At 35.4% G+C, this 51,927-nt stretch overlaps 4 protein-coding genes across 10 annotated transcripts; 1 reads left to right on the forward strand and 3 right to left on the reverse strand.

The window, feature by feature from the left end:
* Positions 1-7,976: 7,976 nt before the first annotated feature.
* Positions 7,977-17,446, reverse strand: LOC119067871. 2 transcript variants are annotated; one of them, XM_037171132.1, is made up of 21 exons: positions 17,363-17,446; positions 17,198-17,289; positions 16,902-17,091; positions 16,689-16,820; positions 14,152-14,262; positions 13,911-14,069; positions 13,704-13,841; positions 13,534-13,634; positions 13,312-13,450; positions 13,156-13,251; positions 12,929-13,086; positions 11,994-12,138; positions 11,756-11,936; positions 11,477-11,679; positions 10,971-11,412; positions 9,454-9,788; positions 9,265-9,368; positions 8,918-9,181; positions 8,580-8,863; positions 8,386-8,513; positions 7,977-8,317 (listed from the first exon to the last, which is right to left on the reverse strand). In XM_037171132.1, exons 1-21 carry the CDS (start codon positions 17,438-17,440, stop codon positions 8,213-8,215), a joined length of 3,585 nt encoding a protein of 1,194 aa, XP_037027027.1. In that variant the 5' UTR covers positions 17,441-17,446; the 3' UTR covers positions 7,977-8,212. The 2 variants fall into 2 exon arrangements, with proteins under 2 accessions (XP_037027027.1, XP_037027026.1); XM_037171131.1 differs by having other exon boundaries at positions 8,580-9,181.
* A 2,466-nt stretch (positions 17,447-19,912) lies between these two features.
* LOC119067872 (gustatory and odorant receptor 22-like) lies at positions 19,913-25,667 on the reverse strand. 2 transcript variants are annotated; one of them, XM_037171134.1, is made up of 9 exons: positions 25,254-25,663; positions 24,946-25,196; positions 24,480-24,609; positions 24,287-24,417; positions 24,093-24,220; positions 20,533-20,692; positions 20,397-20,468; positions 20,233-20,322; positions 19,913-20,165 (listed from the first exon to the last, which is right to left on the reverse strand). In XM_037171134.1, exons 1-9 carry the CDS (start codon positions 25,540-25,542, stop codon positions 20,034-20,036), a joined length of 1,383 nt encoding a protein of 460 aa, XP_037027029.1. In that variant the 5' UTR covers positions 25,543-25,663; the 3' UTR covers positions 19,913-20,033. The 2 variants fall into 2 exon arrangements, with proteins under 2 accessions (XP_037027029.1, XP_037027028.1); XM_037171133.1 differs by having other exon boundaries at positions 24,093-24,417; positions 25,254-25,667.
* Positions 25,668-29,328: 3,661 nt separating this feature from the next.
* Positions 29,329-39,146, reverse strand: LOC119067873. 4 transcript variants are annotated; one of them, XM_037171137.1, is made up of 17 exons: positions 38,964-39,146; positions 38,787-38,906; positions 38,227-38,411; positions 37,979-38,143; positions 37,744-37,901; positions 36,434-36,615; positions 35,930-36,342; positions 35,558-35,868; positions 34,680-35,484; positions 34,575-34,616; positions 34,177-34,372; positions 32,934-34,107; positions 31,843-32,861; positions 31,640-31,783; positions 30,443-31,573; positions 30,087-30,294; positions 29,329-30,009 (listed from the first exon to the last, which is right to left on the reverse strand). In XM_037171137.1, the coding sequence occupies exons 1-17, from the start codon at positions 38,982-38,984 to the stop codon at positions 29,630-29,632; spliced, it is 6,654 nt and encodes a 2,217-aa protein (XP_037027032.1). In that variant the 5' UTR covers positions 38,985-39,146; the 3' UTR covers positions 29,329-29,629. The 4 variants fall into 4 exon arrangements, with proteins under 4 accessions (XP_037027032.1, XP_037027034.1, XP_037027030.1 ...); XM_037171139.1 differs by lacking the exon at positions 34,575-34,616; XM_037171135.1 differs by having other exon boundaries at positions 38,787-39,146.
* Positions 39,147-41,918: 2,772 nt separating this feature from the next.
* LOC119067886 (L-dopachrome tautomerase yellow-f-like) lies at positions 41,919-48,551 on the forward strand. Of its 2 annotated transcripts, none has more exons than XM_037171167.1 (7): positions 41,919-42,314; positions 46,898-47,157; positions 47,220-47,322; positions 47,389-47,593; positions 47,656-47,914; positions 47,976-48,167; positions 48,224-48,551. In XM_037171167.1, exons 1-7 carry the CDS (start codon positions 42,194-42,196, stop codon positions 48,500-48,502), a joined length of 1,419 nt encoding a protein of 472 aa, XP_037027062.1. In that variant the 5' UTR covers positions 41,919-42,193; the 3' UTR covers positions 48,503-48,551. The 2 variants fall into 2 exon arrangements, with proteins under 2 accessions (XP_037027062.1, XP_037027063.1); XM_037171168.1 differs by having other exon boundaries at positions 41,944-42,314; positions 46,901-47,157.
* Positions 48,552-51,927: the final 3,376 nt, after the last annotated feature.

Raw genomic sequence — 51,927 nt, forward strand, 5'->3', positions numbered from 1 at the left:
AAAAATTTGCTTGATCTGGATCGATGCACAACTTATTGTCGAATTTACATTTTCAACTAAATTAGCTTGTTTTAGTTAGATGAGAGATAATTCTTTAAAAATTTGCTTGATCTGGATCCATGCACAACTTATAGTCGAATTTAAATTTTCAACTAAATTAGCTTGTTTCAGTTAGATGAGAGATAATTCTTTAAAAATTTGCTTGATCTGGATCGATGCACAACTTATTGTCGAATTTACATTTTCAACTAAATTAGCTTGTTTTAGTTAGATGAGAAATAATTCTTTAAAAATTTGCTTGATCTGGATCGATGCACAACTTATTGTCGAATTTACATTTTCAACTAAATTGGCTTGTTTTAGTTAGATGAGAAATAATTCTTTAAAAATTTGCTTGATCTGGATCGATGCACAACTTATTGTCGAATTTACATTTTCAACTAAATTGGCTTGTTTTAGTTAGATGAGAAATAATTCTTTAAAAATTTGCTTGATCTGGATCGATGCACAACTTATTGTCGAATTTAAATTTTCAACTAAATTAGCTTGTTTTAGTTAGATGAGAAATAATTCTTTAAAAATTTGCTTGATCTGGATCGATTCACAACTTATTGTCGAATTTACATTTTCAACTAAAGTTGCTTATTTTAGTTAGATGAGAGATAATTCTTTAAAAATTTGCTTGATCTGGATCGATGCACAACTTATTGTCGAATTTACATTTTCAACTAAATTAGCTTGTTTTAGTTAGATGAGAAATAATTCTTTAAAAATTTGCTTGATCTGGATCGATGCACAACTTATTGTCGAATTTACATTTTCAACTAAATTAGCTTGTTTTAGTTAGATGAGAGATAATTCTTTAAAAATTTGCTTGATCTGGATCGATGCACAACTTATAGTCGAATTTAAATTTTCAACTAAATTAGCTTGTTTCAGTTAGATGAGAGATAATTCTTTAAAAATTTGCTTGATCTGGATCGATGCACAACTTATTGTCGAATTTACATTTTCAACTAAATTAGCTTGATTTAGTAACATGAGAAATAATTCTTTAAAAATTAGCTTGATCTGGATCGATGCACAACTTATTGTCGAATTTACATTTTCAACTAAATTAGCTTGTTTTAGTTAGATGAGAAATAATTCTTTAAAAATTTGCTTGATCTGGATCGATGCACAACTTACAGTCGAATTTAAATTTTCAACTAAATTAGCTTGTTTCAGTTAGATGAGAGATAATTCTTTAAAAATTTGCTTGATCTGGATCGATGCACAACCTATAGTCGAATTTAAATTTTCAACTAAATTAGCTTGTTTTAGTTAGATGAGAAATAATTCTTTAAAAATTTGCTTGATCTGGATCGATGCACAACTTATTGTCGAATTTAAATTTTCAACTAAATTAGCTTGTTTTAGTTAGATGAGAAATAATTCTTTAAAAATGTGCTTGATCTGGATCGATTCACAACTTATTGTGGAATTTACATTTTCAACTAAATTAGCTTGTTTTAGTTAGATGAGAAATAATTCTTTAAAAATTTGCTTGATCTGGATCGATGCACAACTTATTGTCGAATTTAAATTTTCAACTAAATTAAAATGAAAGCAAAATAAAATGATCGAGTCTGGTTTTTGACAATTGAATTTCGATTGTCAAAAACAAGAATCGATCATTTTATTTTGCTTTCATTTTAGCTTGTTTCAGTTACATGAGAGATAATTCTTTAAAAATTTGCTTGATCTGGATCGATGCACAACCTATAGTCGAATTTAAATTTTCAACTAAATTAGCTTGTTTTAGTTAGATGAGAAATAATTCTTTAAAAATTTGCTTGATCTGGATCGATTCACAACTTATAGTCGAATTTACATTTTCAACTAAATTAGCTTGTTTTAGTTAGATGAGAAATAATTCTTTAAAAATTTGCTTGATCTGGATCGATGCACAACTTATTGTCGAATTTAAATTTTCAACTAAATTAGCTTGTTTTAGTTAGATGAGAAATAATTCTTTAAAAATGTGCTTGATCTGGATCGATTCACAACTTATTGTGGAATTTACATTTTCAACTAAATTAGCTTGTTTTAGTTAGATGAGAAATAATTCTTTAAAAATTTGCTTGATCTGGATCGATGCACAACTTATTGTCGAATTTAAATTTTCAACTAAATTAAAATGAAAGCAAAATAAAATGATCGAGTCTGGTTTTTGACAATTGAATTTCGATTGTCAAAAACAAGAATCGATCATTTTATTTTGCTTTCATTTTAGCTTGTTTCAGTTACATGAGAAATAATTCTTTAAAAATTTGCTTGATCTGGATCGATGCACAACTTATTGTCGAATTTAAATTTTCAACTAAATTAGCTTGTTTTAGTTAGATGAGAAATAATTCTTTAAAAATTTGCTTGATCTGGATCGATTCACAACTTATTGTCGAATTTACATTTTCAACTAAATTAGCTTGTTTTAGTTAGATGAGAAATAATTCTTTAAAAATTTGCTTGATCTGGATCGATTCACAACTTATTGTCGAATTTACATTTTCAACTAAATTAGCTTGTTTTAGTTAGATGAGAAATAATTCTTTAAAAATTTGCTTGATCTGGATCGATGCACAACTTATTGTCCAATTTACATTTTTAACTAAATTAGCTTGATTTAGTAACATGAGAGATAATTCTTTAAAAATTTGCTTGATCTGGATCGATGCACAACTTATTGTCGAATTTAAATTTTCAACTAAATTAGCTTGATTTAGTTAGATGAGAAATAATTCTTTTAAAAATTTGCTTGATCTGGATTGATGCACAACTTATTGTCGAATTTACATTTTCAACTAAATTAGCTTGATTTAGTAACATGAGAGATAATTCTTTAAAAATTTGCTTGATCTGGATTGATGCACAACTTATTGTCGAATTTACATTTTCAACTAAATTAGCTTGATTTAGTAACATGAGAGATAATTCTTTAAAAATTTGCTTGATCTGGATCGATGCACAACTTATTGTCGAATTTACATTTTCAACTAAATTAGCTTGATTTAGTTAGATGAGAAATAATTCTTTTAAAAATTTGCTTGATCTGGATTGATGCACAACTTATTGTCGAATTTACATTTTCAACTAAATTAGCTTGATTTAGTAACATGAGAGATAATTCTTTAAAAATTTGCTTGATCTGGATCGATGCACAACTTATTGTCGAATTTACATTTTCAACTAAATTAGCTTGATTTAGTTAGATGAGAAATAATTCTTTTAAAAATTTGCTTGATCTGGATCGATTCACAACTTATTGTCGAATTTACATTTTCAACTAAAGTTGCTTATTTTAGTTAGATGAGAGATAATTCTTTAAAAATTTGCTTGATCTGGATCGATGCACAACTTATTGTCGAATTTACATTTTCAACTAAATTAGCTTGATTTAGTTAGATGAGAAATAATTCTTTTAAAAATTTGCTTGATCTGGATTGGATTGATGCACAACTTATTGTCGAATTTACATTTTCAACTAAATTAGCTTGATTTAGTAACATGAGAGATAATTCTTTAAAAATTTGCTTGATCTGGATCGATGCACAACTTATTGTCGAATTTACATTTTCAACTAAATTAGCTTGATTTAGTTAGATGAGAAATAATTCTTTTAAAAATTTGCTTGATCTGGATTGATGCACAACTTATTGTCGAATTTACATTTTCAACTAAATTAGCTTGATTTAGTAACATGAGAGATAATTCTTTAAAAATTTGCTTGATCTGGATCGATGCACAACTTATTGTCGAATTTACATTTTCAACTAAATTAGCTTGATTTAGTTAGATGAGAAATAATTCTTTTAAAAATTTGCTTGATCTGGATTGATGCACAACTTATTGTCGAATTTACATTTTCAACTAAATTAGCTTGATTTAGTAACATGAGAGATAATTCTTTAAAAGTTTGCTTGATCTGGATCGATGCACAACTTATTGTCGAATTTACATTTTCAACTAAATTAGCTTGATTTAGTTAGATGAGAAATAATTCTTTTAAAAATTTGCTTGATCTGGATTGATGCACAACTTATTGTCGAATTTACATTTTCAACTAAATTAGCTTGATTTAGTAACATGAGAGATAATTCTTTAAAAATTTGCTTGATCTGGATCGATGCACAACTTATTGTCGAATTTACATTTTCAACTAAATTAGCTTGATTTAGTTAGATGAGAAATAATTCTTTTAAAAATTTGCTTGATCTGGATTGATGCACAACTTATTGTCGAATTTACATTTTCAACTAAATTAGCTTGATTTAGTAACATGAGAGATAATTCTTTAAAAATTTGCTTGATCTGGATCGATGCACAACTTATTGTCGAATTTACATTTTCAACTAAATTAGCTTGATTTAGTTAGATGAGAAATAATTCTTTTAAAAATTTGCTTGATCTGGATTGATGCACAACTTATTGTCGAATTTACATTTTCAACTAAATTAGCTTGATTTAGTAACATGAGAGATAATTCTTTAAAAATTTGCTTGATCTGGATCGATGCACAACTTATTGTCGAATTTACATTTTCAACTAAATTAGCTTGATTTAGTTAGATGAGAAATAATTCTCTTAAAAATTTGCTTGATCTGGATTGATGCACAACTTATTGTCGAATTTACATTTTCAACTAAATTAGCTTGATTTAGTAACATGAGAGATAATTCTTTAAAAATTTGCTTGATCTGGATCGATGCACAACTTATTGTCGAATTTACATTTTCAACTAAATTAGCTTGATTTAGTTAGATGAGAAATAATTCTTTTAAAAATTTGCTTGATCTGGATCGATGCACAACTTATTGTCGAATTTACATTTTCAACTAAATTAGCTTGATTTAGTAACATGAGAGCTAATTCTTTAAAAATTTGCTTGATCTGGATCGATGCACAGCTTATTGTCGAATTTACATTTTCAACTAAATTAACTTGTTTTAGTTAGATGAGAAATAATTCTTTAAAAATTTGCTTGATCTGGATCGATGCACAACTTATTGTCGAATTTACATTTTCAACTAAATTAGCTTGATTTAGTAACATGAGAGCTAATTCTTTAAAAATTTGCTTGATCTGGATCGATGCACAGCTTATTGTCGAATTTACATTTTCAACTAAATTAGCTTGATTTAGTTAGATGAGAAATAATTCTTTTAAAAATTTGCTTGATCTGGATCGATGCACAACTTATTGTCGAATTTACATTTTCAACTAAATTAGCTTGTTTCAGTTAGATGAGAGATAATTCTTTAAAAATTTGCTTGATCTGGATCGATAAACAACTTATTGTCGAATTTACATTTTCAACTAAATTAGCTTGTTTTAGTTAGATGAGAAATAATTCTTTAAAAATTTGCTTGATCTGGATCGATGCACAACTTATTGTCGAATTTACATTTTCAACTAAATTGGCCTGTTTTAGTTAGATGAGAAATAATTCTTTAAAAATTTGCTTGATCTGGATCGATGCACAACTTATTGTCGAATTTAAATTTTCAACTAAATTAGCTTGTTTTAGTTAGATGAGAAATAATTCTTTAAAAATTTGCTTGATCTGGATCGATTCACAACTTATTGTCGAATTTACATTTTCAACTAAAGTTGCTTATTTTAGTTAGATGAGAGATAATTCTTTAAAAATTTGCTTGATCTGGATCGATGCACAACTTATTGTCGAATTTACATTTTCAACTAAATTAGCTAGATGAGAAATAATTCTTTAAAAATTTGCTTGATCTGGATCGATTCACAACTTATTGTCGAATTTACATTTTCAACTAAAGTTGCTTATTTTAGTTAGATGAGAGATAATTCTTTAAAAATTTGCTTGATCTGGATCGATGCACAACTTATTGTCGAATTTACATTTTCAACTAAATTAGCTTGTTTTAGTTAGATGAGAAATAATTCTTTAAAAATTTGCTTGATCTGGATCGATGCACAACTTATTGTCGAATTTACATTTTCAACTAAATTAGCTTGTTTTAGTTAGATGAGAGATAATTCTTTAAAAATTTGCTTGATCTGGATCGATGCACAACTTATAGTCGAATTTAAATTTTCAACTAAATTAGCTTGTTTCAGTTAGATGAGAGATAATTCTTTAAAAATTTGCTTGATCTGGATCGATGCACAACTTATTGTCGAATTTACATTTTCAACTAAATTAGCTTGTTTTAGTTAGATGAGAAATAATTCTTTAAAAATTTGCTTGATCTGGATCGATTCACAACTTATTGTCGAATTTACATTTTCAACTAAAGTTGCTTATTTTAGTTAGATGAGAGATAATTCTTTAAAAATTTGCTTGATCTGGATCGATGCACAACTTATTGTCGAATTTACATTTTCAACTAAATTAGCTAGATGAGAAATAATTCTTTAAAAATTTGCTTGATCTGGATCGATTCACAACTTATTGTCGAATTTACATTTTCAACTAAAGTTGCTTATTTTAGTTAGATGAGAGATAATTCTTTAAAAATTTGCTTGATCTGGATCGATGCACAACTTATTGTCGAATTTACATTTTCAACTAAATTAGCTTGTTTTAGTTAGATGAGAAATAATTCTTTAAAAATTTGCTTGATCTGGATCGATGCACAACTTATTGTCGAATTTACATTTTCAACTAAATTAGCTTGTTTTAGTTAGATGAGAGATAATTCTTTAAAAATTTGCTTGATCTGGATCGATGCACAACTTATAGTCGAATTTAAATTTTCAACTAAATTAGCTTGTTTCAGTTAGATGAGAGATAATTCTTTAAAAATTTGCTTGATCTGGATCGATGCACAACTTATTGTCGAATTTACATTTTCAACTAAATTAGCTTGTTTTAGTTAGATGAGAAATAATTCTTTAAAAATTTGCTTGATCTGGATCGATGCACAACTTATTGTCGAATTTACATTTTCAACTAAATTAGCTTGATTTAGTAACATGAGAGATAATTCTTAAAAAATTTGCTTGATCTGGATCGATTCACAACTTATTGTCGAATTTACATTTTCAACTAAATTAGCTTGTTTTAGTTAGATGAGAGATAATTCTTTAAAAATTTGCTTGATCTGGATCGATGCACAACCTATAGTCGAATTTAAATTTTCAACTAAATTAGCTTGTTTCAGTTAGATGAGAGATAATTCTTTAAAAATTTGCTTGATCTGGATCGATTTACAACTTATTGTCGAATTTACATTTTCAACTAAATTAGCTTGTTTTAGTTAGATGAGAAATAATTCTTTAAAAATTTGCTTGATCTGGATCGATGCACAACTTATTGTCGAATTTAAATTTTTAACTAAATTAAAATGAAAGCAAAATAAAATGATCGAGTCTGGTTTTTGACAATTGAATTTCGATTGTCAAAAACCAGAATCGATCATTTTATTTTGCTTTCATTTTAGCTTGTTTCAGTTACATGAGAGATAATTCTTTAAAAATTTGCTTGATCTGGATCGATTCACAACTGGCTGTTGATAATTTATTATTTCTTTTAATCGCATTCAGGCGCTAATTTTTTTTATTGGTCAGTTATTAAATTATACGGTCGGTACTTTCAGAATTTGAGTCGTTATTTTCAGGGTCTATTTTTAGTATTAACTGTGGTAGCCTTATACTTTGATCAATTGTCTGAACTTTAAAAAAAATTGTAGAAGCATTTGAAACATTTGCATTGAATTACTGGTTCAAATACTTCTGTGACAACTCCATTTATTATAAAATTCCAGAAATCGATCAAATTATAATGCTCTCACTTTTTTTCGTATTTTTCGTGTAACTTTTCAGATAGGTTCCACCAGTTGGGTGGGTCGGTTCCCTTGGCAGTGAAAAAATGGAAAATCGTAAGAATATTTAAAAATCATGGTAATCATAATCATAACACTGGTGTTCGACATTGTATAGGGGCCTATTGAAACACTGAATGAACAATTTAAAGATTTATTGATTATAAAAAGAACTTGAACAAGACGTGTAGAATTGAAATTGACCTGTCGCAAAATCATGTTGACTTGATTTTGTCTCTTTAGAATAGTGTGGTTGATAGATCTGAAAACAGAATGAGAATTATACACCAGGGAAGAGTTTACAATATTCTCGTTGCAAACTACCACATTGATTTCCCATTTATAATTTATAGAAATTTTCTTTGTTGCGGGTCTCACTGTGCTGTGAATATAGTTTCAATATTATCTCCGCGCATTGTCTGTTCGTCGTGGAAACGTGCATATTTTACAGCATTATTCGATGTACGAATTTCTGACGACTGTAATACGGAAAAATTAAGAAAATTATTGTCTTTTCAAATTCATAATTTTGTCCCATTTTCTTTACAATTATCTCCAGTTGTTGAGCCAAAGAATTTGGTTTCTTACGACGATTGTAAATGAATACCGCAGCCACTATGAAAATCCCCGCAACGATAAATATCACCGCCAATGTATATCCAGTTGTTGACGAGTCTGCAAATGCAAAAAAAAATTAGTGTGAAGCAGCTCTCCACAGACTTTCCCATAATATTCGCTCACATGATGTCTTCTCGCTCGCTGTTAGCGTATCCTTATGCGGTCCCGTTACAGTGCCATTAATAGTGGAGACTATGGTCGTGAAAATTGTCTCCGAGTTACTGTTTGTTGTTTCTGGTAAAATAGTGGTAGCATTTGCAAGTAATGTTGTAGGCTCGGTTAAGGTGGTTAGAGAAAGATTTGAAGATGTTGAACTCAATGCAGTAGTAAGTGTAGAAGTGTTGTTTAGTGTTACAATCTCCACAATGTCCGACGCGGTAGCGTTGAGGATGTTATTAGCAATAGTACTGTTTTCAACGTTTGATGTTAAATTTGGATTCGTTGGAAAGTTTTCAACGTACGTAACACTCATAACCGTAGTTGTTGTTGTTGTCGGTTCATTATGAGTAGTTTCCGCTAATGACGTCGTTACTAAATTAACAGTCGTATTGACTGTTGATGTTAGCAATTCGGTAGTTGTAGTAGTAATAGTAGCAGGGTTTGTGGAAACTTCAACAGGAGCTATTGTTCCAGGTGGACTTGGAACGGGCTCAATTGTAGTGGGTAACGTTGTAACCGCAACATTCGCAGTTGTCGAATTCATTTCACTCACTTTTTCTACAGCTCTACAATTTTAATCAATGAAATTCATTAGCTATGCAAGGTACAAGGTCAAACCGTAAGGAATGTGCGTATATTGATTACATACCTGAATGTGCTAATTTTTTTGCATCCACAATACACGTAACCGTTTTTAATCGATGAAGTGGTACAAACATTAGATGACCACACTCCGTTTTCCCATACTTGACACTAAACAGAAAACAATTTTAAACACTCACTTCGTCTACTATGCTGCCCACCGTCTGATTCGACAGACAAAATATATTATTTTTACCTCGAAATTTCCAGATTCTTTTGTAATTGGAATACTCAGTGAAACACTCTGTTCACCACGATTGCCGTCACTAACGTCGACTACGTTAATTTCCCCTGTACTTTTCTCGACAATGATGAGATCGTATATTTCATTGGCGTTTTTCTGTCCACTTAAATAGTCGCTAGGAAACATAATTTTACCAACACAAAACCTATTCCGTGGATTAACTTTTAAATTTCCATTGATTTGAATATACGACCGTCGTTGATATGAATCGTACGGTATGGTTAAGTTGGTGCGTATAATTTGGTTCACACTCGTTTCACGAATTTCCATATTAATTATTGATTTGTCTGAATAAGAAATGAAAATTGTCTATTCGATGGTCGGTAAATCGTATAGCTTATTCGCTTGTTGATTCCTCAAATTAGTTCTGAGAGTCAATAATGTTGCTAATATAAATTATTAGTCCGAGAGCCTGTGTGAATATCAGTCCTCCATATAAGGTTTGAAGAGCCTTTTGAAGTAATAGTTGCAAAAGTTGTTGCAAAAAACATTTTTATTCGTTACAAATGTTTCCTACTTTTGGTTACAACAAGAATGCAAAGAGCCAACCCATAAATTTATTTGATCCTTTGTCTAGTGAAACTCTTGGATATTGAGATTCCGTCACCAGATCATCGTAAAACTGCTGTAGGCGAAGGGAATGCATTATTTCCCAATACTATCCAACACTTGGGAGCAGCCTCATTTCTCAAAATTCAAACTTATAGACATTGTCGGAACAAATACCTGATTATGCCAATTTGAAGGCATATGTGCTATGTCAAGAAGAGAATACTTTTTAAATTGACACCAGCCTGCGTGCTTGAGTTACAGACGACAAACAGCGGTAGTCTGGTGTCAAGTTGAAAAGTAGGGTGCAAAATTTTATGACTCAGGAAATCAGTCAGTGCTCCTAGCTTGAACACTGAGTTGACATGTGTCATGTGACATGTGGAAGTTCATGCTGTGTCAGGTGTCAATCTTGAAAGTGTTGCCTGTACTTCGACGAAATCCGTTTTCGCTTCCGAATTTTAAAAAATAGATCAGGTTCAACCAGATGAAAAAGGTGGTCTATTTTACCACATTTAATTCAATTTTCCAAAATTTTCCTTATTTTTGAAAATTTGGAAACATGTAAGAAATTTCTGAAAATATTGGAAAATTTGAGGAAATATGGGAAATGGTTTCCCCAAAAATAAATAGTCTCTGCAAGATTCTGTAGACTTTCCAGTAGCGCGCGTATCCCAAATTTGGAATTTCTACATTGTGATAATAATATCAAAGTCCCAATTATACTAAGCCCACCCTTGTCAGGGCCTTACCGAGCGCTAAAAAAACCAAAATTGTTGAATAAATACTGTTCGTTTGAAGTATAGTAACAATTGCTGGTATGAACACAAGCTCTCACGGTCTATATTTACTGGCATTGCCTTTTAGAGCATACAATAACGAGTTCAGCTATCGAGTTCTTAGAGAAAATGATTACTCACTCAAAATCACAGAAGAAAATGATGTGCCATTGCAGAGGCGAGTGACAAATGTTTTCACCTTTTCCGTCAAACGTTTCATCGCATCAACCGATTCTGTTTCATTCTTTGACTGAATTAATTTCTCCAACATTTGCAATTCTAAATTCATTCTCTCCGTTTTACTGTCAATGTCCTTCAGAGCCCGTTTCTTTCTTGAAGCAATCGGTTCGGATCGAATTTGTTTCGCATATTCCCTATTTTCGGTCATTTCCAACAGCTCTAGAAGCCCACGATTGATGGCATCATCTTCACTAATTATTTGATGCGATGTTTTCGAATAATTCACAAATTTTACGATTTCCAATGGTGGTATGTAGCTTGTGGGATTTTCCAGCAGTCTGTTTATTTCGTTTCGAACAATTTTTGTGAAATTTTCTTTAAAGCTGGCAAATAAATTGTGATTCTGTAGGACAGAAAGGGCTTCTATATACGAAAATTTACATGATTGGTATCTCAGTTAAAAATACCTTTAAAGACATTCCAGCTACCAGAGCGACGAAAAATGATTGATCATATTCCATTCGGGACATTGAAGCTTTAATATTACTGATTATATCTCCCAAATCAATTTCATCGTCCGATGGCATGGTGGTTACGATTGTAGGACCATTTACGATTGAGCACGCCTCTCTTGAATCGCATGTCTCGTACATGGTCGTTACGTTTGTCTCTGGACCGAAAACCATGAATTTGATTGAAATTATTGGATTTGATAATTCCTGTCACATAGGAAACTTATAAATTACCCGAAAAAGGAAGTGGACTGGTTGTGACCATATTTTCGTAAAACTCTCCTATACTGATTTTAATGCCATCAAATTCAATTAGAAAATTATATTTTAGTGGATAATCGTCGCTTTCATCTAAAGCCACACCAGTTGAAAATTTAAAAACGGTTTTCATACCGACACCCGTTTGCGGAGTAACCTGTAATCTCAGTAGATGATTGTTCAATCTAAAAACAACATTTTTCATCCAACTTACTTCCAATGGTTTTCCAACCGGGGCCTGATTGGTTAATATGGTGATATCTGCGTAACTTGTGGCATTTTGTCTTGTCTGGCTTTTAGTCTGATTCATGGAGTCATAAATTGGTGCGGGGCACGTTGTGATTAGGCGAAATTTGTACCTTAGAAATAAAAGATTTAGTCGAATATTTATATATCGATATTATATTGGGACCCATATTAAATCAATATTATTTATTAATGGAATTTTTAGCATTGCGTGCACATTCTTGCAATACACACTATCAACGCACCAGAACAGAACTTTGGCTCGTCATAATTTCTAATATAAAATAAAGCGTTTCACATTGGGTTTCCACTCAGAAATAAAAAGGAATGATAAATAAAGAAGTTATTAAAAAATTAAGATATTGACTGTGTTCTGCCGCACTGTAATATAAAGGTTGATGTTTGTTTGTTTCTTTGGCTATCTACCGTTCAGAGACTACGTAACTTTAAAATTGTCATTGCCATTTAGTGACGAAAACAACCCCATTTCACAGCTTGTTACATAAATAATTTTGTCGCGTGAAAATTTCTTCTCGCTTCGCTCGTATCGGCAAAATCACAAACTTATTATAATTATTATACTTATTTTATAGAAGCAAAATAGCCATTTTATCAGAAAAAAGGTTCACATTCATGAAAATCAATTGACTGCAAAAAAAACTCCCTGAAATTGTCACTTTCGGAAATTCGGAAATTTCGATCTTGTTAGAATTTCCTATTTTCTTTCCTCAGTAAAGAAATGATTTTTTTATAGACTGAACTGTTATAACCAAACCAGATTGGTGAATTTTATTCCTAACTATTTCGAAAAAAAAAATTCTAAAATTCTTACAAAATTCTAAAAATTCTAAAAAAAAATAATTACCAAAAATAGTAGCTTATAACTTATAATTTTTGACTCACTTTGAATTCGGTTTCAATCCGTTCCAATCAGGAAATGCCCCCTTCCTCGGAACAACTAACGAAATATCACGAGTAACCGTTGAATTGACAAAATCTGCAAGTTCGGATAAGAAATTTCCCTCAATATCGGTGATGGAAATGTTTCCCAAACCACCTGGCTGGACGTGTCGAGAGATATTATTTAAAATTCGTAAATAAAGAAGATAGATATGTTGACAATATCTTACAATCAATGTACTATCAAAGTATTCGTATCCAGTCTCATTAACAACGCTCCAGTAGGCGTGACAGTATGGGATTAAACCATCGATTGTAGTTTCCATCTACAAAAAGGGTAGAGTGAATTGTCCAACACCTAAGCGCTATCAAATAAAAAACGCTACCTCAAACGAATCTTCGGCTGGAATAGCTTGAAGAGGTGGATTTTTAAACAGCGGCACTACAATAATTTCAGGATCGACCAATATATTTGATACCGCAGTTACGCTAGTATCTAGCAGTACGTTGGCATCTACCGCATATCTGTAACATTATTTTAAGGTCAACCGTATATCCCGTTATCTGTTGGTTGTTATTGGACACATAACCAAGAACTTAATACTCACGTTCCCTTCTCGTATATCTCTACGCTCAATTGATATTCGGAAATTTCTTCAACATTATCACAGTCGTGATCGTCTGATACTTCTTTGCACATCCAACTGATCTGTAAACAAAACAAAGAATCCGATTTGATACAAAACCTTCAACAAAACCAATGCATGCGTGTACACACATTCGGCTTCAATCCTGAATTGTCGAGATCTGAGTAGAGTAGACGCAATTCCAGGGGTCGACTTATACCAATTAAAACGTTTTCCGGAATTAATTTCGCTGTAAATCCCCTTTTTTTGATGCTCACATTAATGGAATCCTGAAAATTGCAGGTCAGAATCAATGTAGCACTTCTGTGCACATTATGATGATGATTTGATTATCTTACGGAAAGCAAAACACGCGAATCGTTTGATTGGACTAGTTTCGCAGAAATTGTGTACGTGTGACCGGCTTCAAATACCCCAACAGGAACCCTTAGAGTGCTTCCCGGAATGTTCACAATATTTTTATGACGCTCTGGTAAATTAGACACTTCCCACTCGAACTGAAAATTTAAAAAAATATATTTCATCAGTGAATTATGTCCCCTGTGTATCTGAATAAATATCTTCTGAAACCTAACTCACATAGTAGTTATAACGTGGCGTACAGAACTTTACGTTTGCTTCAATTTTGTATTCCAGATTTGCGTATGCTGTTTCACTTCCCAACATCAAAAATGTTATGTCATCTGGTATCTATAAATGTGGACACGATTTTTCGATAAAACTGTTATTTCTTGTTTCCAATTACGGAATTGGTCAAGCTTCAATTCCAGCAGGTCAGTAATAAACTAATAAATGAACTTTTATGTATAGAGGCGTAAATGAGAGTAAATGAGAGTATTTTACATGAAACGTAGAGTTTTCGTGTGAATTTTGTTGATCCGAGGAGTAGCCGAGGTCAATAAACACACGAAAACGAGACTTTTCATTTTTATCCCGAGTGAGGGCGTCGAAAGTAGTGTTTGAAACATGAAAAGTACGATTTTCTACGCATGTATTTAAGACCCAGAAATAAACATAGCTAACGCCGACCCGTACGAAACACCTATTCGTATCAAAAGCCTTTAATGTGAAACTCTTCATTTCTCTTACTTTATTTTCTTCTCTGCTGAAAAACTATTCTTCCTTTTAAATCACTTACATTATCCACTCTTTGCCTTGTTATCATATACAATTAAATTGCCGGAGGCAATATAGACAGCCCCGTACGAAGTCAAATTTCATAAATTCCTATTTAAACAGCTATATACCGCTATATTTACCTATATTTCACTGTAAATAAACATTTCACAGAGGAATATGCTATTATATAGCTCTATATGCCTGTATATAGCTCAATATAGCTGTATATAGGTATATATAGATGTCCATATATGGAATCCCTGAAACCCCTCACACTTAACACATTATTTCCATGTTAACAGAAACTCTCTAAGCATCATTTTTCCCACTTTATATCACTTTTAATAAAATCCAATATGGCCGCCGGCAGCCATTTTGTTAGGAGACCGGAAATAGTACCGACGCTTTACATTCGTTAATACCTTTCAAACAAAAAAAAATCATGAAATTCGGTCAAAATTTACTCGAGATATTGACAAAATACACCACGTTCACTGTACGGCCGAGTAGCCAGATAAGAGCTCACTCCAAGAGACCTAGCTCACGCTCCGGAGAACATAATTTCAGAAACTTTTTTTCCCTGATTGGTACGGTCAATACCTATCTAATAAAGCTAAAACGAACGAAATATGTTCAAATTTGGCCGACCTACAAGCAAAAACTGCTTGCCGCCCTGTGCCTGTTCCACACCAAGGGGTCTAACTCACGAGTCGGTCATCCGATTTCCATAAACTTTTTTTTTGTCGATCGGTATTGTAAATACCTTTTATTTGACGTATCACTTACAAGTTTAACGTTTAAATGTCCGGAGATATCTTCCGTAAAACCGTAAAGCACTTATTGGGCCACAGCTCGGGAGGGGTCGATCCAAAATCACTCATCTTCGAACTTAGCCTGTCTTTTGACATTACCAAACGGGAAAAAAAAAGAATTTTCAAAATCGGATGCGTTTTACTCAAGTTATCGTGCAGACAGACAGACGGACAGACGGACAGACAGACGGACATTTTTTTTCGCGGATTTGGCATCTCTAGACAACCACAATAGGTTTCCCCTTACTCAGGGAGTCCAATTCGACGTGTTACAAACGTATGCGTAAACCTATAAGACCCCAGTACTTCGTACGGGTCTAAAAAGTTGTTGGATGAACAACGGAATTCCTGAGGTTAGGTTTCAAGATAGATTATACTGGAAACATACACCATACCTTATTTTGAACCGGGGCATTTTATGGAGATTACTCCAATGTAATAATAAAATATTTACCAGAACATAAAGTTATGAAGCTAAAATTAGGTATCGATTTATAATATTATCAGTGTTTGCAGAACGTTTCGAAAAATGTTCAGTGAAACTGAACAGAATGAAGTTATTAATGAGAGATTACGACTGCTCTCGAAGTTCTTTTTCTAACTATTGTGAAATTCAGAAAGTTAAGGGATTTGATTTACCCAACCTAATGTGAGCACTCTAACTTAATTAAGCTCGTCATAATGAGTCACTCATCAAGTTTACCAAACCAATTTAGTCAATTTGACTCATTTAACCTCTTTATTCCGTTTAATATACTGAGTCTTTTGTATCCATAAACCTTAAAAGCGCGTATTCCTCGCCCAAGATACCATTTCAGTGCTATGTAGTCTGATTTAGTCCATAAACATGAGAAACATGAGTGATTACTGAGGTGATTACATGCCAGATTAAAAAAATCAAAAGTCAGTACTAAACGGGATAAAGTTAAAAGCTTCTTCAGATGTACTGACGTACTAGTAGCGTCCAGTTTAGCATTGTTCAAACCAGAAAACTATTCATTTAAATTGGTTTTCGTCCTTATTGGTGCTGAGATTTAAGGTCTCACTCACTTCTCCTAATCCTACTGATATTATCAGATAAAATGGTAAATTTAAATTTGGGGCATCCAAAGTGAAGACAGGTGGCAAATGGCAAATACAGCAAAAGTCAAAGTATAAGTTAAATTAAAAATCAATTCTTCTTACGACTGATCCGTCCGGATTTGTTCTTTTAATTTTTCCGTCACTGTATGTAACCGTAAAATTGTCCGGCTCACTCTCATAGCCATTTTCATCGATGCCTGTTATTGTGAAAACGTAATATACTCCTTGTACCAACTGCGAGTGTATAGGCATGTAAATTGTAATATTCATTCTTTTGCTTTAATTTTACGTATGTAAATAACCACAGCCACATACTTCAGTATTGTTGACATTTATTTGATTCTTATCCGAAATCAGATCTTTGTCTTTTATGTTAATTTTCTTTTCCATTGTTCGCACGGCTCGCCACAATGATAAGGCCTTTTGTTGACCTTGGTAGCCACCCAAAACTTCGAAATACATTCGAACACGATATGTAAGCTTTTGTCCACCTTCCGTTTGCATACTGCGTATCCATGATTTACACAAATAACACAGCAACAACAACGAACGATTAGTTTTATCGATGAATTAAAAATGGAATTATTGATTCGACACACGGGGTAATTTACCTTATTGTTATTTGTGGTGGTGTGTCTGCGGCATCATCTTTGGTATTTTTACATATTACTTGTGGAGCCAATATTCGAAAGATTGGTCTTTTCTGATAACGTTAAAAGTTTTGGATTTAAATGTTTGCATTCCTAAGCGTCTAATTGAACATGTAGAAGCAGTACCTCTTGGCAGTATATTGCATTTAATTTACTAATGAAAATAATGGTCGTGAATAGAAGACTGTAGTTCATCGTTTCCATGCAAATGAATTAACACTATACAATGAAGTAATTTGAACAAGACTAAACATCGGCTTGAATTATACTGACATATTAATCGTGGCGCATTACGATTTTCACCGTACCGGCTATAATATGCTATTACAAATCATATATTCTGTTAGTACACATGGAAATGTCTGAAATAAGCTGTTGGAATGAGAGTATTTTTATTGACAAACACACGCAAGTTCAAGTTAATTGCACAACCTATAGCCTTTCGTAAATAACGCCCATGCTAGGTATGGTAATATTTAGCGTGGAAAACATTGACCGGGAAGAATTGATTAAACTTGGTTCACGGACATCAGACGTATAATTTATTTTATTTTTGGTTTCCAGTCAGACCGGGATCCAATTTAGCCCTAGCGTAACTAGCCCCTCTGTATTTCGTTTAGAAGATTTAAGACCTTCTTCATGAGTGAACATAAAAAAAAACCGAAAACCAATACTAATCCGTTGATACGTCCAAAGAGCGTGTCCACGGCAGAGTAAAGTTAACCAGGCAGGAGTGGACGTTTGACAATGGACCTGAATAATCTAGTAGTCCTATATTTTTTGAGAATAAAATTTTTCAATTTATGTCAGTGTTCATTTGAGTTCATTTTCATACAGTGTATTAGGTCCCTTATTTGACGTTTCGAAAATGAACCGCTACTGCCTGGTTTATTTTACTCTGCCGTGCCGTGTCGAATCGATTCAAATTTTATTTGAGTTAAACCGAATTTCTACTTGTCACGACTCATTGAATTCATTGGTTTTTAAGATAATCTTTCATCATCGATTTTTTAACAGAATTTGAGTTACCATATGTAGCTGTTTAGTGGGCGAGTCTCAAAAGATCTACAACTTTTGCTTTCAATCTCTATGAAAGCTGGGACAATGAACGAAAATGCTTATCGTCATCTGATAATGTAATTGTTATATATATATTTTCCATTAAAAAATATATCTGGCACGTTAGTATCTCCTACTTACCTTAAACAAGGAATAAAATTAGTTGAATGTTTAACAAAATCATAAAACAACATTTTCAAAATCGAAATTAAATTTGAATCTGGCAGGAAAATGAAGACACTTTAAAAATGTTCTCAGGTTCTCGTCCCTCTTCATGTAAAGTTGTGTAGGAATCTGTCTGTTGGCAATTGAGCAAGTACTCTCGCTCCGCTCGCTCCGTCGATCTACACCAATCGAAACTCCTAAAATCAACCATAATACACATCAGAATTAAATAATTTACTTCACATATGAGAAGCAGAGGAACTAGAAAGTTTCTACGTTGGACTGTCATATATATGACCGTGTAACTGAGAATAAAATTTCCAAACGTATAAATCTAGCTCTTCACTTATTAAGCAGAAAAATAATCCAGAAATATTCCCAAATCAACCCAAAAAATTAAATTTGCGTCGATGTTCTCGGCGTATCCAAAAGTCTTTGTCTTTATAAATATTACACACCTGTGTTCAAATGTTTATTTTAACGAGTTGGTGATTGTGATGATCCTAAACCGAAGGTGTGTCGATGCAAAGATAAACCCAAACTCACTCTCCGAGCTTATGGATAATGTTAGTCTTACCACACAGAGACGTATAAAAAATCTTACTAACTTTTACTTCGACAAACATATTGTGCTTGAAGATTAATTGACTACTTTCCTTGAAACTAGTGCCTACATCGCTGGATATGTGCACAATATGTGAATATCAGAGCCTATGATGGGTCAATTCATCTACCGAATTTTCTGAAACGTACCAAAAATTACCGCAATTTACTGCCTAAGTAAATTCGGTAATTTTAGCCAAGTTTACGAAAATTCACCAACAAAAACTTGACAACACATCTTGTGGTTAAAACATTTAACCTGTTACAGATGGCAAGCATATGACCAGTATTATTATCATGTCTATTACTTCAATCGATCAAAGTATTTTTAATCGATTCATTTCAAATCTTGTCCTTCAATTTTTTTAACATACACATTTTACTATATTAAAGACCATATTACCCAGAGCTAGTTATTATTTTTGTCGTTGTTATCGATAACAGATGAATAGCCGTATATGACAGGTTAAGTATGGAGTTGAAATGGAAATGAACATTCAATGTACCAAATTCTTTTGTTGAGGTCAAATCTCAGCACAATTTTAAATGTGAACTCATTTCGCATGTAGGCTTTTGTAAAGTAATAAAAAAAAATTATGGTTTTCAGTCAATCCATATGCCTCCTAATATCAAATTAAATAAAAAAAAATTCTCAACACAGTGAACAATGAGAAGCTTTTTATTCCAGAGCATAAAAGTTTAGACATAATTGTGTAAAAAAGGTGGCTTTATAGCTCGTAAAATAAATTCTACCAACGCACTTCAAGCAAAAGTGCTTCGAGTGATAGCTGCCAAATAAAGTACTATTTTATATGAAACATTTATTACAGTGCAAAAGTTTTTTTGATGCACTGTCTAATTTCAGTACTCTATTTAGAGTACCACTCATGCTTGAAGTGCGTTGATTCTACTTATCAACACTCAACACGCTTGTTGCAATTGTTTCGTTATAAATAAACACACCGTAGCTTTAAGCTGTAATTGGTAATGGCGTAACTGTAGTCGTCGGTACTACATTTGCATGTGAAAGTTCTCTCTGGCTAACCAACGATATTTTAAATTGCAGCAATACAATCAGATAAATAGCAATGGTTGTTACGGACTGTAAAAGAGGGACAAATTGATTTTGTAAGATTGAACGATCTATTTGAAATACAGTGCTAACTTACCGACGACAGCAATTCTCGATTCACATCTGCATACCCTTTTAAACTTACAACTGCTGGATTCATTTCAATTGCTTGAATGAATAAGTCGATCTATATGAATCAAGACAGGAAATAGTTTTAATGAATAAAGCCCGCGCAAATTTTCGATTTTGTTAAATTCTTACTTCTTTCTGTGTTTGCTGGTCAATACTTAACAAATTTATTGTTAAAAGGGTATCTTGTACACCTTGAGCCACCTGAAATCATGTGCATCAAAAAACTATTTATTTTCGACATCAATGGAAAATCAAGCTCAATTACCTCTAAAGTGGCTTTGTGGGAGCAGTCACAAAATATGAAGAGCAATAGGGCACAATATCCAGCATCAACTAAGAGACCGATTTCCTTAAAAGATAATTTGAATCCATGGTCAACGATCTCCGACAGTGCTCCATATGTGGCAATAGTAATGTTGACAAACCTTCATCGATATATTAAATTATTTTGAAATGCTATGTGAAAGGTATCATTACTTGTCTATATTAGAAACGACTAATCATTTGCTATCGACAGGAACGACAAAAATAAGCAATGAACATACGGTTAATGTGGTCTCATAGTAAAATAATGGATTAAGAGACATCAATGCTTTGCTGAAAATGAAGCTTTGCTGAAGAGCCGTATGTGGCAGACTAACCGATATCGACACATAACTTGATTTTTTTTTTAAATTTCGGTTCCCGTTTGGAAACCGAAAATTACAATTTTCGTAGTTCGTGTGATGAAAAAGAAAATAAATTCGGTTGCAGCAGCAGTTTGGCCAGCTCTAAAAAAACTGAGCAGTTTATGAATATTTTGTCAAACTGCTCACGTTTCTCGGAGCCGATCAAACGAGTACAACCAAAACTAATTTTTATTTAAAGCTACCACATTCGTGGTCGTTATTGCGGTCGTACATTTTTGAAAATGAATTCCGGTGGAAAGATATCATCAAAAATTAAATACACGACACGCAAATGTAGGCTACAATTTTAGCTAGGTACCGATGCCTACATTTGGGCACGAAAACGTTGCATTTTTGACGATAATTTTGCTCTTGCATCCTTTTTGGAAAAAGTAACAACATTGTTTTGGTGTTGAAATGTGTTAGGTGTCAATAAAAAATAGAAAGGCTTGTGATGATGTAACCTAAGTTAGAGAAAACTCAATATTTCACGAAAATTAACACAAGTTTTGAGTTTTCTCGGACCTAGGTTACATCATCACAAGTAGGGAATGCATTTACTGTCGATTTTGAAAAACCGGGAAACGGGAAAAGCGGTAAATGAGAAAAAATTGAAATGAAATGAATAGTACATTATGTACTCGTTTAGACATTCGCTTTTTGATGAGTTGGGATTTTGTAACTCGCACCAATGGCAAATGCTTTTATGCTACAAGTTGAGATATCAATGTCTAAACAACTAAGTGACTTATTGTGCTCGCGAAGCCCTGCAGAAACGAGTTTACCGTTTCTTTATTTGCGACTTTTCAGGATGAAAAAGAATTCCATATCTACACAGTTCAACAGAAATATTGGAAATCGATAGCGTGAGCTAGTTTCAAAATTTCTGTTCTTTCTTGAATTTTTTAAGTTCAGTTTCAATTTCAGTTGCCAGTGTGTTTTCAGCTTATCGCTGTCACTTGAAATTGGGTCAATCCTGCTTCTTGTCTGACATCAAAAATTACCTATTCAAGTTATCGCGTTATGGCTGACCTTGAGTTGTTTATCATAATAAATAAAATTTACCATGGAAATGTTCACAAAGAATTCAGATGTAATCCTTTAATGCAACGAGAAGAATAATTCCATTCAAGGTATTATGCAAAGGAAAAATGAAAAAATCATATTCAATTTTTGAAGGTCGGTTAAGAGGTTCCGAGCCTACGCTGAAATTGTAGCCTACATTTCTGCGTTTCGAAATTTTTGATCGCTGATATCTTTTTACGAGAGCCTTTTTTGAAAAATGTACGACCACATTTTCGAGTAAAAATATGTCAGCTTTGAATAAAAAATAAAATTGTCTGTGAAAGTTCCATGTGCTTTGAGAAAACTGTACCGATGCCCCAAATTTGCATCAAAGGTACACTTTTCTCAAAGCACATGGAACTTTCACAGACAATTTTATTTTTTATTCAAAGCTGACATATTTTTACTCGAAAACGTGGTCGTACATTTTTCAAAAAGGGCTCTCGTAAAAAGATATCAGCGATCAAAAATTTCGAAACGCAGAAATGTAGGCTACAATTTCAGCGTAGGCTCGGAACCTCTTAACTGGTAAATGACGGAAAAATTTCCCGGTAAATGTAGACCAGTTAACCGGTTTTTCCCGGTTTTTATTTTCTTGGTTACATTCCCTAATCACAAGCCTTTCTATTTTTTATTCAAAGCATTTCCCCGCATTTCAACACCAAACGATGTTTTAACTATTTTCAAAAAGGGTGCGAGCGCAGAATTATCGTCAAAAATGAAACATTTCTGTGCCCAAATGTAGGCTACAAATTTGCCAGGTGAAGATTGCTCTTAAGACCGATGTACCCTTTGCAAAGTGCAGCATGGTTTTTTCGTTTTTTTTATGATTTCTCTGATACCAAAATCTTTTTTTGAAAATGTAAAACCATTACAGCATGGAAAAATGTGTCACTTTTGAAGAAAAAAATGGTTTGTGAGTCATAACTTAACCCACTTGGAGAAATCTGTGCAGATTACATAAATTCGCACAATCTGCAAAGGTTTCTCCAAGTGGGATAAGGTATCACCCACAAACCAATTTTTCCTTTAAAAGTGACACATTTCACGGTGGGGTTGAACAAAACTTAAATAGAATCGCGACACCACCTCTGATTTTTTTTAATATTCTTATTGACGGACTCGAGTACTATAAGGAACCACATTCAGTTCGCAAAATTTTCAAGCCGTTTCGGAGAACCAGCACTCATGGCCGTGCGGGACCGACGAGTCAATTTGAATACAGATTGTTATCGCAACGGATAGAGGGACTAGTTTTAAGCCAATTCGTATAGAAATGGCTCCCCTCGACAACTTGACCACGTAGCTACAGCCAGCTAAAGTCGAAAATTCAACATCTTTGAATGGTTATACGCCCAAGACGAAGAAAGTTTGAAACACTTTGAATGGCGATATTGGTAGAGAATTCCATGCGCTATTAAACGCCGAGAATGGATTTTACAAAATTTGTCTGAATTGCACAATATTTGAAAAATTTTATTTTCACCATCCTCGGCGAACCTTGAACTTCTCTGGAATGTACGAGTAGACCCTACGTGCAACAAAACAATAATGCCTGATCAGCCTCCAGTCTAAGCTTTACAACGATACCAGCCTCACAATAAGTATCTGTTACGACATTTTGTCTCTTAAGAGGCATCAATACTTAGCTAAAACTGTAGCCGTGTATCTCGTATTTAATTTTCGATAATATCTTTTTATTAGAAGCCTTTTTGAAAAATGTACGACAGCAATAACGACCAGGAATGTGTTAGCGTTAAATAAAATTAGTTTTAGTCGTTGTGGTCGTCTTAAAAAAGTCAGCAGCTTAACGAAATTTTAATAAACTGCTCAATTTTCTCTAAAATTCAGTATTTAAAAAACGCCCAAATTTATGCACCTTAAACAAATGAAGTAAAAGATTTATATACAAATACTAGGCTATGCTGTGAACAGCAGAAGTAACAGATTTAATATAGTTCGACATGATGGTCTTTTCTAAAGGATTGATGACGAAAATTTCTACCAGAGATTTGAAAACAATTGTTTCAATTTATTGAAACCAACAACTCGATACAGAGTCGAGCAATCAGTTTGCTTATCGAATACTTACATAAACAAGCAGTATGTTGAATATGTTCTAGCGTATGCATTACCCAATGTTTGCAACAATTCGCTTAAATTCAACCACAAATATCGATATTGACTCACCAAAGCTGCGTCGCACTTGATTTTAATATCCTGTTTTGAGTAAAAAAGCCAGATTGTGACAAAGTTTAAAAGACTCCATTCAATTCGAAACCATACCTCTTTGAAGCTTTTTGCTAAGCTGCGCGATGCTTCTTTTATTGCACGACAATTGATATACCACAGTGCACAGTTCATATTTATCATAGTCACGATGTGATAGTAAGCTGACGTGTGCCACAATGCAAATCCTACAATGTTGTGTTAAGTAACATTTTGTGGACATGTTGGGGTCGCGATTGTTCTAATTTACCTTCGAGCAGGAGGTTAAGTGATAACAGAAATAAAACGGCACATAAAAGACAACCAGTCGATATGATTACAATTAAGATCTTGAGCATTGGAAATTGTAAGCTTCTGCCGGTCACACGGTAGTATCGTACCTGGAAATTTATATGATATTTAGAATGGGGCAAAAAGATGTGTTGCACCTTTTAGAAACAGCTGTTATCGGTATCGATGACACAAATAAGCGATGACATCCGGTTATGGTGGTATCATATAGTGAAATAAATGTTAAACCGAATGAAGTAAAAGATTTTGTTACAAACACTGTACTCAACAGAAGTAATAGATTTAATGATTTTGTTACAACGTCGTTTCTAAAAGGTTAAAATTTTAAGGGAAGAAGTGTCTTCATCAAAAATCGGTGTAACTCAACACGTCTATATAGAGTCAGATCACCAGAAAATGTCCTCGAAAACAAATATTTTTTTTACCTGAAATGCACCCCACATCGTCTTATAAACTGCTACATGATTCGCTACACCCCATCCAACGAACGGTATCCAGAAATGTGGAATCAAGAATATTATAAACACAACCGCATAAATGTACTCGTCAAACTTCCGGGTTGTTAGCAAAATTTGCACTCTCTCATAGCCAACGACTAACACAATGCACGTAGTGAAAATGTAAAATACGATCGCATAGTATGTGGCTGAACTGTTCCAACTGAAGGTAATCCGTCCTATTTCACCATTCAAAATAATTGAATTTTGCAAATTATTTCTAAATTTTCGTTTACCTGGCGCTGACCGAGTAATCGGCATCACAGCCAATGTTTGAAACAATGTTATGAGCAGTTTATGGTCACGATAAAATTGGTCGTGAATTTCGGCAGTCATTCCATTGGCCGAATTCAATTGCGATCGTATGGCACGTTCCTTCTCCCGTTGAATCAACGTGGGATCCATTGCATTATGAACACTTTTCTCATCACTGTTCATAATATGCCATATTTGATCCATATCATCTCGCAGCAATGATATGTTGAAGGCATTGTCCAGTTCTGGCTCTTCAATGCGTACCTTCATTTGGCTTGATTTTTTTTTTGTTTATCCGTAGTATCCGTTTCAAATAGTAATTTACAAATGAGCTACAATAGCCCGGCAATACCAAATTTATATACAGTCGCGTTTGAGTGAGATGGTTTTGAAATGACGCTTCGAAAATTGATGAACTGATGAATAATTCAAAATGTTTGCACATCGTTAAGGTTTTCTTTTTCCCTTTTCCCAATTGGTATGTATACACATCATCCATTGGTTCATTGATTGCAACGTGTGTACCGTAAAATATTCATTCGATTGAACTTGGAACTTGACTCTTAAAATTGTGACCTTTTGTGAAATCGCAGAGTACATACACATTTTGTGACCCTGTATAGGTTCTACATTTAGATCGGCCTTCACGAAAAATAGTAACAAAAAAACGAATTCAGCAAATTGATTTAGACAAAGATAACTGAACTAAACCACTTTAGAAATATTGATAGAAAATTGATAATCGCTGAATGATGTTCAACAGTATGTTAAAGATGATCAACGGAACTATAACTTATGTTGTAATATGATACGCTAATTGGGTATATATCAATTGAACGAACTTGAACTTTTTATAATTATCAACTCACCATTGCTCATCATTCGCTCGCATTGGCCATGAAGGGTTTCGATCAAATTATTTCCAATTGATTGATTACAAATCTACTACTTCAATTCTTTGAACATGCATTTTGTTATAGAAGATCGAATTAGTCAAAGGTTGTTGTTTATTTTTGTCGTCTTTATCGGTTAAGCCAACAACGCACTTCAAGTGTGAGTGGTATCATAGCACTGAACACTAGAACAGATTTTTTTTAACGGTCATTTGGCACATCATCTTTGAAAAATGCTACTGCGTTCCAATTAATTTATTTATTTTTACATGAGAAATTTGGAGTACTGCCGCGAGAAGGCCCCTCTTGAAAATTCTGTTCTAGTGCTTTGTTCAGTGCTATGGAGGTACTCTAAATAGAAGTGAGTGGTACTCTCTGAAACTGGACGGTGAAACAAATTTTAGCACTGTAAATAAATTTGGCATTTTTCTCATACAAAGTAGTACTCTATTTGGCAGCTGTCACTCGAAGCACTTTTGCTTGAAGTGCGTTGGTTAAGCAAGAATTTGGTTTCAATATTAAATTCGAAGATCGATTTAATATTGTGGATTGATCCTGATGTGCTGCTCACATATATTGCGCAAAACATCCCCATTTACTAACTACTTAGAAAAATAGCTATTTCCAGGCCAATTGTTAAATCTGTAAAATTTCAAAGAAATTCGTTTCGTGGATTCAATTAGGGGACATATAGGAACTGCCAACTCGAGCGAGTTATAGCCCTCTCACCATAAACTAGTGCGGGGTACGATATAAAACGGCAAGTTTTTCCTTAATATAAAACTATTTATTGATCGGTAAAATACTGTTCGACTGAATCGTTCGACCGTCTAGATAGGAATGAATTTGATATAATGCAATTGATGTGGTTTGTGCGGGTGGTGAACATACTACTGACATGAACCGCCGCACTACTCCCCTCTTAGAACATTTTTTACAGGCGAAAAATCGCGACGAAAGTTATCGAGTCAAATCGCATAAAAAATGATTGAAAAAGTTAACAAAATAAAAAATGAGAGCTGATGATCGCAGAAGTTCAGATTCGAGTGGTCGCTTCGTTTGTTGGTTCATAGCAGATCGTAGTTCCTAGACGGTATGTGGTTGTGTCGTTTCGATTCTTGATCCATACAGATGGATTTGTTTCGGTCGCATATCCGTTGACTGAATTCCGGAAGATAATATGTCCCAAGGAATGCAGCGGTAGATCGAAAGATTTCACAAGTCTCGCGTGAAATTTTGTTGCTATTTGTTTTCGTTGGTTTCGGTTCGCTGAACTTTTACTCGCGTTCTGATTAGGTGGAGTCGTTCGCTTGCGCCCTATGCATAATATCCATACCAGATGGATTGATTAGGCCGTAGGTGATGGTTTGAAATCGTTGAGGCACCTTAACGTTAGGCCTGTGTCGTTGTAAATTCGTTGATTTTCGATTAATTGCTGTGTCGTTCGGTTGTTTGTTAATTTTCGGTTTTGCTTGAATCGCTGAATCGTCCCGAAAATTCGTTCGCATCGTATTGCTTTTATCCAATATTAGATGGATTTTTCTAGTTGATGCCTGAGTGTGCGTTCGTTCGGTATTTCGATTGGTCTTCCAAAAATTCGTAGGAAATCCAATGCTGATAAGGTTGATCAATGACTGGATCCCAGAATATTGTTGATTTTTAAGGATATCCAGCATTGATTTCGGTTTGTCGTTCGTTTCTTTGACGATGATTCCCACCTAGACGGTGTGTTGTTATGCTGGTCGTTGTTTTGTTGGTTCGTTAGCCATATTTCCAGTTAAATCAAATCGTGGAAATAGTACATGAACTGTGAACGATGCGTACAGTTTTTTTTTTTGCAACTAAAGCATTGACGTCCAAATTCACATTTCGTTGACGGTGATGAACGGTTGGTACCAGTTATTTTCGTCGTATGATCGTTCAATTTGTTGCTTCGTTGAGTTCGTTTATTTTGATGAAGTTTGGCTATTGCTCGTCGAGTGACGCTAGTTGTCTATTAGTCGAACAATTAGCACTTCGAACAATGGAAGACATGTGGCACAAAACAAAATGGTGGATGCACTTCGTCAAGAAAAATGTATATTCGCTGCTTTTATTACAATTTCGTTCGTATTTCGAGCCTTTTATAATGCGTTTTTTCCATTCGCACGCGATGCACAACACTTTGAAACAATTGTCTTGCTTTAAACACTGTTCGATCGAGATAAACATAAATTCCCCAATTTGTCTTGCAAAACGATTTAAGAAAAACTTTTGATCGGCCCGTTCAATTTAATTCGGTCCGAAACGATTCCGGATTATACTTTACTTTGCGATACGTTCAAACGCGGGGTCACCAGTGCGGGGTACGATATAAAACGGCAAGTTTTTCCTTAATATAAAACTATTTATTGATCGGTAAAATACTGTTCGACTGAATCGTTCGACCGTCTAGATAGGAATGAATTTGATATAATGCAATTGATGTGGTTTGTGCGGGTGGTGAACATACTACTGACATGAACCGCCGCACTAGCTTCGGCCACAAACATAGCAAACTATTGGAATTTCATTTGTTCTCCTCGGTAAACAAATAACTATTCTCTCCATACAATATTTCTATGGTTGCTCAGTTATTAGGTTCCCAGTCGCTTGAAATGTTCTGTTTTCGGAACATTTCTATCCTACACGCTCTAACGACTTCAAATTATATCTGTCTCGCTCGCACTTATGGCAATTCCAAGTGATTGGGTACTGCTCACTTTTCTCAGAGCTAGTGAAACGACAGATTCGTGGTCGGAATTGCGGTCGTACATTTTTGAAAAAGGACTCGGATGGAAAGATATCATTAAAAATGAAATATGAGGCACACAAATGTAGGCTACAATTTTAGCTTAGTACCGGTGCATCTTAACTATTCAATTACCGTAAAGATTTGACGCACTTGTTACAAAATTCTTATTGGAAGATTTCAAAGAGAAGTAGAAAAATTCACTGAGTTTTACTTTTCTACTTACATCCAATCACGCCTAACAATAGTCCAGCCCAGTATCACTCTATTGCCATCTATGTTTGAAAATGGCTATTGTGTATGGCAGTTCACGAGAGACTCTGCTCTTGTTGTAAACTAAGTTGAAGTGATGTTCGTAGACTGTTTGATGTATAGGAAATAAGTAAAAATTCGTTTTTTTTAATATTCTGTTCGAATATTTTGTTGCTTTTCGTTTTATTTAAAATAAAAAAGAAACACAACAATCATCATGGGCAAACACATAAACGCGGCTGGTAAAATGATTTCATTTTTTTTAAATTTATGTTGGAATCACTATTTAAGTAGTTTGTGTTTTGTTTAAATCGTAATTTAATGTCTCGGCATTGCTAGCATTTGATATAAAACCAAACCATTTTTTCCATCGTTTGCATGTCCATTTCACTTTACAAAAAGCAAAACGAAACTGTTTTTCGTTTCTCTCTTCTTACAGAATTCAATCAATTAAACCATTGGCTAATTCGTCGACCACCCCATGTAAATAGTGATCGGCCGCATAATTGCCACCAGTTACATTGCCATGCTGCCTCGGATCACAACTATTGGAAAGACTCAATGTGTTCATATCTTGGTATAAATCGTCCAGTTCCGATCCGTTCATCGGTGACGACGATTCGCCGAAATATGGCGATGAGCTATCCGAATTGGAATTCGTCATTTTACTCCTAACCTTAATATCCTTAACATTAAAATTGACTTTCGGCTTGTTTTTGGGTGGTTCAAAGTAGTAATCGAATCGTTTGAACGATTCAATGTCACGCTCTTCAGATTCGAGTTCACTTAAGTTGACGGTTTGATTCGGAGCGAAAACACTATCTGTAATTGAGAGACGGTTTTGTTGTGTGATTGAGTGAATCAGTTCCAATTTATTCTATTCAAATCTTGACTATTACCGCCGAATTCGGAAATGTGCTCGCCGTTCCGGACTGGTCGCTGACTGCCAACAGCTAAATTTGATGGATATATGTGCGTCTGTGAGTGATGCTGCTGCGGCTGATGCGACGACGGACCAGGAATTCGAGTTATTTCGACACCATTCGACAGCGACGGAGGTGGTTGATCACGGTGAAACTTCGATTCACTGATGTTGTGAATGGTAACCTGTAACATTACAAAACAATAAAATTGTCAATCGCTTACGGGTATGCACTAGGCACTACGGAACATTTTCGTCATAAAAGACAATGCGGTTAAACGGGAGTGTTTCCTCGCGTAATTAAGGAAGACTTAAAACAAACTGGCTATTTACCTCATTGTTCAAACGCTGCCCCGGTTGCAAGTTAAACAAAAATTGCATGTCATCGTATTTGTTGCTATAGTTTTGAGGCAGCCCTTCATAGTAATTGTTCGTCGACGATAATGGTGGTGAATCGTCGCACCTGTGCTGCGAGCTCCCGAACAAATAGCCACAGTCATTGGTCACACCATTTGAATAGCCACTGAATCCATTTCCATTGTAGAAATTACCTTGAGCTGGAGTTGTTACGGGCACTGTAACCGGTGACGCTCCGAAAAACTCATTGAATCCGTAAGGAGATTGATTGTCGAATGATGGAAAGCCTTGACTCTGTTGACCTTTCAAATTGTTCATGTTACTGAAAACGGGACTGTCCGAGGCATCTGTGGTGGTAGAACCTGGATTCCGTAGTCCAATGTTACTGTTTGGCCAAATCATTTGTTGTTGTTGTTGTTGTTGCTGCTGCTGCTGTTTCTTCCTTGTCTCTTGTTGTTGCTTTTTTTGATTTTTAACTTCACTGCCGATAGCAACTGTGTGCTTGGGTGCTGACGGAACACCACCATTCGATTGCACCGAGTTGTGATTGTAGAATGCGTCGTTTTGTTGAAGCGACTCCGGAACAATGTAATTGTGCTCGGGACCGTACGATCGTCCATTGTTGTTCAGCACACCATTCGATATAGCTTGATGTAGTGCAGGATTGCGGATTGTAAACATTCCATTATCGTTTTTGATTATGGCAGCAGGTTGATCAATTTGAACCGGTAATTGTGCAGCTGGACGACTAATGCTAGCTCCGGGCATTGGTTGACGTAATACTTCGTTATTAGCGTGGAACAGAGGATTACGCAAGGTGACTAACTTCGGATGCTGACTTGTAGCGTCAGTTTGTGGCGTATCATCAGACTTCTTGTTTTTACCTTTCCGCTTTCGTCGCTTCAACTTTGCGTTAGCCGCATTTGCAAGCAACTGTTGCTTGGACAATTGTGCATTTGTGTTCATCGGATCAATCATAACGAAACCGTTCGGATCCTGGCCAGCTATGTTTATCGGCATCATCATTGGATTTGGTAAATTCATCGAATTCGGCATGTACAGATGAGATGTTTGCTCGGGTGGCACAGGTGGCATTGGCTGAGAAATCTGAACATGAAACGAATTTGTGCAATTAAGAATCTGATCCGATCCGTAACATGTATAGAGACGTACCTTTGAAATAGATTCCATTCTTGCACGATTCGCTTCAACAGTGGCAGGATTCACACGAGTTAATGTAATGCCAGGCGGTAGCATGAGCCCTTCAACCTTGATCCCACGGTTCAATTGATCCATGATACTAACATTGGAATTCGCCTGGAACGGATTGATGTAAACATATTAATTGGAAATACATTGAGACATTATGAACTTACGGCGTTGCAGTTAGCTGTTCCATGGTTATCCTTCACAAGTTCAATCGTAGTGTCATCATTTAACCGGAGCTTGTGCATCGCACTATTTAGTGAATCACCATGGGAAACCGATGATTTAGCATTCGCCTGACTTTGCTGCCGAGCCTGTTGTTGCGCCAACTTCTTCTTTTGCTTCTTTGACAGTGGAACTTCCGCTTCGACTGGAGTTTTCTCTTTCTTGAATTGAGTCTGCACTTCTTTAGTCGGTTTGGACTTTTCAGTCTTCGTGGTACTGGGTGTCGGCGGAGTAACAGCAGTTTGCTTCGTACTTTTATTGGAAATATTAGCTTTGGTTGAATTTTTCTTCGAACTCTGTTGCGATGCATGGTCCACGGTCGATGTGGTAACGCCACTGTCCACTGACTCTTCCTCCGAAATGTAATAGTCATCATCGTCGTCCAAGTCAAGGACATCAAATTTATTCGTTTTGTATTGTGGATCTGCGTACTCGTATTTCGGTGCTTTAACCTTACGACGTTCGTCTTTCTTCAATTCGCTTTCCAATGGCGAGTCTTTGGTTGCCTTCGGTTGCGGTTCCACTTCGACGCTATTCCGTTTGGTCTTGTTGCAAGCAACCGGCATCACGTCCTTAGCTTTCGTTTTAGCATTTCTGGCCACGCTCTCCACACTACTGCTGTCTTCTACCGACGACTGTTTAGCTAGCTGAGCCTTCAGTTTTTTGTCTTTACGCTTCTGTGTGGCCGTAATCGTACCCGAACTCGTTGTTCCATTGCACTTGGACGACATTTCATCTTTATTCGATGTTTTGATTGTGGTGATACTCTCCGACGAGCTCTGTTTGTTCAATTCCTTTTTAGCTTTCGCTTTCTTTTCCACTTTTGTTGAACTATTGGTTGCCACTGGTGTTTGGCTCACCGCAGCTGCATTCAAGTTCTGTTGCCTCAGCTGTTGATGCTGTAAATGATACTGTTGAATCTGTGATATCGAGGTGGTGTTTATTGGAGCTTGTTGATTCGGAGCTGGAAAATTACAAAAATGAAAATTGTCCTTTCTGTGCACGACGTGCACCGTTCTGCAAATATTTGACTTACCATTAACTAGTTGACCATTGATGAATGTGTATAACAGTTTGTCTTTGTCGGGCGATAAGCCTTTAGCAGTCACGGTTACTTGCGCATCAGCGTGAGGTACGTTTACTCGCCGAATCGTGACCATTCGCTTGGACGGATCCAATGAAACTTCACAGTTTTGCTTTTGACCATTCTGAAGACTGACGTTGCCGCTACTATTGTTGGTAAAATGTTCCGGATTGATGATATGGCCGTGATGATTGAAATCGTTTGTTGGTAATTTTACCGCCGGTTGGACGGTTGGCGGCGATGGTGGCTTGTTGTCTCGATTCAGTTTCTCCAGCTGCTGCTCTTTTGTAGGTAGGTAGGCAAACTTAAAGTCGGCATTGTTTTTCTTCAGCTCGGCTATCAATTCCAGAATCGGGGACTCAATTTTCGCACGTAATTTGCCTAGTTTCTTCACGCCATTCTCGACTTCGTTGATTTTTTTCTTATCTTTCTTTTTCGCCGTTTTCAGCAGTTTCAATTCACTTTTCGCTTCGGCCTCTTTAAAAAAGATGTCATGAAAGTCCTCGCGCATTTGTTCCAGTTCTTCCACTCGTTTCACATCTAATTTTTTCTGCTTTTGTTTCGCCTTTTTCGCTGCCTTTTTAAGCGAGTCCTTTTTGTTGCTGCTGCCTTCGATGAATTCCAAAATATCCTGAATGTTGGGTAGCGGTTTATCGCGCGGTCCAGGCTGTATCAGAACCGTTTCATTGGTTTTGTGTGGAATTTTTTCGATTCTTGGTTTCTCCTTCTCTTTCACCATGTGCGCATGCGCGTGCGTTACCACCGGATCACTTTTATGCGGTACAACATTTGCAGGCACTTCCGTTGCAATATGCTGCACGGTTACTGGTTTCTTTTCACTGGCATCGATAATTTTCGTACTGCTGCTGACAGTAGCACCCTGTGGAATACTTGATTTCATTGCTGTGAGAGCATTGGCAAGGTTTTTCGCCTCGGACAAATCAGCTATGTGTTTGGTGGTCTTTTCAACGACAATGTGCTTCGACGTGATGGTTTTCTTGAAGACGCCTTTCACACTTTTTATATTCGATGATGATGCAGTCTTCGTTGAATCCTTGCTGTGTTGTTGGTGCAATCGCTTTCGAAGTCGATCTCGCGTCTCATTCGTCCGACCATGATTACATTCCTTGGAACAAAACAAAAACAATGAAAATTCATTCGATGATCATGCATCTAGGGGAGCAGGGGAAATTACCGTATGACCGAATATCGTACAATAATAACATGTACATCCGCCGTCAGACCTATGGCACATTTTATTCGGGTGATTTTCGAGAAAATCAGAATGTTCATTGCAACACAGATGTCCGTTCTTCTCCGCGGTCGTCTTCACTTGTTTCTCTTCGTTTTCCTTCATTTGTTCTAGGTCGCGCACCATATCTTTGAGAACACTGCAACGAGAAGAAAATGATTTATTGACAGCGAGGATCTCACAATTGAACGAAAATTCCAACTTTGGACATTTTAATTCACAAAACTATAAGCGATTTAACGAGACTATCGGGTATAGATGAACGTTGACGTGAAGATGAACGAGGTACTATTACTACTACTTGAAAGTAAAGGAAAAATGGACGATTTCGATCAAATTACCTGTGCTCTTCTTTCAATGTTCTCAATTCCTCTTCCAATTTCCTAAAATAAGTGTGGAAATTGAGTAACCAATCTAACTACAAGTAACGAAGTCAAACTACTCACAAATTAAGTTCCTGATTCACCGCGAGCTTAATGGCCTCGGCCAAGTGATCACTTTTCGGTGACGACGACTCGCATTTCACTTTACTATCTTCACCAGCCGCCTTCACAGTCTGATCGACCATTTTCTGTTTACTATTCAGCCTCATGCACAACAGTTCGGCCGCTTCGCTAGACAGCACTTGCTGTGCCGCATCATCCTTTTTGGCCGATGTTGACTTCGGCCCACCGGACCGATCCAGAAACAGTTTATCCATATGCGTTCGCAATTCCTTCAATTCCAGCAGCTTTGGATCGTCCTCCAATCCGTTTTTTTTCTTCGACGGTGAACAGTGTAACTTTTCCGTTGATTTTGTCATATAAATGCAGTCCAACCAGAACATGTTCAGTTCAATGTCGAGGCCGTCGAACGAAAAACACGAGTCTAGCGCTTCTTCCAATGGAATCTTCGTATCCGTTAGGTAACATTCGGCGAACGCAGAACCAATATCACACAGTAATGCATAGTCGGTGTCATCAACATCGTAAATCATGTCGTTCACACTCGCTTGGCTTACGGTTTTCGTGTTATCATTGCACAGTTTCCGAATCAGATAGGTGAAATACAGGTGCTGGATGTTCATCAATTCTTTGCGTTCGTCTTCATTGAGAGGTTGGTATGCCGATACGAGAAATTTCGAAAAGTTCAGTGGGTATAGTCCGGCAATGATTTGGGTGGCGACACGGCATTCGTTTCGGTTGCACGGAGGCGACTGAAATGAACAGAAATGCTCCACGGAAAAGTTTAACGTGTTGTATGGGCGACGTGCTATGGACGAAACCAAAAAAAAAACGGAATTTAAACCAACGATCGATAGTGGTTGGAGATCAACAAAATTTACTTGGTAAATGCTTGAACACAGCCCACGATAAATGGTAGCCATGATCCTTATTCCATTCGTCCGACGGATCAATCATATTATCAATGGAAAATGTAATCGGTTTGTTGGCATCCTTGGCTTGATAAACCAATCGAACCTTCTTGTTAGCTTCGTCCGATTTCGTATTGATGAATTCCGTAACACAGTCCAAGTATTCGCGATCGAGTTTCTCGAAGACCGTGCACTTTGTGCAAAAGAATTGAGTTGAATTTTCTTTGATTTGAGTAAAGCACGGTCCGCCGGCCAGCATGCACGTTCGACATGGACAATCCCTGGCGAGTCATAAGATCGATTACAATTTGAAACACAGCACAACACCGGCAAAACACTTACACATAGTGAGTAGCCAATGCAAAATCACATTTCAAACATTGAACTTTCGTAATTTCCGCATACAATCGATGCTCATCGCATTCGACCCATTTGTTTCGCAAGAAATAGACGGTGTAATTCCAAACTGTGTCCCTGTCGTCCATGGTTAGCCACTTGACCGTATTCGATATTTGCTTCGGATCTTCGAATTGCTTGAAATCGATTTTGAATTTCGTATTCTTGATGCTCTGCAAAATCGAATGCACTGAACACATCCGCCGTCGCCGCTCAAAATCGTGATCTTCCATGTGATAAGCATTTGCCAGGGACCATATTTCGCGCCATTTGAACGTAAGCAACGTCATTTCGTCATCGAATTTGATGAAGCGATAAACCATTGCCTTGTATTTTTCGGTGTCGAGTATTGTCTTGAGCTGAGAGAGAGAAAGGGAGAAACGGGGTCATTGAAATAGAAGTGTCGAGCTGATATAAACAAACAAAAAATCGGATTGCTTCCTTTCTTACCTTGAGGATACACTCTGGAATCAATTCCTTGACACCCATATACACCCAACGCTGATACATCCGCTTGTTCAACAAGTTCCACGTCAGAGAGAACTTTTGCAAGTGGCCTTTTTGAAGCTCGAACAGTAACGGCGACAATGCTTTTGACGCTGTACAAACCTTGTCGTAGCCATCAAGAATAACTGAAAGGAAAGAAATTTTTTAGATAACAATTACTGTAACCGACGGGTTCCTCTACGATATGATAAATCAGTCAAAAAAGCATTGCATAAATGAACCCGTCGATTTTTCCAACATCGAATAAAAAACGAAAATTCAAAACCGAAACCGAAGGCTTGAAAGTGAACTTACAATTCAAAGAGTCAAGAGGTTATTGAACCTTTCTTTACAGTCCGTTTAAATCCTCTTTAAATTCATCCAATACACTTTCGATCGGTGTCCTCTATTCAGTATATCTGACATGTGTAACTTTGACAAACAAATGTTTTGCATCAACCGTCTAAGAATTCTATTACCAGAATTCATGCCGAGTGTGCGTAAATATGAGCTTTCAACGAGAAAAAGCTTTGTTTTTAATCACTAGCCTAAATGGATGATTCACGGACACGATCCTGCCTTCAGTGGAGGATTCGTGGAAAATAGAGACAGTGAATTTTCGACCAATTCCTTAAGTGGCAATTTAATGCACGATGACTGTGTTAGAAAGCACAGCCGGCTATTCGGGTAAATTTAAGAGTACGCTTGTATATTGGCGTCAATGACACCTTGACGAGTGAAGGGAACTTATTGAACGTCTACTCTTTCATAGGGAAAACGCAAGTTTCTTGTCAAAACTGGAAAACCCACAAAAACTGGAAAATTGTCCAATAAAAAATGGAATCTTAAAACGTTAATAACCAAAGTTTGTTTTGAACAAAAATTAAAATTCTTTTCAAGGGGTCTGTTCATAAAAGACGTCCGCACTTTTTTTGGTAGTTTATAAACCCCCCACCCTAACCTCTACGTTTTTCCTATTCTATTAAAATTGGTTGTCCAGCTTTGTCGACCTTCCCCCTCCATCTGAACGTTTTTTATGGACATCCCCCAAAAGTTTAGGGTTGACAATCTTTGCGCTCATAAGAATTTACGAAAGAGATCAGCTAAATTATTTCACTCGAATCACCCTTCTACTGTAAAGCATGACTTTCTATAGGAACGAACCGGACATTTAAAAACAATCCGTTCACTGCCTGCAGCGGTTACAATAAATTCAACACAAATGTCTACTGCAATGCGGATTGGTTTACAAATGAACTGAAATAAATACTCACAATTCAACAGCTCGACGGGATTGTACGTTGGCGTTTCCGATTCATCATCACTTTTCGGCTTAATAATGTCTTTAAATCCTTCACTGTACGTTATGGCAATATTTCGTAATTGAAAACAGAGTAATTCGAATAACTGATGTGGGTCCCTCCTGTACAGCCTGTTTAGGTGGAAATGGATGGTGTTAGTGGCTACCGAACAGCATTCAAAAACATTCACATTTCTTTCGATACTTACATACTGAATACGAGTATAAATGTCATATCGTTTGACAAAGGCAAATTATTACCTAGCGATAATTGAATATTCCGTTTCGTATCGAGTAGTTTACCATCACCAACCCATTTCGTATGTCCTTCGCCCAACCACGTATAATCGGATGCATTCAATTCGACTGGCAGTCTGAAACGGTACAAATGGTTGAATGGAAGTTTTGGTCAGCCGGGCGCCGAATTCAAAACGTAAATAAAAGAGCGGATCCTTACTCTGGTACGAGCGTATAAAATTTCCTTATTAGCATTTGTAATCGCTTCCACAACGTATTGTATTCGAAATCTTCTAGCAGCAATAGAATAATAGTTTCACGATATTTCAAGCAGTCTTCGCATGTACATGATACTCGGAAAATGTTGAGATCGTGGACACCAGCCTTTGGCGAAACAGTGCAAGTCTAAAATAAGAAAAAGACCAAAAAAAGTGTTGAATTCGATTCGATTCCAACAAAAACAATAAAATTCAATTCGAAACCAAAATAAAGTCAATAGCCGAGATCGAATCGGTATTGGAGTATTTTTAAAGTTGTAAAAATGATAAAAGCGATGCGCGTGTGTAGAAACTTTACAAACAAAAGAAGCCAAATTTAGTAAATCCATTCCAGGGAACGACTATCACCAACCGATCGGACTCAATTGACCGATTCGGTGATGTTAAACAAAACCGATTGTATATCAATAACATTACCGAGCATATGCAGCGTGCCTTCACTACACACTCTTGCATCATTGACAATATAAAAATCAATTGCGGGGGAAAATAAACATTTTACCTTGCTGTCATTGTCCCTAACATTTCCCGTTGTTTGTATATATCCACCTCCAGCTGCCTGCTCACCGATTTCCTCATCTTCTGATTCAATATCTTTGAAGATCTCCAATTTAGGTATATCCTGAAAGGGATTGATGTCTTTAGTTGACAGGTCGTCGGAAGTCAGGAGCGAATCGACTTTTTTGAGCAAAAACGACATGGCGCAATAAAATCGTATTATGATCCGGATGGTCGTCAATTTATTGTATTTAAATACAATTAAATTGTTAGCGATTTATTCTTATTTAAAGTAAAAAAGCTCAATTTTCGAACACACTTAATAAATTTTAAGACCAAAATGGAGGCCTCCCAGCTGTGTGACACTTCGAACGCAATTTTGGTACCGACTAGTACATTTTTGTTTGTTTTTGTTAGGTTGAAATTTCATATACACACTGTGTTAATACCGGTAATACCACAATTGTACCGAAATGTTTTCGAACCAGTAGCGCATAATTCATGATAATTTACGTCGAATGTGCTACTACTTCTCTAATTAAAATAATTAAAAACTGAATCTTTTTGTAAAAGCTTTGGAACGAGTTGCATTATGTGTATGACCTGATTAATTACCGACCGAAAACCTATTCAAATAAATCGACAAACATATGCAAATATAAAAGTTTTTCGAATATAATTGGAAATTTCGGATCATAAGAATTGTACCATTCGTTGCACAGTATCTGTATTAAATAGAATGAGAAATTAATTAATTAAATTGGAGAAGTAGTCGGTCAAATGAATTAGTAATTTAAGCGATAAGAAGCAGTATCTCACACAAATTCAACTTGACAAAGCCAAAAAGAAAATCCGCTCTTTATTGCAAGGTACTGAAAAGAACAGGTTAATACACCTACAGAGCGGGTGGCACACAAATTTTGATAATTTAGTCAAATTTTGTTAAACACGCACCACTGGTGTAAAAGTTGACTTATAAAGTTGACATTTCACATAATCTCAAAATTTGTGTACCGCCTTCGTGATCAACTCAGAAGTGTATTAACCTGTTCTTTCAGAACCTTGGGCAGGCCAAAATTCATTCATTCATCCGTTCTTTTCTTAAAAAAACGTTTGCTGTTTTGAAAATTACCCGGATTTTCTTATCGGATCCATTAAAAAATAAATTTTTAAGTTTAATTTACATAAAACGGTATTTAACGTGCTTATCGTCGGTTCCTAGACTGTGAAACCTGTCATTTTCTTTCAATTATACTCAGCCTGAATTGCCAAAAACTTTTCTCAATTTTCCATAACATAAAGTGTATGTATTATAATGGAGATGCCAGATTCTCAGAAAATTATCATTTAGCTGATAGATTAGAACAGTAAGCCCACCGATTACTTGAACCAGGTGTATTGAGTCTTATAGTAATTTATATGTTTTATAATTTGGCTAATATATATGTATGTTTTGTCGGCATTTTTGCTGAACAGTTTCCAATCAATTAAACACTTACACTAACATTTGCTGTATCCTATCAGCATTTACCGGCAGTTGTCAGAATACGTTCGTTCGCATTCACTCGTGTATTTTGTGTTACTTTAACCCTGTAGTTTCCGCGAAAAGTTTTAAGACTAGAACGATAACTACACGATCTATCATTCCTCTCAGTGCCTATATTCGCCAAAATATTTTCACAAATTTTCTCAAATTTTCACGAATTTCTGAAATTTTCGTGAATTTCTGCAAAAGTTTTTTGTGAAAATTTGAGAAAATCGCGAATATAGGCACTGATTCCTCTCATACACATTAAAGAGAACATCTTCAAATGCTTGAAAGACGTTCCGTAGACATTCATTTACATTTTTTTTAAAAATATTTTTCGATTTACTCTGAATTTATTGAAAATTGGCATTAATTCCAAATTAAACATTATCCCAATTAAATTGCATTAAGAGTGATATCGCTAATACTTCAGGCGATTGGGGAACAAGCGGTCTCCGATTTTAATAAGTGATAGCTCGTTGAATTCGTCTTTCAATTCTAAGAAACACGTATCTTTCACTTTTTCAAAAAAAAAATCTGTCAAAAGCGTTCAAAAGTAAAGACATGTTGAGGGTACCGAAAACAATTTTTCGCCAATAACTCAAGAAGAAATTATTTTAAATTGTTGTACGAACGTCGGCTTGGAAAGAGCTACAGGTAGAGTATACGCACCGCTTGGTGCTAGTAGATCCACGAGAGTTATGACTAAAAATATAGTGAATGTTCGGAGAGTCCGCCTTCCCTGCAGCTTCGATGTTCCACGGAACTGAGTATGTGGTGTTGTAGCTGGCCTTGTACAACATTACAACAACTTAAAATAATTTTTTCTTGAGTTATTTCCGAAGAACTATTTTCGGTACCCTCTGACAAGTCCTTACTTTTGAACGCTTTTCACAGAAAATATTTTTTTTTTCGAAAAAGTGAAAGATACGAGTTTCTTAGAATGGAAAGACGAATTCAAGGAGATATCACTCATTTAAATCGGATACCGCTTGTTCCTAAAGTTTAAAAAAAATCACCTGAAGTTTTGACGATAGCACTCTTAAGAAGTTGCAAGCCTGGATATCCTACAATTGCAATTTACATAGCAAAGTTGCGTTACCACTCACAAATTACGCTATTCCAAGAGGATGGTGAAGTTTTCGCATGCGCTTCATATTTATTTTCAATCATTTTTCCATACATTTTTGAGTATACACAATGATCCGACATCCCAGATTCGTCATTTTTCGCCTGTGTAATTTGTGAATGGACTCTATATTCACTGTATTCAATATTAGTCAATTTAGTGAGTATTATGGACATTCCTTTAATTGCTTTAAACTTCAAGCATTAAAACCAGTTAAATCTGCATTGAAAAAACCATCGAAGTCCGTTTAAGACGTCCAGGTCAATAACTCTTCCACACACATTGTAGGAGGATGCGTTATTACATACAAGAGAGGGCTGCAATGTTTGCTATAAAATGCACGTTACTGACCTGAGGTTTATAAATGTATCATCTATTATAGTATACAATTATAGGTACATTGTATTGCATTGTGATAAAATAACCTTAGGGTGTTTGTAAAACGGTCCGAACGAAATCCAAAAAATAACCATGCGACATCATTATACCGTCGTCCGAAGAACATTTTTACACAACAATAATAACATTTCAATGCGGTTTTTGATTGTATATATATATACGGCCGATGCGGTTATTTCGTTAAAACAAGATTTTCTGTTTTCTATTTTATTTTTAAAAATGTGTCCAGCTTTAATTGCGTGCGTTTATTAAACCATTTCTTCAGTTGTTTGTTGTGCGTTGTCTTGTCCAGTCGATGTATAATTATTATTGAACAACAGTTCAGTTTTTGATCGTGGAAAAAAATCATTTAGCCATGGCTATTGGTATCGCTTTTATCGTTTTTCAACTGTTAACATTTTTGGTTGTTGATAATGAGTGCAAGATCAACGAATTTTATCGATGGAAGCAAATTAGCTTTGAGGGACTAGGATTGGGTAAGAACATTTGTTTGTTTTTTTACTTTGAAAAGACAAGTTTTTCTTTTGTCTTTTTTGGAGAATATATTTTGCTGACCCTATGAGTTAATGCACTAATTGGACTAGTTGTTCTAAATAAAGAAATGTGCCAACTGCATTGCTAATCTAATCTGTTTTGGTTCCATCAAGAGGTTTTGAGAACGAAATCATAACCTGCTTCTGTCGTTTAAGATCATTATAATGTAGTAATTAAAGTGACCTTGATATGTGATAACAGCACCTAACGTTACTAATTAGTAGTGGTATTTCCCTCGAAAATAAACCAGTTAGTCGCTGACGAATATTGTTAATTCCACAATTTACCAATTATGCTCAAAAATGTTTCAGAATATTGTTATAATATTTTCAAATATATGTCGCAACTGTGTTTCCTGCAATCAACAACCTTAGGCCACAATATTTTAATTCATCATTTCAACCTTGATCCATCATTTCAATTTTAATCTAAATAGTACTTTACTTTTGTCGTCAAAGAAACATTTGAAAATCTGTGTGGATATGAATTCTTTTTGAAACGCTACTGGCACAGCCTGCATAGCCTATTGTAGACAAACTTAGTGACACTATTTATATCGAGTTTCGCTAAATTTGACAAGAATTTCACCAATTTTGAGAAATTCGCTAGGATGTTTTCATAAATAGGTGACATTTTGACCGGAGTTTACCTTTGGTCAACATTTTTTCCCCAAATCTAAATTAAGCAAGTTGCAATTACTTCCAACAGATTGGTGCATAGCGCAGCACTGCTTTTAGCATGAACATAGAAAATATTCGGAGGCTTTTGTAAGGATAGACGACATCGACATGTTTTTGTTGTATGAATTAAACATACAATACAAACAATCCTTAGTGGTAGCTGTTACAATACAAAGTCGTTTTACAGCTTGAAATGTAAATTTATTGGAAAATATTTACTTGGTAGAGTATTTAAAATCGTTTTACATGCACAATGCGTCGAAAACCGTACTTTACATGTTTCTAGCACTACTTTCGAAGTCCTCAACATGTAATATATAATTATCGCATACGCGGTGTGATTCCCCGAAAAAATTATTCACCTAGGATATATAAACAAACATTATACTTCAGTAAATTGTCAAAGTGTCACTCGCATATCTTGTTGTCTCGTTTTCGCTTATGCGATAAAAAAGAATATGCACGTATGACAAGCCGGCTCGGCAAGCCTCGACCGCTTTGTCATACGTGCATAATATTTATTTCATACCTAGGACCCGAGATGTGCGACCTCGTCTCGGATCAACAATATTCACACGAATACTCTACTTTTCATCTTTTTATCCCTTGTTATGTAAAATACTTTCAAGTATATTTTAGCACGGCAGAGTAAAATAAACCAGTCAGGAGCAGTTCATTTTTGAAACCTAATACACTGCATGCAAATGAACTCAAATGAACATTGACATCAATTGAAATAATATAATTCGCAAAAAATATGGCTTCTTATTCAGTTCAAACCCTAGTCAAATCAAGCGCTCCTGCCTGGTTTATTTTACTTCTGATTAAATTTTTTCAATTAAAAAAAATTGATGCATTTTCGAGGGTAATGCTTCTAACAATTTTTTGTTTAGACAAACGTTGAACTTTGATTAACTCAACGCACTTCAAGCAAAAGTGCTATAAATGACAGCTGCCAAATAGAGTACTATTTTGTATGAAATTTTATCCCCACTCTTTTTACAATGTAAAATTTTATATGGAGCACTGTCAAGTTTAAGTACCCTATTTAGAGTACCACTTTTGCTTGAAGTGCGTTGATTAACTTGAAAACCTGTGAAAACTTTTATTTCTTTCATCACCGACACGAGCAATGCCTATGATTGGTAAATTCATTTACCACATTTATTGAAACGTTACAACAGAATAATAAAACTTAGAGACATATTTCTGGCCAAGACATTCTTCAAATCGATTTTTTACAATGAAGACATGATGGTTCATTTTTGGTCAAATGGAGAAAAATGTAGAACACAACGAGATCTACGACCGAGATTTACTAAAAGATTACGAATTTGCCGAAAATCATATTCGGTAAATTTTCGTTAATTTTCAATAAATGGTAAATTCCAAGGTTGCGATCGCTAACGATTTTTATTAGCGACGCTAACGCTAACGCTAATTTCGAAAAATGTTAGCGTCGCTAAACTTATTCGCTAAACCGAAAAAAAGTTAGCGCGCTAGTAGCGGTCGCTAATAGCGATCGCTAATGTTTCGCTAAGAGATCTCATGAATAAGACGATTTTTTAATTTATAAATTTTTTTAACGTTTTCGATCACGCTGAGCATGATGAAATCTCAATAATTTTTTTAATATTGTTTTTGATGAACTTTGATTGAATTTTGTTCAATCATTTTTTGAGGAAAATTTTATAGATTTTATGATTATGATTATGATTTATGTTGAATATTACCTTTTTACCGGAGTTGCAAAAGACTGAGTATAGTAACAATTGAAAAGTCAAGCTTTCGTGTGAATTTTGTTAATCCAAAGCATGAAAAGTATTTTACACGATTGCGAGGTGGAATTGGTCTAATACATGAAATTTCATAAACTTTCAACGGACTTTGAATGTGAAGTACATTTCATAACTCGATTTTTCAACGCTTCACTTCTAGTTATGCAAATAGCAATTCTAATAATTCAATATTAAATTGTTCAATACCTAGAAAGTTCTATTTTTCATTAGCGAAGTGATTAGCGATCAGCTAAAAAACTTTCGCTAATGACATTCTAGCGAGCGCTATTACTAGTAGCGACAAATTTTGAAAATAACCGTCGCTATTAGCGGCGCTAGTAGCGACGCTAGTAGCGACGCTAGTAGCGTCGCTAATGATTAGCGACGCTAGTGCAACCTTGGTAAATTCCAATAAATTCGGTAAATGAATTTACCAATAATTGGGTTCGAAATCTTACAAGTGTTCTCCTAGAAATTTCCTAGCGTTCTCCCATACAAAATTAGAATACAACAAAACTTTCTTGAAAGAAATTTTGATATGCTTTTATTTGTTCCACCTCATTCAAATTTGTAACAGCTACATCTGGCGTCACAAGCAACAATTCTGTGATAGTGACAAAAATAACGGATTCAATCCCGTCAGTTGATTAAATATTCTCATATTCAATAGTAACTCATATAGTCATATAGTCTAGTCGATAAGGGCAAACGTTTACCAAAATCAGTTGCTCAAACAGCACTAAAAAGACTTCTAAAAGTATTGTAACAAGAACAGACATAAATTTTTATGCAAAATTTTTTTGTCACTTCTTGTTAGAAAAAGTTTAGAAGAATTTTCAAGTGCTGTTTGAGCAACTGATTTTGGTAAACGTTTGCCCTTATCGATTAGACTATATGAAATAAAGAAATGAATGTGGTAGAAAACGAGCGAAGCGAGCTGGAATTTTTTTTAACGATTCAGTTTTACTACTTATAATAGTTGGAAAACTTTTCGTTAAACCAAGTTAATTATGTCATAACTGGAGACTCTTCTTGAGGCGCTACAATGAATTTTTTCGTGCTCAATAAAACTCAATAAACTAAATAAAACCGTAACATTAGTGTTCTCACTAAAACTCGTAGTACAGGGAGATTTTGACTTTGAAGAGTCATTTCTGGAGGGCAAATTTTTTTTTCTTGTGTTTAAGTGGTATCCAACTTTGAAGTATCTAGAATGAGGTAAGAATAAATTTGAAACAATTTCGAAACTCAGATTTTGGTAGAACAACCAAAAAATGCTTGCACTTAACCTCAATTTTTTCGGTTTCTATCACTTTTCTCAAAATGCTTAAGTGGGATCGAGTGGGATTTTTGGGATATTGTATAGGTCCTTAAGGACCACCGAATCCCGAAAAGATTAGCTTGTTACTAATTTTTGCAAGCTTCTCCATGCAAAATAATCTAATGTGCCCAGGGAGATTTTGATGAATGGCTTCGCTTCAGAGTTATCCTTTGCATTTTAAGAGAACACAAAGTCTGATGTAAAACTAGTAGTGATGAAAATGGAAATCAATTAAATTTTATCTTGATATGTGTTCTCTGCGTAATTCAAAATCATCAAGTTCTGCAGAAATCTGCTGCAAAACAAACACATTTTTTTCCAAAATGACTGTGTCTGAAATAGTCTCTTCTTGAAGTGTTCTCCTAAATTCTAAAGAGTTCTCGTATCATTGCTAGGATGCTACGTAAGATTTCGGACCCATGGATAATCATGCTTTCTTCGTATGAGTTAAAACAACGCACTGTTGTTAAAACCATAGAGATAGATATAATGTACTAACTGAAAAGATTGTATTGGAACAAACTCCGAAAAATATGCCAAAAGACGTATACGAATTAGTGGAACAATCTTTGTTGCTACCTATATCTTACCTATACTCACTTATGTGATGTTTCTAGTGTTATCCGACTTTACTGTCGACTCTTAAACTTCTTCGTATTTTTCCTATTCAGCAGTGCTACTCTAAGATTTTCAGTTATTGCTTATCCACCACGCAAAACTCATTTATTTTACAATTTACTTTTTAGCAGAACACGATGGATCCGTAACGTTTCCGTCAGATGAATCAACCGAAACTACCGAAAGCCATACCGATCCTAATATAGACTTCGTAGCTTACAACAATGTACCGATGTCGGTCGCTCATTATAAAGGAAAGCTTATTGTCACAGTGCCGAGACGAGCTCGAGGTATTCCATCGACGTTAAATTACGTTGACGCTGATCTGCCGATTGGAAGTAGCCCGTCATTACGACCATACCCAGATTTTAAAACGAATGAACTAGAGGTAAACAGATGATGATAGCCAGTATTTCCATCTTTTGTCTCACCCGAAATAAATCATTTTAGCCTAAGCAATTAGCTGACCATACAAGAATAGTTTCAGTCTATAGAACTCGCATAGATGAATGTGGTCGATTGTGGTTTGTGTGCACAGGTGCATTGGAATATGGTAAGTTTTCTGTGAATGCCTTTTTGAATTAAAGAATTTAAGGAAGTCGCTTCGTTCTTGCCGCAGATAAAACCATACAAATTCAACGGCCATCACTCTGGGTCATTGATATGAACACCGACAAAGTTGTGCAAAGATATGAGATTCCCGAAAGTATTATTGAGCCTGGTCGCGGAATTATTAGTTTGAATGTTGATGTCGACATGAAAACGTGTGACAATGCTTATGCTTACATTTCCGATTTCTTGACCCAAAGCTTACTCGTCTACAGGTAGGATGATTACATTGTGTCCTGTGAACCTTTAACAAACTGTTTATGTTTTCCCCTGACAGCTTGAAAGAAAACCGAATGTGGCGATTCAATCACGATTATTTGAAATACGATTTAGAGTTGACTAAGTATGAATTGGATGGTTTCAAGTATCAGTGGTATGACGGTGTATTTTCGGTTGCTTTGGGCACACGAAATGAAGACGGATACCGAACAGCATATTTCCATCCCATGGCGAGTAATTCCGAATTTTCAGTTAGCACTAAAGTACTTCAAAACGAAGAGGCATCCAAACGCGTAAGCCATGGAGACGATTTTAAGGTTCGGAAAATTATTGAAGTCTTAAGAGTAGCATTTAAACACATAAAACTCGATAAAACAGAAAGTGGGAGAGCGTGGACGTTTGTCTCAGTCGGCACTACATGATTTCCATCAGCGAACCGGAATTATATTCTTTTCCCAAATTGCAAGACATGGTGTCAGCTGCTGGAATACACACACGCCGTGCACTCCGGAAAACAACGGTCTGGTCGATCAAAATGCAACCACCATAAACTATCCAGTCGATTTGAATGTAAGTTTTCACTCAACTAGCTGCGATCTTGTCCTTAAAATTCATTTTTTATCCAGATTGATCACGAGGACAACATATGGGTATTGACCAACACATTGCCGAAGTTCATCTATGGAAAGCTTGATACGAACGAATTTAACTTTAGAGTTTGGCGAACTAATGTTTTCGAAGCCATTCGCGGAACTGTGTGTGATTGGCATCAAGAACACGCCTTCGGTCCTGGAAGTGGATATTCAGATAAATGGAATGATCATCGACACGATCAAGATTGGCACGATGGAGAATGGCATCACAATATGAATTGGAAGGGTGGACATGGTTACAAGCGCCATTAATGTATTCTTTAATGAAAAATAAAATTGAAACGCTTCGTATTTTAAAGAAGTCTCAGTCTTACTGTTTTGTCTGTTGAAATACGCTAAGAGATTCTAATTTGACTAAAGTATGTTTCGACAGCCCATGGCTTCAACTTCGATTTTACAAATCTAATATAATACGGAAATTGCTGCTATCAACGCACTTCAAGCAAAATTGCTACTCTATATAGGGTACTGAAACTTGACAGTGCCCCATACAAAATTTTACACTGTAAAAGGAGTGGGGATAAAATTTCATACGAAAAGTACTCTATTTGGCAGCTTTCATAAATAGCACTTTTGCTTGAAGTGCGTTGCTGCTATATAAGTTGAGGAACTTCAGAGACATCTGTGCTTAGCTAAAATTGTACATTTGCGTGTATTTAATTTTTTGATTATATCTTTTCATCAGAATCCTTTTGGAAAAATGTACGACCGCAATAACAGCCACGAATGTGTCAGTTTTAAATAAAAATAAATTTTGGTTGTAGTCGTTTGACCAGCTCTGAGCAAAAGGAACAGTTTAACGAAAATTTTCATAAACTGCCCAGTTTTCTCCGAGCTGGTCAAACTGCTTTAAACAAATCTATTTTCTGTTGAAAGCTAATACATTCGTGGGGGTTATTGCGGTCTTATATTTATGAAAAAGGATTCGGTTGGAAAGATATAATTAGAAGTAAACTAAAATTCAGTATTTAAACGCCAAAATGTCTTCTTTTCAGCAAAGCAGTGATGCCTTTCAGGACGAATCGACATAACGCCTCGATTGTAGCCTAAATTTGTGTAAAAATGTGATATATTTTCGATGACACCTTTGCATCCGCAAGGTTCTGAAAGAACAGGTAAAGACACTTACGAAGGCGGGTGAAATACAAATCTTGACAATTCAGACAATTTATTGTTTGAAAAGTCAACTTGAAAACAATTTTTTTTTGTTAAGTTGAAATCGTCATATATATTTTCCAAACCTAGATTACAGGAAAATTTTGATCGCACCGCCTTCGTGATCAACTCGAAAGTGTATTAACCTGTTCTTTAAGAACCTTGTGCATCCGCTTCCTTTCAGATCCTTCTGCATTCGCTTCCTTTCTTGAAAAATTTGGAACATCTTTTTGTGTTAAAATGAGTTGCTTTTAAGTAATAGTAGATTACGTCAGTGGGTTCAAATTTTTATTTCGACGAGTGGGGACCTTATAGCCAAGGTAAATATAGTGAGGAGGTACAACCGAATCAGATGTGGCACAAAAGTTTGCTATAAACGCCATCTCTCCCTGTCTTTAAAATAACAAAATTGCTTAGAAACCTTGGCCATCTGTTTTGTTATAGGCACAAAATTTTGTGATAGGCACAACATTGTGAAACACGGTTATAGCCCGACCCGAAGGAGAGGACCGTATTCCCACTCTTCAAAATTAAAATTTGAACTCACGTGCGTCATGTGATTTACGTAAATAAATGCAATGTAAATGCATATTTCATATGACCGAAGCGCCATTTACATTGCCGTATAATGTAAAAATAATAAATGTTGTTTATGTTGGTGTAGCCTACTGTGAGACAACGCAATAGTTGACTAAAATTGGCAAAAATTCTGATTTTTCTCGTAGTAGGATACACCACCACCAAACATTTATTATCTGTACTCAAAGCCAAGTCTTCTTGACACAAAACTATGGGCCCACTTTTGTCCTTTCCGGAAATACAATTGAGCGTTGTGTCGATTCGTCTCAACATGTCACAGACGGCAATCATAATAACAGTTTTACTATCTGATCTATTACTTCATTTGATCAAAGACTTCCAGAGATTGATATCAGAAAACTTTTACTTCATTTGTTTTTAACATGCTTTTTGCTATATAAAACCCCATCAGTCAGACATTGTCGTTTTTATTACTGTCGTTGTTGATAACAGATGACAGCCGTCTGTAACAGGTTAATATTAGTATCTGCCAAGCCCTAAATCCGTCCACCATCAAGTCCTACGTCATCACACCAAGTTAGGGGAAAGCTTATGAAAATTGCTTTGCTGGAAAATTGGGTCGTTTTGTCGTTTACTGTGACTGTGAGTACATTTTTTTTCTTAATATTCGGGTAGGTTGCACTATGTCTCTTTAGTAAAGTTTACATGTGTTTGCTTCTTTTTTTAAAAGTGATTGGCGATTTTCACAATCAACAGGTGTACTTCTTAGTAACGATATTGCTTCCGCTACACACGCATCCTTTGTTGCAAATCGCCAATTGACAGGAAGTACCAATAGAAATTAAAAGGAAATTGAACGGAATTGAAAGGATATAGGAGCGAATCCGGCAATTAGACGAGTTGCTCCGGTAATTGAGGTAATCAAAAGAATTGAAAGGATATAGAAATTGATTTGCCACCCTTTTGGCCAGTAATTTCCCTCTCGGTGAAAACTGACTAGAATTACAAAATAAAAATGAAAAGTCCAACAAAAATAGTTTTTGATCCGAAGTGACCTCAGAAAGACTAAATTGTTATTGGGCCTCAGCATATTACGGCCCAATAGTCGCTACAGCCCTGCTATGAAGAAAGTTTCTTCCGCAGAAATATATCAGAGGAGAGAAAGCCATATTGGCTAATGAGCTGTTAATGAATATCAATATTAAAATAAATATTTAGTTAACATTTTGTAACACTAAGTATAAAGATATTCATACCATGGAGTTGACATCAATATGTTTGGATTGTAATTAAGTACTAAGTGTTACAAAGAAGAATCTTAATGACAAATCGCTTTACAAGGTTTTAATTGATTCGTCTCAGCAGAGTAAATATATTCTTATAAAATAAAAGATTCCGCCGAAAGTTACACAATTGAGTGGGTGCATTTTATAGTAGTAGTTATTTAGTTTGAAGATTGATATTCTGAACAAACAACGGAAAATGGTTCAACACCAAATCTCGAAAATGTAAAATTTCACAAAATAATTCGAAACATTTCTAGGTAAACAACAAACGCACTACATATCGATTCCAAAATCAACTTGACGCTTTCCGTATGTGGTGTAGAATCCAAATCGAATAAAAGTTACTTTCCAAAAATGCACACGGTCAATGATCAAAAATGTTCCAGGGACTTCCAGAATTTTTCATTGCTGAGACAGTACACATCCTTGGAAATGTGTATCTTTAATAGAAATTGACGGGCCTTTTTGAAAACTACCTCCAGCTACAACGCTTTGAACCAAGGCTGTATACTTTGGGGAGGTCACGCAGATGCAGATACGCGGGTTACACACCACGTTTCATACAAAAAATTCACCACGCCATACAAATTTAATTTTGGTGAATTTGTTCGTATGGAAAAGGTGTGTTCCCGCGTATCTAATAAAATGGCGATCTGCGTGACCTTCCCAAAGTATACAGCCTTGCTTTGAACCACC

The sequence above is a fragment of the Bradysia coprophila genome, assembly GCF_014529535.1.
Source record: "Bradysia coprophila strain Holo2 chromosome X unlocalized genomic scaffold, BU_Bcop_v1 contig_130, whole genome shotgun sequence".
Classification (NCBI taxonomy): domain Eukaryota; kingdom Metazoa; phylum Arthropoda; class Insecta; order Diptera; family Sciaridae; genus Bradysia; species Bradysia coprophila.

What these genes read in the sequence shown, in the direction of transcription:
- LOC119067873 (XM_037171135.1), bottom strand. Translation starts at nt 38,984, where the DNA reads ATGTCGTTTTTGCTCAAAAAAGTCGATTCGCTCCTGACTTCCGACGAC. An exon ending in GAATGGAATCTATTTCAAAG is followed by an intron (nt 31,574 to 31,639) that starts GTACGTCTCTAT and finishes TTTCATGTTCAG; the next exon opens with ATTTCTCAGCCAATGCCACC. An exon ending in GGCAGCGTTTGAACAATGAG is followed by an intron (nt 30,295 to 30,442) that starts GTAAATAGCCAG and finishes GTAATGTTACAG; the next exon opens with GTTACCATTCACAACATCAG.
- LOC119067872 (XM_037171133.1), bottom strand. Translation starts at nt 25,542, where the DNA reads ATGAAGGTACGCATTGAAGAGCCAGAACTGGACAATGCCTTCAACATA. An exon ending in ACTTAACCTCCTGCTCGAAG is followed by an intron (nt 24,418 to 24,479) that starts GTAAATTAGAAC and finishes ACAACATTGTAG; the next exon opens with GATTTGCATTGTGGCACACG. An exon ending in ACCAGCAAACACAGAAAGAA is followed by an intron (nt 20,323 to 20,396) that starts GTAAGAATTTAA and finishes TGATTCATATAG; the next exon opens with ATCGACTTATTCATTCAAGC.
- LOC119067871 (XM_037171131.1), bottom strand. Translation starts at nt 17,440, where the DNA reads ATGGAAACGATGAACTACAGTCTTCTATTCACGACCATTATTTTCATT. An exon ending in AAGAATCTGGAAATTTCGAG is followed by an intron (nt 9,369 to 9,453) that starts GTAAAAATAATA and finishes TTTTCTGTTTAG; the next exon opens with TGTCAAGTATGGGAAAACGG. An exon ending in AAAAAAATTAGCACATTCAG is followed by an intron (nt 9,182 to 9,264) that starts GTATGTAATCAA and finishes TTAAAATTGTAG; the next exon opens with AGCTGTAGAAAAAGTGAGTG.
- LOC119067886 (XM_037171167.1), top strand. Translation starts at nt 42,194, where the DNA reads ATGGCTATTGGTATCGCTTTTATCGTTTTTCAACTGTTAACATTTTTG. An exon ending in CACAGGTGCATTGGAATATG is followed by an intron (nt 47,323 to 47,388) that starts GTAAGTTTTCTG and finishes TTCTTGCCGCAG; the next exon opens with ATAAAACCATACAAATTCAA. An exon ending in ACTATCCAGTCGATTTGAAT is followed by an intron (nt 48,168 to 48,223) that starts GTAAGTTTTCAC and finishes TTTTTTATCCAG; the next exon opens with ATTGATCACGAGGACAACAT.